This window comes from Denticeps clupeoides, chromosome 19, assembly GCF_900700375.1.
Source record: "Denticeps clupeoides chromosome 19, fDenClu1.1, whole genome shotgun sequence".
Lineage (NCBI taxonomy): Eukaryota > Metazoa > Chordata > Actinopteri > Clupeiformes > Denticipitidae > Denticeps > Denticeps clupeoides.
The window spans coordinates 5868083-5940171 of NC_041725.1; the positions used below are offsets into that span (position 1 = coordinate 5868083).

The following is a 72089-nucleotide window of genomic DNA, read 5'->3' on the forward strand; positions in this document are numbered from 1 at the left end:
TTTTGTCGTCTTGTCGTAGTACACAAGGTTTTGTGAAAGTACAGTTGAATAGTGCCGAAAGGGTTGCGTAGTCATGCTGAGTGACAGTAGGGTGACATTAAAGGACTGTGCAATCACACAGGACTTGCTGAACTTTGCCTGACTTCCTCTGCTTCCAACCTTGCGAAATGTAAGACTCCCTGGACAAAAAAAAAAAAAAAATGGCGTATAAGATAGATGGAAATGCGGTTCTTTATGTAACAGTGCTGGGAAGGCAGACGTTACCGGATTGTCGGTCATTGAATTATTGGTTTTGTCTGTGGTATTAAGAATAAGAAAACAGGCTGCAAAACATTTGCTCCAACCCAAATCTTTTATCTCTTTCGACAAGTCCTGCGTCACACGTCCATTTCTTATTGGTTAGTCATTTGATCTTGTCTTTCTGTGGTGACTGTAATATTATGTATGACATTATCTACGGTGTTGCGCTAACCTCAAAACATTTCAAGATAAATGAGCCTTGCGGCAATTCACAAACTCCTTCTTATTTTATTCGATATAATAATAAAAATTCAACAATACAATGGACTTTTTAGCTTTAAATGATTATCATTTTCACTTGGCACTTCACCCAAAAGGAAAAACTGCAGGCCACAGGGCAAAATTTTTAGAAACCACATGAGTGTGTTACATTTCCTTCTGTTTCATGTTAATATTGATTGGGTGTGTTCTTAGTCAGTGGTTCCTGTATGAAAAAGTCAGTCGGTTTCGTAAGAAAGGTGGGAAAAAGTACTTTCACATTTGGCGGCATTGGCCAAATGCTTTATTATTTCATATTGCTAATAGGAATATGAAAGTGAACTGAAATGCAGGGACCACAGTAAAATTTGCTTTCAAATTTCCATGGCTGCTTCCCAGTGTATCCATTTCCAAAAAATCTTTTGACATAAAGAATGAATGAATCTGACTCTTTGCTGGTATGCCTGTTCACATGAGAACGTCTTGCATTTTCTTCTGGATGACAAAAGAAGCTCGGCACAAAGGTAATCCAGAAGTATGATGCTGGCCACCGCATATCACCTGATCAGCTTCAGACACAGACTCTGTGACTTCTGGAAGGGAAGATGGAGCGGTGTCCTGAAATTCCCATCTGTACCGGGAGTGCAGGTTATGTGATTCCTTACCATTCAGTAAGTGTCCTTGTCAAGAAGTCAAACAGCTGACTTCTGTCAGCACAGAAATGGACAATCCTCTGACAAGAGCCCGATTCCTGGTAACAATTTAAATATGGAAAGTAGGATTGTGTGCAAAACTCTGATGCAAAAACACAAGCAAACACAAATGTGTAAATGCCTGTATTTTTAATTTATAATCCATACTGTAGTCCATTCCTTGACACTCAAGACACTGACACCTCTGTTTAGCAATGGTGTGACAAGTTAGAAACGCATCAGCTCTTTCCCTTTCGCTCCCTCTCATTGAACAATGAAAGGCCTTCATTTCTCAACATGATTTCCTCATTCTCTCTATTTGCTAAAAAAAACATTAACCCTGCTTATCACGTGAGGGCTGTACACTCTGCAGCAGCACAACCCAAATTCTCCCACACCACCCCGCTGCTCCACTGGCTCCCAGTAGCTCCCGGTAGATTCAAAATACTGATGCTGGCCTACAAAGCCAAACATGGGTTTTCACCATCCTACCCTTATTACACCTGACACTGCACCTCATATACTCCGACCCTCCAGTACTTCTCGCCTGGTCCCTCCACCGCTGAAGGTAGATACTCATCTGGACTCTTCTCTGTCTTGGCCCCTCGGTGGTGGAAAGAACTTCCCCTCGAGGTCAGAACAGCTCAGTCCCTTAAGAATTTTCAAACGGCAGCTTAAGACCTTCCTCTTTAGAGAATAGTTACACTAACTTGTAAACAGTTCTGATATATGCAAGAAAAAACCTTAATAGAATACAGAATGATTGTATTCATGGTTGGGGTCCTAGTGAACCAAAACTAATTACTTCACTGATGGGAACCTGAAAGCATGTTGTATAAGTCACTCTGTACAGAGCCGCCTGCACATTGCCTTAAATGTAAATGAAATCGAGAGTTTAACACTCACACAAAACAGCATTTTGCAAGTAGACGATGCATACCCAGACCTTTCTGGAAAGAGACTAAATAGAGGGCAGTATTTTCAACCTGGCGCTAAGCATAGAGCTTGTTTGCAAGTGTGGTGTGAAGGTATCCTCCAAATTTACACAAAAGAATCTTTAAATGATGCTTGCACATGCATTTATATTGATGGGTGCAAGATTAATCCACAGCGAGGAAGCAGCGTGTGTGAGGGTTGCCAATCGAAGGGCTCCTCCCATTTAAAAAAACCTAATTAATGATCGTGCTCTAGATGACAGAAATAATTACACACCAACAAAAAGGATGGTCAGTGTCTCTTTCTCAAGGTACAGATAATGACCAAGCAGTGACTTCTTGATTTATCTATTTGTGTAATTAAATCCCGAGGACACCTTTGACCTAACATTATCGAACAAGCCCCACGTCTATTGCTTATTATTGCACACTTCTGCAGATACACAGGCATTTCCAGTAAAATTAAGTCCAGTAAAAAACACACACACGTACATACAGACACAGACACACACACACAGAGTAAATAGGCGGGTAAAATTGTATGGGTTCTCCAAATAACAAATGTTACAAAACGTGTGGAAAAGCTGGCTTTTGTTGCATTACCACATCTGGGCTGCTTTATCACATCTGGAAAGCAGCAGTCCCTGCTGGAGCTATCACGGTGACTCTTCTCCCAAAGGGACAATAATAAAATTCTGCTCTCAATTTACTTCAACTGAAACAATTAACAGTACGAAATCCAGATCCATTTCCAAGATCATTCATCATGCGTGGTTTCAAGCTTTTGCACATTTATTTGACATCATGAAATAATTATCTCAATTAAATGCAATTTAATTAGAGAAAACAAATAGTCCAAAGTTATTATGGCCATCCCGCATAAGCAAGTCCACCTCAGTCCACCCAGATTCAGTCCAGATTCGTTGGTACGTTTTGGACATATTTTTGACATTTATATATTTTTTTGACCTCAATGACCTTAGGTACAATTGTCCTTCATTCTGAACACCTATGGCATGATTGGACTCATAGCTTGAACTGATATAATCAGGACCAAAATCCTCCCACATCTTATGTTTCTGCGTGGGCTTCCTCTATCCAGGAAGTGTTAGATATTTGATATGGCCAGGGGTTGTCATAAAAACACAAATTTTATTTGTTGGGGTTTTTGTGTGTGTGTGTGTGTGTGTGTGTGTATTTAGTCATGTGTGCAAACTTCCTGGAGAATATTGAGTTTCCCCTGAATGAACGCTTGCTGTCTTTTCTCAATTCCCTCTCATAATGTCGATATCAGGTTATGCTGTCGTTCAAATGCTAAATACTGTTCTGGCCTCACCAAGTAAAAGTCTCTTCCTAACCACAAAATGAACAATACCACATCAGACACACACACACACACATGACTGCTGTCAGTCTGCAGCTGATGGAACACTGTCTGGCTTTCCTGCCCACAAGTTTTATGACTAATGTAGACATTTTCCCCGCCACATCCTGTGACTCTTCTGTCCGATTAATCGCTGCTATGATCTCTCACCATTTCAAAAGGCATCAAGACCACAGAACTATTAACGTACTTCTGAACCATATACATTAATGTGAAGTTGATAAGGACATTGTGAGGCTCATGAGACGCAGGAAAAGAGCATTTCTAGCCTTGAGACGTCGTGACTACCCCAATAAATAAAAAAAGTCATATGCTGAGGCTAGACAGAACACGGGATCATGCGCCGATGAGTAAATTTATTCATCTCAAGTCAGACTCGTGTCTTTGGCCTCGTAGATTGAAAGCGCACTTACTAGCGTAGGCAGGACGCTCCAGGCCCCAGTAACTAGTCGTTACATGTTGATCTGAACAAGATGCTCTAATGGCTTCGGCCCATCTGAACCAACGGAGCCTTGAACAAGAGCGCCAGTTCCAGTTCTATGAAGAGGCAGAAGGGAGAAAAGAGGAGAGGAACAAATACACGTTCTTGCTTGTCGAGTGCTGCCAAAGTCGCGACGTTCGGTTAAAGTTTAAGCTTGAAGGCTCCGGCCAGAGCTGCCATGGGAAACCGCAGCTGTTTACAGAGCAGCGCCACGGGCGCTATTCCTTGTGCCGTTTGTCTGTCTGTCATTCTGCACAGATTGTGTGTTCAAATATCGAATGTTTTTGAGTTTTTTTGAGATTTTAGCAGAACAGATGTCAAACAAACTTGGATGTCAGAGACCTTTAAAATATCTAGTTCAGCTTTCATTTCACTTTTGTCATAACCCTGTAAAATCCCGTTTGGCACTTTAGCCCTGGATGCGAGCCAAAAACCAAAAAAAAAAATTATGTAGATTAAAAAAGCCACATGTTACAAAGGGACGTTTCTAAAGACACATGTTACTTACTTTTGTCACATTAGCACGTGTGAAAAAATAACATTTCCTTTACGAGAAGACCATGAAATGGTTCTCAAGTCACAGATGGCCACCGATGGACCTGTTTCAGTGTGTCTATGTGTGTCAGAGGTTACTGGAGCTGGGGCCCTCCTGCATTTATTCCCCCGTTCCCTCTCTCCTCAGGACTCTTGTGGCACGGGCCACCGATCCCTGTCCGTTTATTTGTTAAGTTGTCACCGTGTTTCGGTTTATACTGTATGCTTTATAGCATGCAGTAGTAACAATAAGCTGCTGTTTCACTTTAGTCGTGCTTTTCTGGAAGGAAAAATCCCCCCAAAAGACACGTGTGCAGTCTGTCTGAAAAGCTTGGGGGTAAGCAGGTCACGCAGCAGAGAGCGAACGGTACGTTTTTATAGACGGCTGGCTATTTAAAAGTGCAGCGCGAGTGCCGGGGGCAGGTGAGGATGAGGCAGATATGACGCGGCTGCAGCCCTTGGAGGGAAACAGCCCACCAGTCTGTGCCGAAGGCGAAAAAGTGAGTCATACGAAGGCCGAGACGGCAGCCTGTCAAACGCTCAGACACAATATCAGCCGCGTTAAAAATTAGCAACACGATTAAATGTGTTGCTTCGGAAGGAAGCCATCAGCACCCATGGGTGGGCCTGACAGCCCATGGATCTGGCTGAACTGTGAAACGCTGTTCCAGCCAGTTAGACACAGGAGGAGGGTGACTTGGTGAGACCATAAATCGGGAAAATACTTACGTGTCGAACTCGGTGTGTTGCCAAGATGTAGAGATGGCCAATAAGCACCCACGTGGGAAGGTCTAAAGAACAACAGGGGAACAGTGGAGACATTTTGAGATATTTTGCTTGAGCGCTCCACCAACTATTGCTGCCAGACCGGATAAGGAGAAGTTATTTTGTTGTATCAGACCTGGGGCTGTAACAGAGAGCTAAAAGAACCCAGAGGGCATTTAGATAAATGTTTTTTATTGTAAAAATTGGAGGACCAGGAGGAAACCCGTGTTAAAAAGATCCGAACCAGGATCTAAACTCACAGCCTTGGAGGGTGAAGCCCTGTCACTACCTCATTAAATTGAAATATAAAGTGTTAGGGTCAGGTTACCATGTCTAATTCTTATCCTGGAATAAAAAATGGTTTTGAATGGAAAAGTTCTCCTTCAATCTGGGATATAAAGCATGAACAGTAAACAGACAGAGTAAAAATTTTATAGTACATGTCTAAATGCTCTAATTTCAGTCTCACAGAGAACAGACTGCAAGTCTTTGGAATTTATTTGTGGCACGGACCATTAGCAGACCTAAACGCATCGGCCAGAATCTGGTTCCCATTTAATTCCAATCTGGTGAGGGTCTCATAAAAAATTTCACCGGGATGGTGATCGTTCGCGGACCGTTCCAGCCAGTGACCGAGGCGGGTGCTTATGCAATCAGACTCTGGTCTATTCAGACTCAGTCATGCACTGGAAGCAGCTTAAACCACCAACCGCCCACAATGTACACACGCATTCAGAATCATAGCCTGCAGAGGACGTTGAGCAGGCAGGTCGGCAGAGTTATATAAGCGACAGGGGGAAACCATAGAATCCTACCAGCTTCAAACAAATCATCCGCAAAAGGAGCACCGGAGCTCCTCACATGACACAAACGTCCTACCCAAGTGCACTTCAGGTGAACCTGAACCTGCTCCTGGGCTGTGGACAGGACAGAATGAATGGCTTTTTTAGTAAATGGTCTGGTTTTGGAGGCCCGACCTGTGAGAGATGGACACGCCTGTCTTCTCTTTCATTTCAAATTTATCAAAGGAAAAAAAAAGTGAAGAAAGCAGTCGCACAAACCGGCCACGTTACGCCCACACAGAACGGGCAGTAATACGAGCCTTTATTACACACGGTGAGATATGGCCTTCAACAGGGACTATCGAGCCCCGCTCCCAACTTGCATTCACGCGCACACACACACAAAAAAGGATGAATAAATACAAAACAGGTGGCCAGCAGGCATAAAAACTACGTCAGACGGTGGAAATTCAAACGAGAGAACGGCTCCCCATCACCACAAACATACGCAATTATTTAAAATAAATAAATATATAAAATTCAGACAAAAGATACTGCAGAAGCAGACTGCATATTACATTTCAAAAATACATTACTATATAATTTCCTGTTGTGATATAGCAGGTCAGTAAATAGGTTTTGCTCCTCCCTTTTTATTTATAAATGAAAATAAAAAATTACAGTATGAAGCTTTTACAAGGAAACTGTATAAATACTTAAAATAACTTTTCAATATCTTGCAGTCTGTACTAACATTATTTTGTCCATTAATTTGGACATGTGGGGTACAGTCCCCTCCAAGTGTGTCAGGCCAATTCATTCATGTTCACTGTGCATTAAATTCGTATTAGCGTGTGTGAAAAGAGAGACCAGAGTCTCCTGTAACAACATAAAAGACAGATTGCCAGTTGGGAGTTGTTGTTGTCGGTATTCCAGCTCCCGTGGTTTCCTTCTTTTTTCAGGACATTCCTAGTTTTACTGCTGGCTGGGCCTGATGGTTTTCAAAATGCCTCTGATGGATCGTCCCCCTCACATGCTCCTTCGATAGACGGCTTCCTGGTCTTCTTGTTGGTGATACCCTGAACCACTAATGCAGTCTTCACAGACGGACACCGAAATTCCGAGCGAGAGCGGGCACCCAGGGCGACTCAGTGATGGCACAGACGAATCTCACATGACAAGAAGCACCCGTTGCTCGTCAGGTTCCAGCACTTTTTGCTCAGCCGAAGAACTGGTGGCGTTTGGTATGTTCTATGTTGTAATAAAACTGGAGAATGTGATCCCTCCTTCTTGTCTTATCTTTAATACACAGCAAAAACCTCACTGTTCTGACACTTTTTAATTGGGCGGGAAGCTGTAATTCCTCACTCGGCTACTTTTTTCGGTCCATTATGCATTATAAGTTTTCCTGTACAATACTTAGGTGGGCCTATCTGTATATTCGTGTTATTTTCTAGCATTATCTTATATATATATTCTAGCATTATCTTATATATATATTATTTATCATCATTATACACTAAAACGTTTAGAGTCATTTAGAAATGGTTGTTTGGTGCATTATAAAGACATAAAATGGGTCAAAACTCTGGTTCATGGTCATTCATGGTCACTCCGACTCTGGTCATTTACAACATGATGGAATATGTTCATTAGTAACGAACAGTCTTGAATTCCAGTGGAACGCGGTGCTTGTTAACCTGTTTCAGTCTGTTTCATTCATCTTAGCCGACTAGAATAGCTGTAAAACTGTCCATGTTCACACTGGCAAGGAATGTGGTGCATCAGCAGATGTGGGTTCATCTACATCATTATAACCAACGTTGTCCATAACTCTTTATTATTGTTTTTGTAAATCCTATTAAGACCTTTTTTTGTTAAGTACATAACTCCACATGTGTTCATTCATAGTTTTGATGCCTTCAGTGAGAATCTACCAACGTAAATGGTCATGAAAATAAAGAAAACACATTTACAGCATTTATCAGACAGCCTTATCCAGAGCGACTTACAACCAGTAGTTACAGGGACAGTCCCCCCCTGGAGACACTCAGGGTTAAGTGTCTTGCTCAGGGACACAATGGTAGTAAGCGGGGTTTGAACCCGGGTCTTCTGGTTCCTAGGCGAGTGCGTTACCCACTAGGCTACTACCACCCCACCACCACATTGAATGAAAAGGTGTCCAAACTGTAAATTTCTATGTACAAATATTATTTAGTGTATTTTATATGTTTTATTTCGTTATTTCGGGATATTGAAATATTACCTGACGCGGACGCCGCCGGCCACGACTGGCTCCTCCCCCCGGCGGACGGGCGCGCGCACGCTCGCGCGCATCGGAGGCGCGTCCCCAGACGCGACTCGGCGGCGGCGCGCACCGGTGGATGCTCCGGGACCTGAGAGAAGTGACCGAGGAGGGGTGATGTCCCAACTTTTGGGGTTTTTTTAAATTCTCTTCTTCACTTTGACTCTTTAAGTGCCGCGTTTCTTGTTCTTCTCGCACGGGAGGAAAAGAGAAACGATACAAATAAAAAGTCGCCGAGCGAGGAAGTGAAAGTCTCGGTTCCATCCGCCACCCGGAGCCCCGGCGATGGCCACCTGACGACGTGACCGTCTCCGCGCGCGCAGAATGGCACGTCCCGCGCTGCTCGAGGCTCCTTCCCGCAGACATGCTGGACAGTGACAAGTGCGAGGCCACCACCAGCGTCCGGGAGGACGGCAACCCGGTGGTGAGCGCCATAATGTTCCTGGGGGGGCTGGTGGGCAACCTGCTGGCCCTGGCCATCCTGGGGGTCCACCGGAAGGAGCGGCGCACCAAGACCTCGGTCTTCTACATACTGGTGACGGGCTTGGCGGTGACCGACCTGCTGGGGACCTGCGTCCTCAGCCCGCCCGTCTTCGTGTCCTACGCGTACAACTCGTCCCTGGTGGGGCTGACCGGCGGCATGCACCTGTGCGGCCTCTTCGCCTTCTGCATGACCTTCTTCGGCCTGGCCTCCGTGCTCATCCTGTTCGCCATGGCGGTGGAGCGCTGCCTGGCCATCAGCCACCCGTACTTCTACTCCAAGCGGGTGCGGCGCGGCTTCGCCAAGCCGGCGCTGCTGCTCATCTACCTGCTCACCTTCGCCTTCTGCCTGCTGCCCTTCTTCGGCTTCGGCGAGCACAAGCAGTACTGCCCGGGCACCTGGTGCTTCATAAAGATGGAGGCGGGCGAGCGGGCGGCGGCCGGGCAGCCCCACACGCTGGCCTACTCGCTCAGCTACGCCTCCATCATGGCCCTGCTCATCGCCTCCATCTTCCTCTGCAACGGCTCGGTCATTGTCAGCCTGTGCCGGATGCACCGCAGCCAGGTGACGCGGCGCGGCTCCGCCCAGTCGTCCGGCCGCAAGAAGAAGATGGGCTCCTGGTTCGGCCAGGGCGAGGAGGAGGTGGACCACCTGGTGCTGCTGGCCTCCATGACGGTCATCTTCATCATCTTCTCTCTGCCCCTCACGGTGAGCAGCCCAGTCTCATGGAATTCATCTTATTTAATCATTTTGTGTTGTGTTGCATCTCCCAAGATGAAGGGCGTAATTAGAGCGTGGGGACGTTCGCTAACGTCACATCAACAGACACAAACCGATAGAAACAAGTCTGTATCTCGTAGAAGAGGCGCTAAACAGCCACCCATCGTTTCTGAGACCCAGAAGAAAGGGGAGGAGCCGATGGTGATGATGAGCAGCTCTCCTGCACCCTACTTCCTCATCCTAAATTATTTAAACCCACCAACACGCGCAAAATAGCTGGTTTCAGATCACACGTACACATTCACGCACACACACAAAGCTGCATAAAAAAATACGAGATAAGACGTGATCTGCCGCGACCACATAAAAACACTTAAATAAGAATCGAGTTCCTCAAAAATCCCATAAAAAAAAAAAAAAAAAAAAAAAAAATATATATATATATATATATATATATATATATATCTCTCTCTCTCCATAATAAATAATTTCAAAACATTTCCCTCCGTTTAATCTGTGCAATAGAAAAAGAAGAACGGCCCATACCCAAATCCAGTAGGAAATCTGTGGGGTGACCCTAAAGAGGTTTATCCCGGTCAAGATGCGCCATGCCGAACACGAAGGCTCCGTGTTGTGATTAAATTAAATCGTGCTTCAGGAAAGCATTTTAGTTTCATTGAATTATTCGGGTCAAAGGTCATATTAAAGATGGATAAAGTTTGGGGATTTTTTTTATGTAATTTTAACTCTTTAGTAATCCCAGATTTTTATGATTTTTTCCCGTAATGTTCTCAGGCAGCTTCTAGTTCAGCCGTTGGACGCGTGTGAGATGTGTTGTTAAACCTGCTGAATCGGCCCGTACTGGTTTGCGAGGTTCGAGACACTTGCACATAGTGGTTGACTGGGTGTGGTAATTGCTGGTGACAGGATGTGTCCCGCATGTGAATGCACACGCACGGGCATGTGCACGCTTTTTAAAAAATGGACAGAGGATGCAGAGTGCACCGGAGGGCATGCAGTTGCAGCTCAATTCTTCTTCTGAAGAAGAAAAAAAAAAAAGAAAACAGCGTAGAACGTATAAGCAGTGCAGTAATTCCGAACTCCAGGTCCATGTAGGTGCATCTGTTCTGTTGATTTGGATATGGCTGGCCCACAAACTGCGTTTTATAACATTATACCAGACAGACAGCCAGACAGACACATAAATATAGGTCTGAATCGAAAGCAAACCGAAATCACGTTTTGAAGAAACACAGGTTTCTAAATCGCATCAATGCGATATTGCACCCCCAGACTCTGCTCCAGGGGTTAATACTGCAGGGTTGCTGCAGGACGGATGCGCATGCTGGGTTGGCTGGTTACCTTTCCTCTCAAAAATCAGCGAGCGGCACCCAACGCCGCGGGGCTCATTTTTGTCATGTAATCTAGAAGAATACAAGTGTGGGCCGACCGTGTCGTAACATCAGTTCCTTAATAAAACATCAGACGGCATTCCGGGAAAAACGGGAAATCAACTCTCTTTACACACGGATTTTTAAACCCCTGGTAAGACGATAATGTGGTGCCGATAAGATCAGTTTCTCCTCCATTTCCACTGTGTTTGTGTGTCTGTGTTGTGAAGGGAGGGAACGAACTTTTGCTACAGTCTTTAATAATCATAAATTGCAATATTTAGCATTTCTAGGTTAGGGTGATGGTCTCACAGTGGCTGCAGCCAGATGCTCCTGGCCTCGTAGGTGCACTCTGCGCCATGGCCAAAACTCGAGAGCCCTGTAGATAGATCACCGTTTCCAGCAGTTTAAACGCACAAATACAGAAACGTTCCCACTGGACAGAGTGTACACTGCACACACCCCATAGACGCGTAAACAAGGAGACGCAACAAGGGGGACTTCAGAGGTGTGTGCAAAGACATGCAATTAACTTGCGGTGTGTGGTGCATTGCTGCAGTGCACAAGCAAAAGATGCGGGCATGGATGGTAACGTTAGGAGAACGTTAGATCCAACAGCTCTAATGGTTACATCAGCCAGCAGCTGTGAAGCTCCATGGAAGAGGCCTCCAAAGACCTCGGGGGACACAAAAGGTTTCTCTTCCCGTACAGCCTGAGCAGCTTAGTGGACATAATGGACTGGAGATGTTGGTTTTGGACCCTTTTTTTTTGGTGATTAGCGCTCTTGAATGAGTGAGTGTGTCCTCGGCTGTCATCCGTACGTAATTAACTGTAATCACCCCGTTGTGCGGCCCGGGGTTTAATTAGCCTTGATGTATTTTGCCCATAAGCAGAAGGCAAAGGGCTGGACCCCGGTGACCATCAGAGATCTTTGTCACTGACTCATTTACGATATGGATCGCGGCCAATTAGTGATGGGATGGAAGGAAGTTAATGAAGTGGTGGCCGAGCTGCAGACAACAGAGTATTATCTTAACAAGAGGATGGAGAAATATCGCTGGATCTTCGCCACCACATCCCCCCCGGTAGATGGCTGGAAAAGGATTGTAGAATTTTTTTTTTAACATTAACCACATTCACCCAAAAGAATTCTTGGTCTGGGAAAACGGAAAGCCATTAATCTTATTGTCAGCCAGTGCTTTAAACTAAAGGAATGAAAATGTTGCACTCAACTATGTTGGAAGTTCTATAGACTTTTAATCGCCGGAGAGATGCTTCACGATAGTGAAATTAATTAGTAGTTTTTAACTATACCACATATTAACAAAATCATATAATAAAACTGGGGGTTGAACCCTGAAAAGAATAGTTTAAAACATGAAAATGAACATTGTAGCAATTAGGCGCCTTTTACTCTAATGCAAGTTTTTTATAGATCAGTGAAATAGATCTATTTTTTTCCTTTGTGACTCTAAACCCTAAAAGACATTCTAAAAGTGTTCTAAAAGTCATTTTTCAATCAATGCGGGGATCAATACAGGAGGCGAGGTCCACATTACCGTGAGTGGCTGGTATGGGAGACTGGTCTGTGGGCAACGACCGGCGGGCTGCAGGGAATAAACCGGCCGGAAGTGATGCATATCATTCTGCCCCCTCCTGATACACAGTCCTGGCTGGAGGGCAGGCCATCTCTCACAGTACACCCCCCCACGCTGGAGAATTTATTAAAGTTTCTTTTGGCCCGTTCCAGATTTATGGGAGTGATAACCTCTGCTTTTGCGACAGACAGATTGGGTAGGTGACAGGATATGGGCAGAGGTCCCGCTTTAATTATTATTAAAGGTCAAATTTTTGTCAACTGAGACTGATGTTGCTGCTCTCGGAGGACTTTTAAGCTTGTACCATGACTGGCATTATAGGCAAGGCTCAATACATTTATATTAAAAAAAATGTCATTATTATAGGTATGAATATAGCAGTGTTGAAATTCAGGACTTCAACACTATAGGCTGAAGATTGTTGTCATGGTTCCATTTTATTCCTCACACTTTACTGGTGTTTTCCAAATGGTAAAATAGATGCCTTTTCAGTAAAATTTAAATCAGACAAACATGGTTAAATATTATTTTTGTACAAGAGGAGGAAAGGAGGAAAGAGGAGGAAATCGTATCTTATGATTCCAATTATTAAAAGGCTGTTTATTTAAATTGTTGATCTGTTTATATGAGAGAGTCGTTAATGATGCTTATGCATGTGATTAATATTTGCAAAGTATTGAAACGCACATGAAAAGAAATGGGCATTTTAACATGATATTATTGTGTCATTAGCTGGCAGTTATCCCTTATTGGTTTTGTAGAGGTTACAGCCAAAAAAATACTGTCATTTTTCACAGTTTGTTACTATGTCCTCATGATTTTATTTTCTAGGCCTATTGATCCACTGAAGTCAGTTTCTGCTGAAGGTTTATTCATTATTGGCACTGTTCCTTGTTTGGTTTCTGTAATCTTTGTTTCAAGATGATTTATACTTTAGGGTCCCATATTATTCCCCTTTTCAATAAGTTATAATAGAGACACTAAGTTTGTACTGTGTAGTTTGTAGTTTGTTTTTGCCAACTATGACTGGAACTTGGCCATTAAAAAGGAAAATTTACCACACAGGTACTCTGTCCTCTGTGGCTGGGAGCTGATGAAGGGATATATGTTGGTTGTTGCAGCCAACAACACAACACTTCGAGTGTCAGCTGCTAGACCTCTACCATGGGAGGAGATTGTCACACTGTTGCTCCCCTACTGTGAAATAGAAATAGGGGAGAAAGAGAAGCATACCATTCAAACCCTTTTTTATCAAATTGACAGGGTGGGTATGTTCAAAGAACAGAAAAGGTTTTTTTTGGATACACTGCAGCACAGCACGGATACATGGTGCACACAATGTAATGAGTCCTCTGCTTTTAATGTGAGCAGTGGGCAGCTATGACAGGCGCCCAAGGAGCAGAGTGTGGGGACGGTACCTTGCTCAAGCGGGATTTGAACCTGCAACCTTCCGGTTATGAGTCCACTTCTTCAACCACTGCTCCATTCCCTAAAGCTGTGTGTGACACTATTAAAAACCACACAGTTGAATTCAGTGGAATGGAATTAAATGGAAAGCAGATGATGGATGCGACCCACCCATCACAGGGACAAGTCAGTCCTACACAACTGTTCCTCCCACTGTTCCTGTCTCAGCGAGCATGGATTAATCTCTTAGGTTGATGTGAGAAAGTTTTAAAGGATTTTTTGAACCTGAACTAGGTTCCATCATTAATCATAAAGGTGTTTGTCAAGCCAAATAGATTGTTGAAGCAATTGGCATGGGGACATTTCAAAACACGACATTAAAACTCCCAACACTGTACGGCGTCAGAAATGGGAAGTTGTAGCAGTGTTGTGCCAAACAAGTTGAACAAGTTCACGTGGGCTGTAATAACCATGTCGGAGTTATTATTTTCTCACGTATTAGACTAGAAATGTATGACAAAGTGGACATTGTGCTGAGCAGAAATACCTGGCTCACTTCAGCCAAAAGGAGTTCATATTAAACAGATATTTGAAATGGTTGGGAATGTCACCCTAGAATTTTATTTTGAAAAGGCCAGACTGTGTGCACACATTTTACGTGTAGAATTTCATTCTTGCACTGTATGCCAGAGCTCTTCGGACCACAGGAAATGGAGCTGTGCAGAAAACATCTGAGCAGCGATGGTCCTGAAGACCACAGCAATGAGCGGATGGAGTGGGTGGATGACAAACTGGCATCTGTTGAGCTGAAGCCTGTCACTGAGCTCCTTTTAAAGGGTGGTAGTAGCCTAGTGATTAAGACACTCGTCTATGAACCAGAAGACCCAGGTTCAAACCCCACTTACTAGCCTTGTGTCCCTGAGCAAGACACTTAACCCTGAAGTGTCTCCAGGGGGGGACTGTCCCTGTAACTACTGACTGTAAGTCACTCTGGATAAGGGCGTCTGGTAAATGCCATAAATGTCGGTGGAAATGTAGAACGAGTATATTAGAAGAATTTGCCTGGTTGCCCAGTGGATTTCCTGCTGGACTGGCTGTCAAATCACATGAAACAGAACATTTGTAGACAACAGACGCTCGCAGTGAACATTTAACGAATTTGTTGTGTCGTGGCACATCCTTCCAAGATGCAAATGCGAGGGTGATATTGTGTACGGTGCGCGGCTGAAGTTGACTCTTCAAGTTCTGTAATGCTACTACCACTATTAAGTTGTCAACACTAACTGGGTGGCGCTACCGTGCACCTACCGCAACAGCCGTGGCTATACACTTCAAAAGAGGCGGGGTCAGGCGGGGTGCACCTGAAGAGTGTTCTTTATAAAGAGCTGCTGATCTCACAAGCTCCAAGAATCCCATTCTTAGCGCAGCTGACGTGCCGCTAGTGATATGATAATTCCCATAACACCAATATTAATGTCCTACAATACACAAACACGTCCTGAATCCGTCCTTTTTAAGTGCTCGGCGAGAGGCGTTTTACCTTTTTCCTGGAAACTGATTGATTGGCTCTGTAAAAACAGACTGCTGGACTTTAATGATGGATTTTGTTATTGTCCCACACTTGTGGACGTTACGTGCTCTGTTTGTTCAGGGCCGTTGGCTGATTACTCTGCATTTGTCCACATCCAGGATCTCGAATGTCTGTAAGGTTGTAATCTGACAGTAAATCTGTCCAGCCCAGCCCCAGACTACTTTGCATTTTTTTTTTTTTCTAGAAAATGACAAAACTTTTATCCGTGTTGCTTGTAAGTAACCACCCACTAAGAACTTTTTGTCTCACTAAGTGGGAGAGATGACCAAGAAGATATCGGCTAATTTTCGTCGCGCAAAGAGGAACAAAATGCAAACCATGAGTTCAGATGATGCGCAGCACACACTGACTTCCAGTAATTACTGCGATTTGGGTGTTGACTACTCATGGAAGACTTCGTATGTGTGTCCAGTGCACGGAACAAGTGACCTGCCTTGAACGGTCACCCTTCTTACATTTGGCAAGAAGAGAAAGTAGCAGCCGGAGAGCGAAGCCATGGGACTGTGTGACTCTATGCAAACAAAAATGCAAAACTAACGCAATTCCAATTTTTTTTTTTTTTTTGTGCCCTCTGCGAGTTCTTACTCCCGTGCAACCAACTAGAATCAATGCTACTACCAGTACTATTTGTAAAGTGATCAGCTAAATCAGAACCTCACACAGAGATGCTGAGCTACACGTGATCACTGATTTCATGATTTCATTAATCCACGCCTTCGTTTTTCTTGCTATATAACCCAGCCTCGTATAAAAATATGCTTGTGTTGCAAGTAGGGTGACGGGATGCCCATAATCAGTAGTGGTAGTGGTGGTAGTGGTCAAGTGGTTAACACACTCGCCTATGAACCAGAAGACCCAGGTTCAAATCCCACTTACTACCATTGTGTCCCTGAGCAAGACACTTAACCCTAAGTTGCTCCAGGGGGGGACTGTCCCTGTAAATACTGATTGTAAGTCGCTCTGGATAAGGGCGTCTGATAAATGCTCTAAATGTAAATGTAAATGTAATCAGCGATGACAGCCATCCCCTAGTACCTCTGGCTCTAGTTCATAACCTCCATTTTTATAGCAGCAGACGTCCTTTGTTCCGTGGAAAAGCTCCATAATGGATGAGGAACAGTGAATTGGAAATAAGCAAGTCTGTAGAGATGAATGGCATTCTGTATAAACAGTGTTTTGAGAACAGCTCTGTGTGTGAAAGTTGAAGGCGGGGCCACCGCCGTGGGAGGAACTGAAGCTGCGTGACATCACTGACTTTCACTGGCTGGATTCTTTTCATGAGCTGTAACATGAGCTGCCGAGTTGACACATGGTGTTGGCTCTGGCTTGATGGTGACTAAGGGTGGAATCCGAAGTTTCTGTATCTGTCGTCAGTTGCTCTCCCCAAATCATTAAAAATAATAGTGACTTGTTGGTAACACCTACATAACTGGTCCCAGGGGTGTGGGGTTTCCTGCTGTGATTCAGATGATTTCCGTCCAGCACTGAGTTCATAGGAAAGCCATTTACGGTCAGTATATCTAAGAAAAAATAAAAGCGGATTTATTTGGAAGGGTGGCAGTAGCCTGGTGGGTAAGATAATGCTCACATTTGAACCAGAAGACAACAAATTCACAGGTTCAAACTCCACTTAATACCATTGTGTCCCTGAGCAAGACACTTAACCTTGAGTGTCTCCAGGGGGACTATTACTGATTGTAAGCCACACTGGATAAGGGCGTCTGACAAATACCATAAAACTAATGTAAATATATGACACAGTGAATAGCCATGGGGCTAAGTAAGGCACTTCAGGTAGCAAGTAAAAAGAACTTCTCAAACTTCTCAGTGGAGTCCACCAAATAACATGCTCTTGTACCCAGAAGCCCTAAAGAAAGAGCATCTACACCTACAAAGGACCTAAAATACATGACTAAAGTAATAAAACACCTCAGCGATATCTCTCTCCCCGAAATCATAAAAAAAACAAGTAAATATACTTTCAACCTGCTTCCCACAGAAAGACAGGGTGACCTTTGGTGAGCAGTAATTAAGCTGTTCAAACACTGCTGACATTTATTATCACAAAGGATGCTGCTCCTGACCCCTGTACGGATGTGTAGGTGATACAATTTGTGCCTGTAGGTGTGTGTTTCCATGACTCCCATCTTCTTCGTTGTACTGGGCACCATATGGATGCCATTTGCCTATGTGGCTCGTGGTAATGTTCCTGCCTTTCATCAGTAGAGCACTACCGTCCTGCAGTGATGGGTGGTAGTAGCCTAGTGGGTAACACACTCGCCTATGAACCAGAAGACCCGGGTTCAAATCCCACTTACTACCATTGTGTCCCTGAGACTGTCCCTGTAACTACTGATTGTAAGTCGCTCTGGATAAGGGCGTCTGATAAATGCTGTAAATGTAAATGTAAATGCAGTGATGACAGATTGATGGCTGTGCCAAGTAGGGAAAGCCCAATCGATTATAACCACAATTTCTATCACAAACTTCAGTCCTCAAGAAGTTAAATAAAAGCCCTGAAATCTGATTGGTTTATTTTGCTACGTACAAACACTGGGATATTGCGTTTGCAGGCATCAGGGATGTATGCAGGGATGTCTGGTAGACGAGCGTCTCCATTTAGAAGTAATATACATACACACACAAGATATGCGAGTTTTTATCGTGACCATGAACATGCCCAAAGCTGATCAGTGAGATCAAGCTGAATTTTATCGCGATCATCAATCAGGATCGTGTTATTGCCCAGCCCTAATGCCAAGGCACACTACGTGCCATCTTACTCAGATACCCTCTGCACAGTCCCGCTCTGACTTTGAATATCAGGCACTGACATGAAAAGCCCTAAGATCCATTTGCAAATCGCTACACAAATTTTGCAGTGAGGATGTTACGAGCCGGTCTAGGGGCTCCGGCCCATAACAAAAGAAAGGACACAAACGTACTAATACAAAACTGAGAATTTTAACAAGTATATTATTAACAACTAAATATATAAATAAAGATGAAATACATATGAAACGAATAACAACGAATAACGGCAAACAAACAGGAAAACAGAGAAAAACAAACAAACACCGAAGCAGGCCGACACAACAAGTTGCGTCGCATGCTAGGGGAAGCGCAGGGGAAACCGGAAGTGATGTACGGCAAGCGCAGCCCCGAAAAAGGAGACTGAGGCTCCTTTTATTCAGTCTGTCCCACAGCAGGAACAGGTGGGGCTCAATTTACAATCACCAGGTACCTGCAAAACAACACAAAACACACAACAGAAACACCCCCAAAAATACCAGGACGTAACAGAGCAATAAGAAAACGGGTGCTTCTCGAATAAAACAAAACAAAAAAAAGTGTTTATTTTGCTTAACAATCCAACTCGTGAAACCTCTTTTCATTGTGTGAAAATGTTCAATTAGGCCTTTAGTCGCGGAGAAATCAATTAAGAATGACGAAAGGCCATGATGTGACTAATCACTTGTTGTCGAGGCATATTCTTTGGTGTAATTTTTGATTATCATAAAAAATGTCGTCCCTTAGAGGCTGGTGATGTTCGCTGTGGTCACTTCACAATTCCAGGAATCTAATTGAAACCAGACCACCAGGAACCCAGTGCATTTGCGGCTTGTGGCTCTCAGGCTTTGCTGTTTTCTCCTGTATTTCCAGTCCAAATCATTGGTTGAGAATCCGATTTTTGTTCTCAGGCTGGTTTTATGACTTCCATGAGTAGATGGTGTCACAACCATGGTGGCATGACGAGGCAGGTGAACAGAAGTGATGACAAGGAGGTGACGAGATGACGAGGAAGGAAGGACGCAATCGCGCTACGTCATGAAACCGGGGTTTAATGGTGAAGCACAAGACAGGGGAGACATCCGAGACACTGGTGAACATGTAACATAACTTCAAAGACCTGACGGCGAACAGAAACGAACAGGGCAGCTTTATACATTTGACACAAGTGAAAACGATTAGGGGACATTACACAGGACAACAATTAAACTCCGGTCCGGATCCCAGTAACCCCTTTCGGACCGAATCATGACAGATGGTGGCTCAGGTCAAGATCATAGAAGCTGGAAGTTTGTGTTTGCCTTGGTGAGACAGGTGGAAAGTTAGATTACTGACTTCAACACTTAATCTAACCTGATGAGTAGCCCAAGCCATAACCCTATGAAACCCTACATAAATACTATTAAGAGACAATTCACTTATTATGTTATAGGTGTGCTCTAGGTCTGCCCTGAAAGCAAGAATAGGGTCAAGACAGGGTCAAGGGTCAAAACAGGGTCGAGGAAGGGTCACCAGGTTATGAATTATTGATATTGCTAATCTTTGGTTTGATTAATTTAACTTAGCATCCAACTCTACCCATATTTCTAGAGATATTCTCCTAATTCTTATATTGGCTAGCAGAACACAAATTATTTTTTTTTTGCAACTCTTGTTTTATTATTGCTATAATAAAACATAAACAAACGCTAGAATAATTAACTTAATACTGTGGACCTCTTCAGATCTGTGTCACCCTTTTGCTGAGGCCAGCATTTCATTTTCAGCTGGAATTTTCCTGTGCATCACCGTTCCCTGTGTACCCTAGTGGTGTTTAGCTGTCTCCGTGTGCATGTACAACTCCCATTATGGACACTTTTTTGCTGTCTTTTAGGACATGACATTGTAACCTAAAAAAAAAAAAAAAAAACCTGACAGCAGGACTTGAGTAAGCATCCCAGTTTCATCATTTAGTCAGAATAAAAGCAGGGCTCCTCCCATGCGTGTTAGAGATGGCTTGGTGACTTGCTGCTTCCTCTTTCTCTAGTCTGGCAAAAAAAGCCTGTCAGCAGTTTTTAATCCTGAAAGAACTCTCACACTGGCTTTTTGTTGCTGATATAACACATGTGCAGCTAGTTTGTTCTTGACCTTCCTTGGTTCCTTGGTGTAGAAACACACTGCTATACACGGTTAACACATTACCAGCATCCCACTAATATTTGCTCCTCCCGCATCCTCCAGATAACTAACGGAACGTGGAAATATGAATCACGGGTCTTGTTCCCAAACTAAATCAGACTCAGTTGTGTAAAACTTGAGAAAGGAATGTATCAGAATCCTTCCCCTGCTAGCCGAGGCGGCCATGTTGGAATATATGGTTGTGGAAGATTGTTATTACTCACTTTCTCTTGATTTAGTTTTGGCAGTGCCACATACTGACATTTTTGGTTAATTTAGATGGTAGAAAGGCAGCATTTTTAATACTTCTGTTGAAACTAGGGCACAGGAAAACGGCCGGAAAACCCCTTTATGGTCTTTGGATGATATACAGCAATACTAGGAACCACATTTTTAATCTGTCATGATCTAGAGGTTACAGGTCTGACATGAAAGAGATGTCTGCTCCCATATACAAGTCATATATAACTACTGATTGCACGTCGCTCTGGATAAGGGTGCCTGATAAATGCCATAATGTTCTGCTTTGAAAGCTTAACCCTATTTCACTTGAGAAATCCATGATACCAAACAGGACATTCAGGATTATGACAGGAGATGTTTGGTGAGGAGAATCAGAACAAATTAAAGCCCTGTGGCAAGATCAGCAGGATTCTCACACGCCCAATAGTCACCTCACCAGTGGATTTGTTGCATAAAGGCCACTAAGGCAAAAAAAAACAAGAAACCGTTCACAGCTCTGCCTGCCTTGTTGCCTGAAGTGGGAAAGTGGGAACTGGTCTGTTTTTAAATGGTATTTTTATATTCTGGTCTTCAACCAGTGTCCAAAAGCACACTACAACTGCTACTAATAATTCAAAAATCCCTTGACAATATTTGTCATGTCCATAAAGGAGAAATAGTGATAGGACTCTGCTTGGCCTCGTTTTCCTGGTAATGGCCACTCGCACTAATTAGGATCAGAATCGGCTGGCGATGCGGGTTCCGCACTCCCTCGCTGAGACGGAATGTCGGCCCCGCGCAACCCGAAACATCTCAGATCCGGGATGCGCTCCGTCTCGCGGCTCATAATGGACGCGATTAGGTGAAAGCCCTCTCAGACGTGGGGCCAGGTTTAAGGCCTCTCTCGGATGTGCCAGCGCCTGCCACATTACCCCGTTCCCAGGGCCTGGGAGGGCGGCGGGCTCAGATTCCTTCCTGTTTGCGCCTGCCCCTCTTGGCCCAGCGTATTAATAATGGATCTGAGCAGACAGAAGGCTGACGCAGCCTCTTCCCTGGACTTTGCAGCTTGATAACCAGTCTGGCTCGGGGCTTCTGGTGTTTAAGTGATGCAGATTTTGTATTGTCTTTATGGGACAAGTGCACCCAAGAGCCACTGGCGCCGAATGGGATATTAATCATGCTGGCACGCTGTTTAATGGGACCCTGGTCTCACTTGTACAAGCATAGTGACACACTGAAAAATGTTGTTACACCTGATATTTTAGCATTGACGTAATGCAAATAAACCAATCAAACCTACCTGTTCCCTGCTTTATTCCCATTATGGCAATGCAAAAATATTAGGTGTGACAGATTACTTCACTTTTTTAGATTAGTCAGTGTTCACTATTTTCAGTGCATGAACTGTGATGTTGGACTTGTCATTTTCATGGACTTGAGGAAAAACAAGCAGGGACTCATACCAAGACCGGTACTGGGAAAACAAAAGGTGAAGCCCAGGGCTAGTCCCTGCCCTTTAACGTGTGGACGGGCGTATAGACGTGCCACGCCCACACTTTCCTGCAAGATCGTATGTTTGTGGCTCTGCTGCACATATGAAACTGAAAACGGCTGGATGGTAAGATATGTGAGCAGATAATATGTGAGTGAATTTGTGAATGAGGACTGATAAAATGCATATTATATGATAATAGAGAGAGAACGGGTAAAAGTGTGAAATGTAGAAAGATTGAAAGATTGATCTTGGGGCCGCGTGTATTCATAACTGCATTACATGTTAAACAAATACTACCAGGAGTCTAATGCACTTGCCAGTAAACTGCAGGATGGCTTCTTGGCTGAAACACCATTCAGTTACATTAGTCACTGAATCCCAGTCACTGAACAAGAGGGCCATGACTCACGAAGCCTCTTATATCAAACTTGAGTGGGAAACGCAGGCTGAACAAAGTGCTTGGGCCCATGAAACTTCAAAACAAATAAATTACGGATGAATTTACAAATGAGTCATGTATCCGGTGACAAGATATGTTATTGGGCACAGCCGTGTATCTGCGCATGGGGGTGAAGCATTGCTGCCCGGTTGTGAGCTTAGAAAGCGAGGGGGGTTTTCCATTGGGTTGTGCACCAGTATGGTTCAAGATCCTGTCAGGCCCATTGCAGCGGGGCAACGGAATCAGATTTCTGAAAAATTGAAACAAAACATCACTGCGAGATGTGTGAGCATCAACAGCCATTAGCGATCACATATGGATCACAGCATAATCAACATGTTTGATCAATACCTACAATTGCTTAATGTGCAGCTGATCGTGTGCACACATCTCATTCCATATGTGACCCTAAAAGGCTGTTGCTGCTGTGTGCGTGCAGTGATAGATTTCGGGGCAACGGAGCTGTCACTCAAAATCCTGCTGGCAAATGAGGCGAAGCTCCACCCACACGACAGACCTGTGACAGATGTGCTACCGAATCGCCAGGCAGCGTAAACAGGTGAAAGTGCCGATCAGTGTTGTTCGCAGGAACGGCAAGAGGAGTGATCCAATGACCGTGTGGAGAGTCGTGCCGGGGCCGGGCCAGGTCCGAATTTGAGACGGAATCAGTAAACAGAGAGGAGCCACAGGTTTAAGTAAACACTTACTACCATTGTGTCCCTGAGCTAGACACTTAACCCCTGAGTGTCTACAGTGGGGGACTGTCCCTGTAACTACTGATTTTAAGTCGCTCTGAATAAGGGCGTCTGGTAAAATGGCGTAAAATGTAAATGTTCCTATATTGGTTGGATTTTGCGGTGTTTCAAACACTGCAGCCCTGGAGTTGCCATTCAGCTCAATTTAAATCTAGGTGTCAGCGTTTGTGGAGCTGGAGCCTCTCCACAGCTGCGCTTACAGCCTTACCGCAAAGTGTCTCGTTCCCAGGCTCTGCTTGACGCGATGACCCTAAGATCTAAATGCACAGCTTGTATCTGTAGCAGCCATTTCAGGCTGCGGTGGAGGACGCTTTTTCGTACGCTGGTGTGACTGATAGATAGATAGTCTAAGATAGATAGCCTCACTTGTCTAAGTTTCTAAATGCTCATGGCTGCAGCAGCTAATTTTTTGGAACACCAAGTGTGAAAGAGTGGAGGGCCCATCGGCTCTGACGGGCATTGCCACCCTCAGCCGGGATTTGTGGTGCTGCTTGGGAGGACAGCGGTTGAGGGGGGAACCATAAGAGGCGGTGGCTGCGAAGTGGCGGGCATGTGGGAGGGCAGAGCTTGGCCCTATTAAGCAGCGGCTGTTTTGACAACTTGTGGGACCCGAAGTGACCCGATGCACCGTGACTCTGTCCTGATCAGCCCTGTGAGAGATGGCAAGGAAGGCCGAGAGAAATGGAGGGGATCTTAAATTCGCAAAAACAACAAAAAAATGTATATCAAATTCAAATTTTATTTGTCACATACACAGTCATACATGGTATGATATGCAGTGAAATGCTTTATCAATATATCAATATATATATAATATATATATATATATGTGTGTGTGTGTGTGTGTATATCAATAAATACATAATCAATATATAATCAATATATATCAATAAATAAATAAAACTGTCATGACTGAGGGGTGAATGGTAATGATGGACACCGACGGTAGGGAAAAACAAATAAATGTTCCCAGAATAAATCAAGACACCATAGTAAAAAAAAATACCCACATTAGCTACTGGGAAAGACCTGGTTCCCACCTGGGATCAGTTCTTTGACATTAGAATGTCTATTATGGCTTTTTTTTTTGCTTGTGTGTAAATTTTTTTCCACTGTTACCAATAATGCCGAGCATGTTTAGAGGCACTTCCTGACTTCCTGTTTTACACATGCCTTAGCTGTCATGCACTTTTTCCCCTTATCTTGCTTGACATGCATGTTTTCTCTCCGTCTGGTTTCCATAACCTCTGTTTCCACCGGCAACAAAGCTTCCAGAAGGGTGCAAGCATGGGTGCCGTGCCAGACGGTGAACATGGCGGTAACCGTGCAAGGTGCCACCATCATTTCTCCGCCACTGCCCGTAAGACGCGAGGAGACGAAGCATAAACAGCCCTGCGTTAGGCTGCAGAGGCCATACACAACACTGACAGGCCGCGCTAAACAAGACGACAAACAGCAGAGCCTGCTTCTCCTCCGTGGCATAGCAGAACCCGGACAACCTGGGCCGGTTCTCACACTCAGATCACATGTACACACACTCAGGTGACAATGTCTTGGAAAACACACCGCTTGGGATTATTTAGGAGCTAATCCATTTATTTGATCTTTGTCCTCTAATGGCACAAACGTCCTGTAATTCAGACCGTGTCTCTCACCGGGGACATGTCCTATATTTCACTATTATATAATGCCCAGTGTGGCACGTTGGAAGGGAACAATAAATAAAAGACAGATTTCTATGGTAGTGAGAGAAGAAGCTAATGGGAAAAGAGAATGCAGGATAAGTTTGGAGTGTTATTAACATAATTGCAATATATTGAACTTTTTAGTAATTTTTTTAAAAGTAATAATATTACTTTACTCATAATATAGTACCTGAAAGGAAGTCAAGAAACTACATACATACAGTAATACATACAGTATAGGCCAAAAGTTTGGACACACCTTCTCATTCAATGTGTTTTCTTTACTTTCATGACCATGTTTTGTAAAAAAAAAGTGAAATAAGTGAAAAAATGTTTTATATTCTAGTTTCTTTGCTCTGATTACTGCTTTGCACACTCTTGGCGTTCTCTCGATGAGCTTCAAGAGGTCGTCACATGAGATGCTTTTCCAACAGTCTTGAAGGAGTTCCCAGAGGTGTTTAGCACTTGTTGGCCCCTTTGCCTTCACTCTGCGGTCCAGTTCACCCCAAACCATCTGGATTGGGTTCAGGTCCGGTGACTGTGGAGACCAGGTCTCCACTTTTTGTTAAGTACATAACTCCACATGTGTTCATTCATAGTTTTGATGCCTTCAGTGAAAATCTGCCAATGTAAATGGTCATGAAAACACATTGAATGAGAAGGTGTGTCCAAACCTTTGGCCTGTACTGTCTAACTACTAAACTAAAGTACATATATGAATTCAGCAGTGGTTTAGTAATGCATATTGAACACCGAGAAAGTGAAGCTGTCTTTAAATCTGTAACAGACTGCTGCATGCACACACACACACACACACTTCTTACTTTTATTAATTAGCCCAGGCCATAGCAACGCAGCAACATCTGCTGGCTGACAGGAAAACACTGAGCCAGCAGGCCAGCTTCATTACAGCGGGGTTTGAGTTGTAGACACTTTATTTAAAGTGAGAATCTTGTAGGTTTATCTGAAGGTAACATGTGTAATACGTTTTTAGAACACGACTGTAATTGTTTATTTTTTATTTGTATTGTAGTTATTAGTTAGGGAATTATTTTATTATTCTGACTCTCTCTTTGTCTGTCTGTCTGTAGATTTGTGGCTTTGTCAGTGCCATCACCACATCAGGCACCGATGACCTCAACCTTATGGCCTTCCGCTTCTCGGCGCTCAACCCCATCGTGGACCCGTGGGTGTTCATCCTTTTCCGCAAGGCCGTCTTCCGCCACCTGCGGCGGCTGCTGTGTTGCAGGTTGCCCAGACGCGCAGTCAAGACCACCGCCCAGACTGCCCTGTCGCTCCCACTGGAAGCGACGGAAGTGCGCCACCCATCCACCCTTCAGAACAAAATATACTCCAGCCTGCAACTGTGACCAGAGGTCGAGGCTGGACCAGGGACTTTGTGGACTTGGGCTGCATTAAGCCCTGATGATGACCCTCGTAGGTCTTCAGCAGGTCACTGGACGGCTCAGGACCAGTAAACGTGAAAGGCACTCAATCAAAGAGTCTAGCAGGAGTGTGCCCCAGAGTCTGGGGCATTCCGGACTTCAAGCTGTTCAACTGCTTCACACCAAACATCAATGTCTGGTCGCTTCAAGCTGGCCTACAGGGATTTAACCTGAATGGACGATGTCTAGAGTCCAATTATTTCCAACAGCGCCACATTGCATTTTTCAGGAATCATTATGAAATGATGTTGGTTTACATCATATTCATCTGCTTAAAGCCACACATGCTAAACCAGATGGCACTGAAAGGCAGAGGAACATATTCATAACGGTCTTAGAGAACTTCAAAACTGCAACCACTAAAGGGTTCTACATGCAGACCCCAAAACACTGAGGGGGATGGTTCTAAACGTGGAACACATCTGAAAAAAGCCACTCCTCCGTGTGTGCTGAGGATTATTACTGTATGTAGCGTCTGTGTTTCTACATTTATTTCAGTGGACGTCAGATAAAAACCTGCGCAGAAGATCATAGGTGTGGCAGTAGGAGGAAACACGCTGGGAAATTTAAGAAAATCTATGCAAATAAGGAATGGTTTTAAAGGAAATGCATTAGAGGTGGAAAATAAATTGCTAGTTAAAGAAATCACTTCATTGTACAGCCCAAATTACTACTAAAAATGACCCACCTAAAGAAATCGGCATAAACTGAGGGTAATTTCGTTCATATGTGTTCTGGCCTTGCAATTGAGCACTAACTGTAAAATGAATGCTCAAGTTAAAAATGTGAAACTTTAATCTAGTGCATGATCAGCGGATCTGCTTTCTTTTCCTGCACCAAGTCGCATTAAGCTAAGTCCAGTGCCCATTTCATTTAAAATGCTGTGATTGGATATGGATAAAATGATAGTAACCATTGCCCTAGGTGGGCGTTTTTTTTTTTGTTTTTTTTTTTGTTCAAAGTGTGTTGTATGGCTTCACTGAAGAGTGATTACTGGACCTGTACTGATTTTCTATAGTACTGATGCTGTAGAACACATACCTACACACAACATTCACTCACTCACTCATTCCTTGAGACAATTTAAAGGTCTGATAATATTTAATAAGTTTATTATATAGCCTTTAATAGATAATAGCCTGGTCACAGAACTGCAGTATTCATGATGGATTTTTCCTTCAGATAACCCCATGTGGCCCAATCAAATCGCAATTAGCCACTCTTACCACAAAGTTTTAATTTCTGCCACATTAATATCTTACAGTAGGTACAAATGGCTGTTACCACTCATTTTGTTGATATTCTCATCAGATGAAGATCCATGAAGACCCTTGGTTCTTCACAGCCGTGTTTTGAGTTCTTTTTTTGTGAAGTGATTGTCATTCTGAAACACAGCACAGCACACAAGAAAATGTGTCCTCTGCTTCTAACCATCACCCTTGGTGAGCAGTGGGCAGCCATGAAAGGCTCCCGGGGAGCAGTGTGTGGGGACGGTGCTGTGCTCAGTGGCACCTTGGCTGTTTGTGATTCGAAACGGCAACCTTCCGATTACGGCTCAGTTTCCTTACCCGCTAGGCCATTCACTGCCCTTCTGTGTGAACCGTGCGGCTTCACACCCGGCACGCAGGTAGAGGGAGGCTGGAACATCAGCAGTACCTCCTACCTTGAAGGCCATGAGTTCCTGACTCAGTTTCCACAGCGGCTTGGGCTTGGTTCTGTGGCCCTCCGCCGTCTGCTCTGGTAATAGTAATCGGCAATTTTGCTGCACTGTGACCTCTGCATGAATGAAGCACGGTTAACATGCATGCAATAACCGAGGAAGGACACAGAGAGCATTACACGGCAGTAAACTCGGTGACACGGCGTTGGTGGTGTCTGCTTTAAAAAAAAAAAAATCATGTCTTCTGAACCTACTGAATTTGCACTGTTTTTTAATGGTCTTTCATCATTATATGTATGATGGTGTGTGTGTGTTTTCTGCACACACTGCTGCATTTGCACTGATGTGTTGTCCAACTACTGTGCATGTTAGCGCTCAACGCTCCGTTCAGTGTTAGCTAGAGCCCGCGCTTTGTTGGATGTGTAAATTATGAATCTTCTGATGCAGTATTGATGCCTGTGTTGAAGTGCTGAGCGGTGGCTGGCAGAAAAAAACGAAAAGAAGTCCATACGTGTGGTCGGTTCATTATCTGGCATTTAGTCATGTTTTTTTCTGCTGCTGAGTGCCCCTTGACGCCATTGTGAGAAACAAGATAAATGACACGCTTGTACATAGATTCTGTTCATCATTAAATTTAATATTGCTAAACAGTTTGTGGTGTGTGTGCATTTTAAATGGCCGGAAAGGGAACCAGTGTGATGGCACCAGGGCGTCCTTTCACTCTTCATTTCCTGTTCTTTCAGCGGGGAATTGCCTAGAAGCAAATCATCCCATACTATGAAAACTAAAATGCAAACGACTTGGGGATTTTTGGGCCTGTCTTATCTTCATATTATTTACTGTGGTGAAATACCTGAGGATCACCTCGAGTCATTTGAGGTCGCTATTCAGTCTCATTAAGGAGGAAGTTTCAGAACATGATGTTGCACTAGCTGATGGGCAAAGAGTGTGTGCTCATCTAACACAATAAGCTTTATTAAATGCGACAGGTTTAATAAAATTAATAGCATCCAGATGTGAGCTTGGAGCAGATGTTTTATTAAAAAAACTGCCATCTGTTTTAGCACTTCATGCCTGTGGGAGTGGATCATTTCCTGATTAAAGATATTTTTTTTTAATGCCTTATAATTCTGTCTAAGTGTGCTGTCTAAGTTTGTATCATTTCGAACATGTACAGTGTTCATTTGGTCATCTGTTTTGCACGTGCTCATTAAATAATTTATTTTTTCATGTGAAAATGGAGGCACAAGTTGCAGTGGGCGTTATTTTACTGTAGTAAACGACTCTGGTATTTGACCAGCCAAAGAAAGCCAAATGCCAGCCTGGTTCATGCCAAGAACCAGGAACACACCTGGATTTTTTTTGGTCTGTTCTTGATGTGAACGTGGACGCTGAGATGGAACAGTGCTTGACCTCTGACTGGTGAAGTGCACGAAAACCCAGACAGCAGAGAGAATAACGCATTCTGAGGAACGGCTCAAGACTTTCTGGAGCATTCAGAAAGCAGCTCCTGAAGGGACGTGTAGCGATCAATTCAAGATGTCCTTCTCTAAAGTTCTGTTCTAAAAAAAAAAATCATTTGACCAGAATGTTTGTATGAGAATGAGATATTGGAAAGCTACTAGAACAAAGTTTAGATGCCTCCATAGATAGCTTGAAGAAGATATTGGGGGTTGTAGACAGTGAGGAGTTTTCCATTCAGACTGTACATTTTTGGGGACGGTGGCGTCTAAATTAACCAAGAAGTTAATTCTCTTTCGTGCTGACCAGAGACAGTTGCTGCTATCAGACCACATCTTGTGCGATGGTTCTCAGGATGTGGCCTGAGAATGTGACATCTGGAGAAGTGGCTTTAAACGGGTCATATAGCAGATGCGTTGACTTCAGGGAGTTTTAATTTGGGCTGACGAAGCGCTGATGTTAAGAAATATGGAACAGTTAAACTCAATAGTAAATGATAAATGTGCAGGTTCTATTAAGCATTTAGAGTTCTGATAGTAGTATGACAATGGTATGGAGTACACAGTAAGGCGGTGGTTAACATACACGTTAAGGAGAAAACAAGAAAACAAGAAAACAGGGGTGGTAGTAGCCTAGTGGGTAACACACTCGCCTATGAACCAGAAGACCCGGGTTCGAATCCCACTTACTACCATTGTGTCCCTGAGCAAGACACTTAACCCTAAGTTGCTCCAGGGAGACTGTCCCTGTAACTACTGATTGTAAGTCGCTCTGGATAAGGGCGTCTGATAAATGTTGTAAATGCACAAATGCACAAGAAGTAGTAGTACTGCTAAATCAAGAAAAACAAGTGCAATATGATGTTTCAAGAATAAACACCGCAGATAAAACAGATGCTACAGAAACTGTCTTCAAAGATGATTCATTTCTTATCATTATAGTATGATAATTTACCCATTTTTCATTTGTTCATATTAGACCTTTTAATAAGTTAAATGAGAGTAATAATATTAAACGTTAAAGGAATTAAACGGTAGTCAGCCAGTTATTACATTTGATTTGAAATTAGGACTGTAGGACTTGGCAAAGCAAGAGCGTGCTGCTCACAAGGGTACTTAAATCCCACCAACCCTCTCTGTTCAAATGGAATAAACCAGGCCGTGTCTATTTACAGGAAACAAGAAATGATGGTAAGGCAATAGCCTCCTAAATTTAATAATGCGTTCTGGGCCTAAAACAATTATGAAGGCATCAGACCTCGATAGCATCAGTCCTCTTATCATCAGATGTTTAACTCATCAACCTTTATGTGTCATGGAGGTAAGATATTCCGTTCCCGATCTGTTTCGATTAAGTGCACATACCAGTACATCTCCAAGTGGCCAAGTTCACTGTTTTTTTCTGTTTGCCTGGAAGTACAGGTTGTTCTTAACTATCAGCGATGTGGCCACATACCTCCAAGGAGTTCTAATCCTGGCGCAGCTCTCCCTCTGTTGACATGGTTTCCTCCAGGTTCTCCGGTTTCCCTTCACCATACAAAGGCAAGTACACTAGTTGCACTGGCGACCCTGAACATATACAGCCGTGACCCTCAGTAGGACGAAGTGGTTATGGAAAATGACTGGAGTGACTAGTTATGGTCATGCGGGGAAATTAGATCTGTAGTGTCCCATACAGATCAATTTTTGTATTCCTCAGAAGGAAGAATATTTTTAAGAGCTGATGTATGGTGTTTGGGTCTGTGGGACCTATTTCAATGTTTACTAACAGAATAAAGTATGCAAAATGCAAAAAGTTATTATAATTTAATCCAAACCACGTGTTCCTTGGCTTTGGCTCAGTTTTTGTAAAGAACATAAAGTGTATCCAGAAAGAATTCACATCACTTTTCCCACATTTTAGTATAACCTTATAACAGCCGTAATCCAAAATGGATAAAACATTTTTTGCCCCTCAGAATTATACATCCAACACCCCATAATGACAATGTGAAAAATGTTTACTTGAGGATTTGGCAAATTTATTAAAAATAAAATAAAAACTGAGAAAGCAGATGAACAGCTTAATTGGAGTCCACCTGTGAAAAAACAGTTGAATGGACATCATTTGGAAAGACACACACCGTCTTTATAAGGTCCCACAGTTGACAGTTCATGTCAGAGCTCAAACCAAACAGGAAGTAAGTCAAGTAAGTCATTTTTATTTGTCACATGCATAGTTACAGCAGTACAATGTATCCTGAACCACACTGATTTGATTGTGCATACGTACATTAATAGAAATAAATAAAATAGAATAAAAGAAGAATAAAGCAAGTACAAAATAGAAAAAAGTAGGCTGGCTAAACACAAGCAAGATATTTCTGTTCAATGAGAACATAAGACACAGACATGATGGGTAGTGGATATGAATTCTGCTAAACTGAACATAGATTGTGCAATGAGCAGTGTATCAGTAACAGATTGCAGTCAGCAATGGTGAATATTCAGATGGTCGGGGGCTGAGGAGTGACGTCACGTTTGGAGGAACCAAGGCACCACTCATCACCAGGTCAATACCATCCCTAGAGTGAAGCATGGTGGTGGAAGCATCATGCTGTGGGGATGTTTTTCAGATGGAGGAACTGGGAGATGGAGGGAAAGATGACTGCAGCAATGCACAGACACATCCTGGATAAAAACTTGAACTCAGGCTGGGGTGACGATTCATCTTTCAGCAGAACCAATGTCCCTGAGCACACAGCCAAGACATCAAAGGAGTGGCTTCAGGACAACTCTGTGAATATCCTTGAGTGTCTCAGCCAGAGACCAGACTTGAATTCAATTGAGGGCGATTCTCTGGAAAATTAAACCTAAATGCTAAAAAATTCTATTTGCACTTTTACTTCAAATGCAGACATTAGTAACGGTTACCTCTCATGAAGTATAATTTAAATATAATTTAAGGCAAATTAGTTTATAAAGGTTAAATTGGATAGTGAATCAGGCTTAATTAAATAAAAAAAAAATATAATAATAATATATTCATACAATGGACCACAGTATTTAATCGTAATACATTACACTTGCTATCTACCTGAACAACTCTCAGATCTCTCCTTCTACAACTGCACGCAACCTTGGAGTAACCATAGACCACCAACTCTCCTTCTGATCTTTGTAGTACTTGTTGTGCCTTACTGCCGGGTACTTCAATATAAATTTATGACAAAAGCCATACAAGCAGTTTGAAATCTTGCCAGGTGATGCACGGGACACAGAAAACGTCCACAGTAAAAATATTTCAATGTTTTAATGGGTGTCAAAACTGTGCAACACTTCAGGAAAATAATGCTTATGCACAAACCAATATATGCAACTAAATGACGTGATGTCACTGGTCTAAAAGCTACACAAGTGCTGTTAAATATACATTTACTTTTACGACATTTGGCAGACGCTGTTATCCAGAGCAACTTACAACGCGCTTTCACGTTACCATCAATGAAGTAATCAGTACCCACCAGTAAGGCACGACAAGGACTACATACATATCACACTTGTTCATAGTTCTGACCACTAGTTATGGGGCAGTAACTTCAAATCAAAATGTCCCATGCATCACGTAGAGAATCGTATTTGAACATCTCTGGAGAGATCTAGAAATGGCTGCACCGACGCTTCCCATCCAAACAGCACACGGATAGGTGTGCCAAGCTTGTGGCATCATATTCAAAAAGACTTGAGGCTGTAATTTAAAATGTAGAAAAAACTGTGAAAACTTTCTGGGTTCAGTGTAACAGATCTTCAATGACTTGACACTGTACACAGTCCTCTTGAAACAATTCAATATGGAATTCTGAGCAAAATCATTCAGGCAATGTAAAAAGGCTAAATCATTTCCATATGTGAGTTCATTCACAAGTAAAAACTGTGGTAAAATATGAGATTTTAATCCACTTTAACACATTGTTGTTGAGTGTGAGAATTGGCTGCCATGGACATGGACAACACCATGACGTACGTTAAGCTACCGGAAGTCAGGTGAGTGAGATGAAAGAGTGAGTTCTAAGACCAGCTAATGGGAACAACGCTCCACCAAATGCTCTGCCGGCAGCATTAAATAACATGCCAAGGACATGCGAAGGCAGAGCTTTAACTGGTAAAATACCATACATTCCTTCACCCCTAATATCTGAATGGCTGGTTTGCCCCTGTGAAATACAGTGACATTTTTAGATCTGTTTATACCAGCCCCAGTTCTACAGGGTTCTGGCCACCTGTCCATGAGGAAGAAAGAAAAAACATTGCAGGCACAGTAGGCTCTGGAGAAAAAGAGCAGTGGATAAGGAAGTGCACTTGTAATCGGAAGGTGGCTGGGCTGAATCCCAAAAAGCCAATGTGACACTAAGGTCCCCAAGAGCAAGGTACTGTCCCCACACACTGCTCCCCGGGAAGCTTTCATGACCGCCCATTAGTGTTGCCAGATCCTGAATGTTGAAGCATGGTATCAGATGCTTAATTATTCTCAAACGACAATAATTTTAATGTAAGTACAAAATTTCCATGCTGATGTTGCTCAGAAAATCTGCTTCAATAACACATATCTTAAAAAAAGTTCTTAAAAGTGTAGTGATTGTCACATGTGATACACAGCAGCACAGCACACGGTGCATACAGTGAAATTTGTCCTCTGCATTTAACCCATCACCCTGAGTGAGCAGTGGGCAGCCATGACAGGCGCCCGGGGAGCAGTGTATGGGGACGGTGCTTTGCTCAGTGGCACCTCAGTGGCACCTTGACAGATCGGGATTCGAACCGGCAACCTTCTGATTGCGGGGCCGCTTCCTTAACCACTAGGCCACCACTGTGTGTATTATTGTGTATAATGCAACATTGGCAACTGAAGCACTGCATTATGGGATCTGTGTGTTATTTGTGTGTTATCAGTGCTTATTGTCGCCGGGCCATAATAATAGATCTGTATTAAAAAATCGTGCAGATGTGGCACAAGGGTCGCGAGTTTGACGTGAGCTTGACATTGTACATTGATTGGCTGTAGACATATGAGACGACTGTGCATGAACAAGCCAATGTCGGCAGAGCCAGATAAAAACAGAGATGTGTACCATGTCATGCTAAAATATTTACTTGATGAAGGGGTAAAATTCATTGATCGCACATCATACAGAGGGTGAAGTCATCGTACGTCTGGCAACACTGCTGCCCAATGCTCAGTAAGGTGATGGTTAAATGCAGAGGATAATAATTTCACTTTCAATTAAGTTTCAATTTCACAAAGATTACTTCTTATCGACGATTATCTAAAATATTTTCCATGTCTGAACATTGATCAGCAATGAGTTTATTTTCACTCCACCTTCATTAAAATAAAGTGCATTTAAAAGGTCATAATGTGTGGGTGGAAGAAAAAAAGAAAGAAACTCTCAGCCACTCTCAGTCCTGAAACAGATAAGTGAAGGCATCATTTCCTGCAGCGTACAACAGGCCAGGGTAACATGTTCCACAGCACAGGGGTGGCTGGGAGGGCAGTGAAGGTGCGTTTTTAGTACATTGTTACTTACACTCAAAATGGATTACGCAATCATAATGTGCGCAAGACAAATCAGCAGGTTTGGAAACATGTCGCAAACCCGCAACATGACAAAGATGAACTGGTCATTTCCACTTATTTCTTAATGAATAAAAAAAAAATAAAAAATTAATAAACAAAATAATTAATAATAATAAAAAAAAAAACATTATATTCTTGAACAACCTACTGATCAGATCAGAAACTTTTATTCCTTGAATTTGGTCAAAAATGAGAAAAGCCTCATTATAAAAATCAGAATTGAAGATTTAAAAAAAAAAAAAAAGTACTAAACTTCTTACTAGACACGTTTGTAACCACTATTAAATAAAATCAAAAAGAATGTTTTAACACATACAATTATCTCCATTTGCCCATGAAACATGCCTACTGTTCCTCTCTGGCTTGTCAAAAGCTGTTATTAATACCCCCCCCGCCCCCATATGATGAAGGGTTTTAGCTCACTGCCCTACAGCAGCATTATTGTAGTTTCTGTATACAAAACTGACAAATAGTGCCTCCTACTGTTAAAACTAAGACAAGAGTAAAGTGATTTAAAGAGCCTTGGTGAGTTCAGGCCAGTGAGATGAACCACTACAATGCTGCAGACACCAAAGGGCAAGTAAGGTCCCCTGTTTCTATATCAGTCCACACAAGCTTCTTAGCCTGGCAGATGAGAAGAGGGCCAATCAGTCTGCCAAGCCAAAGTAAGGAGGGCCGGGCTAACCCCGGATTACACGCAACACCATCCCCAGCAAGGCTCTCAGATGTCCTGAGACATAGAAACCAACCTTTCTAATATTAATTAGACATCAAAGACTTCAGGGTGGGAGATGAGGCATGAAAGAGCTCTGAAAGAAGATGCAGTGGTGGCCTAGTGGTTAAGGAAGCAGCCCCCCGTAATCAGAAGGTTGCCGGTTCGAATCCCAAGCCACCGAGGTGCCACTGAGCAAAGCGCCGTCCACACACACTGTCATCAAGGGTGATGGTTAAAAGCAGAGGACACATTTTGTTGTGTCACCGTGTTGTGTTGCAGTGTTTCACAATGACAATCGCTTCACTTTCAACATACTCAAAATGACATAACATGAAGAGCTACAAATTAAATACGTGGATTCCAATGACAGGCTAATTTCAGAACATTTGCTTTTTATTGAAAAACATTAAATATGGTTCCACACATGTGCATGTATTAACACTCCTCATTCTAGAACATTCTCTTGTATAACTAACACAGAGGAACTAACTAAAGCCATGCCTGTACCGTAGTACCAACAAGTACTGCAGTTCACTTAACAAAATCCCTCTTCAAGATGGAGGGGGGAAAAAAAAGAAAAGAAAAAACACGGAACATTTCATATCATCTCCACACTCGGAACACCATTTCTCCCCTACAGAAAAAATGCTTTCTGGTGGTTCACCCAGTCGGCAAGCAGTGCAGCTACCTGACAATGGAAGAAATCTGACAAACTCATAACGGCAAAAAAAAAAAAAAAAAAAAAAAGTTCCTATTGTGACTCAGTGATGCACCGCTTTACACAAGAATGCAAATATAGATATATGTATAGGTATTCTGTATACATTTATAATATGCACATGTATATATATAATTTATTATTACGACAAAAATATTATGGCACATTCCAACCAAGGATAAAGGAGGGGAAAAAAAAAAAAAAAAAAAAAAAAACCCAGGTCATACTACACTGCAATAAGAGCCAATACGAAGATTACCGGACGGGAATATTTGATGACATACATTTAGAAGCATTACATTTATATTTGTATTGTGATACCTGTAGATTATATATATTTATATGCCTTTTGCAATAAGGTGGTAGTGATTACCCTTCCTGCGCTGTAATGTACACCAAAGCTCTGCTTTTAGTTGCTACAGAGCACTTCCCAAACAGGCCAAGCACACAAAACACAAAGAATTCAACCAACCAACCAACCAACCAGTGCTCAACTCAGGCTGGGGCATGAGCCCAACACAACCACTCTCCACTCAGGAGACTTCACCTTCTCCACAACGTTTCTGAATATAAGGAGATTTATATTCAAATATAAAACACAGAGTTTGTACAGAGGCCAGGACTTCCATGGGGGAAATGAGCTCTCACAACGTGGCATGACTAAGCCACAAATAATCCTAGGCAATAATTGGATTTATGCAATGCCTGCTTTCGCTAATTCAATGCTGGAAACATCAACTAAACTCATAAATTATAATTATTCATATTTTTTTTTTTTATAGATTTTAAAGACAGCGAACTGGAGAGTTGCTGTAGACAAGGGAAAGACTGCCTTCTCACAGTCGCACACCGGCCCTTCCTCTCGAGGGCACAACTCATCAAATATGTCAACATCGGTGATGCTTTCTCATATAGAGGGATCTCATGCAGTAAAGCTTGCTTTTATTCACCTCACCACGACCCCCAGAAGTGCTTGTATTCCTCAACCACAGCACAGTTACTGAATTTTTAACACTCAATACGTTTGAAGTTAAAGGTTTGGGTTCGTTTTTTTCATGGTTATCTTTTTTCTTTTTTTCGTAAAGACAACAATCTTAGTAGACACGCAAAGCGAGAGCAGAAAGAGTGCGCTTCATTTGGCAGTCATCATTTGCACAAACTCTGCAAAGAAAAGTAAAAAGAGTTATTAAAATCTCGACGTCATCTGCTTACTCTGTACAAAGCTCTAACTTTTCTGAGATGGACTTAGTCTGCAACATCAACACCATTCGGCCATTTTTACCCTGGTGACGTGCACCTTCAGCCTTTGGCTTGACTATGTGGATCATTTTGGCCAGCCCAGGCATTTAATGTGTTTAATGAGTTAGCATATATACTTTGTGAATTCAGATTTTATTCATCACATACACCATCATGCACGGTACGAAATTCAGTGAAATGCTTATTGCAATGCCCAACCTTAAAAAAAGTACAAGAAAACAGTATAGTCTCTCAGAAAGGGTTTGGACACTCTGGATTAAAAACGATGTTATAATCTTTAGATCTACTTCAAGAGAAGCCGCAGCTGGTGAACTCACCTTCATAGTTGACCTGACCATCACCGTCAATGTCGGCTTCTCGGATCATCTCGTCCACCTCCTCGTCAGTCAGCTTCTCGCCCAGGTTTGTCATGACGTGACGGAGCTCGGCAGCACTGATGTAGCCATTGCCGTCCTGTGGAGGGTCAGAGCAAGTGCTGTGTGGTGTAAGTGGCCCAGGGGCTGCTCATCTACTGTACTCTGAGAAGTCATCCTGAACCCGTTAGATACTGTACTAAACTCAGGCTTAACTACGTATTAAGGTTAATCGTAGCTCCAGCACGGTGGATAAAAACGTTCACCCGCATCGGTTCCACAAGTGCCACGTACGGCTACTCTAAGAAACTTTGTTGAAAATAAAAAAGTGTCCCTTACTTTGTCAAACACTCTGAAGGCTTCCCGGATCTCTTCTTCACTGTCGGTATCCTTCATTTTCCGTGCCATCATGGTCAGGAACTCAGGGAAATCGATTGTGCCATTGCCTGCGGAAGCCGCAGCATATTCGTTATTAATAATAAATTTAAATGACTAAGTGGTGGGAACAGGCAGGAAGACACACACACACACACACACACGCACACACACACACACACACGCTGTAGTTTGACTATGGTTGATGGGAAGAAATCCTCCACAGGGGAATTCATAGCAAAAAAAGTGTGTGAATAAAACTGTTTGGCAGGAACACATACAAGCAGCTCCAACATTTACACGACACATAAAACCGGACCATTTTCATCCAACCCCACCGCCATGTCGCACAAAGTTAAAAACGGCGGTTAAAATGCAGAAAACTCACCATCTGCGTCGACTTCATTAATCATGTCCTGCAACTCCGCCTCCGTGGGGTTCTGGCCCAGGGAGCGCATCACCGTACCCAGCTCCTTGGTGGTGATGGTGCCATCGCCGTCCTTATCAAAGAGCGAGAACGCCTCCTTGAACTCTGAGGGAAGAAAGATCGAGATTCAGGAGTCGCCGTAGTCGTTCAAATGAACTCATTTTTTGTCCATTTAGGGGGACTGAATGAATGAAATGCTTTTCAGGCGGTTATGGAATATAAAGCCTCAATTCAGTCAAGAGATTATAAAAAAACAACACATAAATACGTCCATATTGCCACAACACTGGACCACGTTTGAATCTTTACTCACCGGCGATCTGCTCTTCGGTCAGCTGGTCTGCCTGTAAAACAGACGTTGCCGGTTTATTCTGAGCCGACGGTCATACGCTAAAATAATGACAAAGCAAACGTTCAACGCGGTACAGCACAACCGACTGAGACGAAGGACCGGACACGTCACCTTCGGCAGCGTTTATTATCTCTACCTGCGACGCGCGCATGCAGCTGGGGAGGGGACACTGAAGGACACGTATAAATACCCACGCCGGGTATAATTAGAAATACACTAACAGGGTCACCAATGTAGCACACTTCACATCCTCCATTTAGCACTTCTCCACGGCACGCCGCTCATTAGCTCGGTGGCACCGGAGCGGTGATTCAGCTGTAGCTGCGCCCGCCGCCGAATACGGAGCTGCGCGTTCAACAAGCAGCCGAGTTCCTCGCCAACAGATTCTGAAAAAACGCCGTTTTGGTCGGGAGTACACGGATATCGAGGCAAAATCTAAATAATACTTCAAATTCAAAAACTACTATAACAACTATGACGTATGGAGTCATGTGACATCGAGCAGCACAGCGACAGACTTAATGCCGTCTGAACGCAAACAATGCAACAAGTGTTGTATTGATCATTAAATTAATAAGGAAAAAGAGACAATGTGACCTTGAGAACACCGTTTATAGATTATTAAACAGTGAACAAACGCAAAGTGATATATTGGCATGTCGCGGCTTTTATTCAGAGCTGAAGAATCTAGTTTAAAACACGGCTGGTTGCTGATATTGGAAAGATGTCCATGATGCGCGGATTTCCTGGCGGTTTGTGTATGACTGTTCATGCTGTGCCGGGGAAGGGGTCGGCCGTGTTAACAGCTGAGGCCACGCAGCAGCGCTTTTGGGGGAGCAGTCCGTGGCATGACACTTGCTCTCACTGAAAACCAATCCCGGCGGTGGCTGCGTCGGCCAGAATAAATGAACGCCTTGCGGGGGTGGCGAACGGGGGAGGGGCGGATGGGGGATAGCAACAGGGGTTCAGGAGAAAGTGCCTCACATGCTGTAGGGTTGTTTCGTTTCTTCACCTAAGCCAAAGAATCGGCGGCGGTAATCGGAGCTTTATAACGTCCAAATAGCGCGCAGGTGACACATCCAACCTATATTTATGAATGGCCGTAAATCTCGACATTTTGCCGCGGGGACGTGCAAGGACACGGGCTGGTGACGTTCCCCCTCCCGTTTTACAGGGATGCGCTGCAGACCCCGCGTCTGCCTGCGGCACCAGCCGCGATTGGGCTGGAAGCGGGTGGGGTGGGGGTGTCATTCCCAAACACGGGACTGCAGTTCACGGTGGCGCAGTTACACCCGCATCCACCCTCACCCACTACTCACCTCACACCCCCCCAGCTCCTGGATGGCTGCGTCACCCCTGCGCAGCAGCAGCGAATGAAGTCGTCGGGCAGCAGCGGCTGGCACCAGGGCTCTGGTATTTACAACCCCGCCAGCTGGGAATTAGGGCGACTCTGGAGGACTCACATGGCCCCTGATCCGCTCACCCCACGTTACCCGGCCTGGACACCAGCGTGGCCGCCTCGCCCGGCGCCCGGACGGGGGGAAGAAATGGGCGCGGAGGGTTCGTGCAGCAGAGCAGCAAGTCCTCCGTTCAAGGTCTTTACGCTGGATTACTGTTGCCAGGTCTAAAAAAGTTTCACCGCCAGTAGCCGAGAGCCGCTGATCTGGGAACAGTGTGGGGGGCAAGTGTGCCGCCGCCAGTAATAACGTGGTCGTAAATACCCACAACTACAACAGCACCGGGGAGAAAGGGAGAGGACCAACAAAAAAATATATAATATTAAATAAAATAAATAAAAGCACAAAATGAAGGAAATCTGGTCATTGGTAGGCTTCCACCCCGAAATAATCATATTTTAAAAATGGTTGAAAAGCCCCGCCGTACAAGGGGATCTTTTTTTACCATTGAGGTGTTGCTGCGTGGGATCGTTCGGACAGTTTCCCCATTGATAAGTTTTATTTTTAATTCAACCCGGCCCCCCCCCCGACACGCGTCCCGCGGCCTCGCTTCTTACGCCCACCACCACGCCGCCGAAGCGGCCGAAACCGGACGGTTCTGAAAACGTCGGCCCGGTGCCGGGAGCAGAGCTACTCACCATATTCTCTTCGGGCGTGAGGTGGTCCGCCTCGCAGCGGCGCTCTTGCGGCTGGAAGCGGGTGAAAGCGGGGAGGGCGCGGGCCGGCGGCCACCAACGCAGACCAGCAGCTCCAAGTTGCCCGGAAATCGGGACGCAGCACCGCCGTCGCTGCGGAGTTTCTCTGTGTATCCCTCGGCGATGACGTCATCAGCTTCCACGCTCTCCTATTTCAAAAACGCCGTCGGGAAAAAAAAAATCTCTTTTTTTTTTTTTTCCGTCAACCGCGAAACTTACGGCCGGGTCCACGTCACGACGACGCGAGTGTCTCCGACGTAACAAGAGTCGATGTAGTTGGCACTACTTGTGAGAAACGCGGAGAGATCTGCCCGGCTCTGCCGGGACTACTTGGGCACCTGCAGGACCTGTCATTTTTACGCGCACGGAGTTGAGTTTACTGCGATGTGATGGAAATGGGATTTTTTTTTTAAAGTCGTACAACGCGACGCTTCGTCGACACACGCTGGTGTTCTCACGACTGGTCGCTGGCCTGGCAAACGGATAAACCGGCCCAACGTGATTCTTATTGGCCTACAAAAACTGGAAGACAAAAATGCAGTTTTGTTATTGGATGGTGGGTTCCTGCAATGCGTCAAATTAAAGCTTTCTGTCACTGAACAATATTTAATTGGCTAGTAATTTCTCCATCGTTTGGGTAATTCATAAGATCATTTTAATTGGAATAAAGAGCATGTACTCCTTTACATTGACAGTATGAAAAAAATTAATAGTTTCATTGAATAAAACACTAAAACGACAAATGTTGCTTTTTTATTCAAATACAGTGTTAACTCTCATTTTATTTTTTTGACTCATTGTATCATTATCTATACAAGGATATATGCAACACGTAAGGTCCTAAAAATTTCACACAAAATAACAACTTTGATTCCAATCATTTTCTATTTAACAAATGTATTTATTTATTATGATTATTATTGAAATAGTAATTATTATTACTATTTCTTATTGTTTAATACTGGTCTCTTGGAGGCAGTTATGTAGCATAGCGATGGCTCCTATGCCCTCAGGTAGGCTGGGGTGAAGGTGGAAACCGCATTTTGGGGCAGCGGTCACGTGACAGGTTTCAGGTCCCCTGGCCTGGACCACAGCCTCACTACTGCACACAGCCTCCACTGCAGAACTGCTACACTGGCACCTGTCCTTTGAGGCTGAAGGACGAGCAAAAGTTGCCATGTTGAGACTCCAGCGGGTTGGCGTGTGGCGTGTGGTTGCCTCCCCGTCTCCACGAGCCCTGGGAGGGCAGCAGCAGTCGAGTCCGTCAGTTCGCTCGACCTCTGCAGGAAGGGAAGAGGGGCAACGCAGGCGTCCAGCGACGTCCAAGATCCAGTTCACCATGTGCTTGATGGCAACAGAGTTCACGTTGAAAACTGAATACGTGCAGCAGACTCCCAAGATAAGAAGAAGGCTGTTGGCCAGATGGTACGCCCAGCCAGCGGCATAGCTCTCCTTCTGCCCACTCACCAGGTCCCCAAAGCCCATGGTGCTGAAGGTTACAAAGCAGAAGTATAGGGACTCCAGGTAGCCCCAGTCCTCCATGACCGAGTAGAAACTAGCAGCCCCGCAGGTGACCACCAGGGACGTTGCTCCCAGGATAAGAGCGACAGAGTAAAGCGAAGGCCTCCACTCCACCTCCCCGTCCTCTTCATTCCTCCCTCGTTCTTCGACGCCCGTCCCCTGCCATTTCTTCTGCTGCCTGTTCCGGTGGCTCCACTGCATCATGAGAGTCATGAGGCTGATGACTCGCTCCAGGAACATATTGAAGAACAAGATTGTCGCAGAGCAACCAAACAGGCCATAAAACAAGAGAAAAACCTTCCCGGCAAAGGTGGACGGTGCAGTCATGCCAAACCCTGCCAGAGATGGATAGAGATGCAGCCGCGTTAAGAAGGCGTCCAGTCCTTCGTTTGTTACGGACCTAATTTAAGGTTTGTTTTATCGCCCCAATTTTCAAGGAAAGCCCTTAAAAGCCCAGCCTCAGTAAGGTGACATGGCTGTTGCGGGAAATGAATGGCAACGTCATAAATTTCAAATGAGACTGTAAAAGCTTACGGCACTTTTTAGATGGCTGTCAGCGTAATATGTCAGATGTCAGATATCTCACGCTGCATGGAAAAAGCAATTTGCCAGACAAATATTTAGACACCTCTTTAAACAGACATATATTGATTGAGGATGGCGACTCTGCTGCAAATACCGGGTCAACGTTAGATGATATTTTTTCATACATTCATATAATGTACGTATTGTATGCAATTTGGTCAGTGCCCTTACCTATAGTGGAGATAATGGTGGCTACGAAATAGAAAGCCCCTGAAAAGTCCCACCGGGCTCGGCGGGGCTCCATCTGCACCCCTGCAAAGCTGGCCTCTTCATACTCCCTCAGAAACGAGCGGATCTCGCACACGTCCACACGGGTCTCCTCAGCGAACTGTGCCAGGCGCCCGTCCCAGCGTCCGTGGGCTTCCATCTCCGCCTCCCTCTCCAGAACGGAGAAGACAGCGGCTCCTAAACACATGTAGAGGATGATGAACCCCAGCAGGAGGCAGAGGCGGACAAGGTCTCCCTCCACCCAGGGCCGGCCACAGCGTAGGCCTGCTCTGTCCTGCCCGGCACGGCTCATGTCGAGCAAATGGCAGAATCCCTTTTCCACTGTAAAATTTCAGCTTTTCACCTTCATAAATTACACTTATATAAAATAACCCCACCTGCTGCTGCGTTAACTAAGTTTATAAGTCCATAACAGTCCCTTTATTGCGTACAGTACACAAGGAAATGTTTCCATCAGGTTGGGGAAGTTTGAGACCTCTGTATTGACATTCATTTCCTGAAGATTTTTTATTTTTTTAAACTACTCGGATTTACTTTAAATCCACTAAATCTTTCTGATGGCATGTTGCAATATCTGGTTTGCTGTTTTTCTTAAGAGTGGACAAAACGTAACATATCGAAATGAAGAAAAGTAAGTTCCTGGCTTACTATGTAGTCATGATGTGAATTTATACCCAGGAGTCTGGTAAGAGTAAATCTGATATGGCAGGTTTGTGTTTATGCACATAGGCATACAGTGTAGTAAAGGTGATGCTGAGTTTAGATCTTTTTTTTTTTTTAATCAAACTTTAACCAGAATTTTGCTTTGTACTTTTGCTCAGATGGAAGTTTAGCACTTATGTTTATAGGGAGGACTTCTACTTTTACTGGAGTATATTCCTATAAGCTTTCTATTATTTTTGCAGTTCATGGTAGCCTAGTGAGACTCGCCCATAATGACAACAAAAACACAGGTTCAAACCCCACCTTCTACCATTGTGTCCATGAGTAAGACACTTAACCCTTAGTGTCTCCAGGGGGGACTGTCCCTGTCACTACTGACTGTAAGTCACTCTGGATAAGGGCATCTGGTAAATGCTGTAAATATGAATGTAAATAAAAAGAACATTTTGCAATGTTTTATTTCCACCAGTAGATGGCACAGCAACATCAGGTCTCTTCATTTAATGGGCGCGTTCTGTGCTGCTGGTTCCCAAAAAGCAGCAGGTATCCTGGGAACAAAACCAAGATTGAAAACTGGCCGGACTGACTGGGGAGCCTGAGAACCAGTGAAATAGGTGATTGTGGATGAATAGGTGATTCCATCAAAGTTTTACAGGCCAACATGCATGTGTTCTGATGTTGTCAGGATGTAGGCTTTCATGCGTGTTTGCATTTCTCTCTCTCTCTCTCTCTCTCTGTCATTTTAAGCTGCTCTGGTGGGAGGAGCTTCATGCCTACCAGCTCCGCCAACCGCTGACCAATTGGCAGCCACAAGAGATAAAAGTTTGGTTTCGAGTGGTCGGCTAGATATATCGGCCTGTGATTAGGTTGCTCTGTGTGGAATTTGTTGCCTGTGTAGTGTGTTTGTTTGTAGTGTGTAGGCCTCGGTATTGTGCGTGTTTATTTGTGGTGAATGTCTTGTTGAAATATAGTCTCACTGTAAATAAATGCACTCTTCTACCATGTGTTAGTCTTCGTGCATCTCACTACCCCTTTCCCAAACCCATCCTGGTCACGTTCCTCTACATCCTCAGATGAGGATGGGACACAGTAATTAGACAGGAAAAATTGTGGGGAAAAGATTCTCAATATATTTATTTACAATATTATAAAGAATGTCCAGCATTTTTATTAAAAAACTGAAAAATAATGTACATAAAGGGTATCAACACAGAATTTGATATAAAATGTGTTCGTTTTTCTAGCAATAAAACATATTTTTCAAACTGTGTGGATGCTTAACGCCAATGAAATTCACTGCATCCAGCTAAAGCTGTGATCTAGACTTCCTGTTAATTAGGTGATCAACACCTCATCTGATTGGTCAAATCAAACATTTCACACGGACATTAAATAAGTGATCAAATGTAGGATTGTTACATATTGGAAGTAAAGTCACACAAGAGAGAAAAACTAAGACTGGGCGGACATGCCTGTGCAACCTTGATCAGTTTCTCGGCCACGCTCATGCGGGGGTGTACTGATCGTACCCACACACCACACCCACGTCCTCCTGGTGGGAGCAGTTGTTTTTGCCCACCTTGGCGTGTTTGCAGTCCAGCAGTGTCTCCTCCGTGCCGTCACACTCCACGTCATCCAGCAGGATGGGCATGCCATTACCTGCACCAAACTCCGCCCTCTTGGCCACGCGTTGACCCACCGGGAAGCCCAGCTGTCTGCAGACCACCGACGCTGCTTTGCTGCTGAAGAGGTCGTCGCAGACCGTGCCCCACTGTCCCCGGATGAAGATCTCCACCCTGCCCCTGTCTGTCAGGCCGTCTACGTTCACCAACCTGACCTTCCCTGCACGAGACTTCCTCCGCCTCTGCTTCTTTGGCTTGGAGCCCCGCCCTGGTTTCTCCACCTGGTTGCTCCCAAGTCGATCTGGTTTATTTCCTCTGTCCCTGGGCTTTTCAGGAAATTTGGGCAGGGTGACGTCTGGCCTCAGGGTCTTGGAGGTGGCCTTGGGTGCTGGGGTCCAGTGCAGTGGCCGTTGTGTGGTGGGTAGCAGCTGAGAACTGTCTGGTGCTGGAACCCTGCGCCCAGTCTGGACGGGGGACCTGGTCCTTGGTGCAGGGGTCGGCCGGGGCAGCGGGACAGCAGGAGACTGGGCTTTTCTCATCAGTGGAGTGGTGGCACCATAGCGAGGCCTGGCTGTGGTTGCCTGCCGTGGGGCTTTTGTTGGTGCAGGTATTGGTGTTGTTTGGGGCTTGCGTGGTGGCCGAATAGTGGTTGGTTGCTTGATTGTAGGCCTTGTGGATTTTGAAGTGGTAACTGATGGCCTTGTTGTGGTTCTGGCCCCCGGAGGGATCCTTCTCGCTGTTGGCTTTGTGGTGGGTGCTGCTGTTGTTCTTTGCTTCTTGTTTATCACAAATTCTAGACAAAGGATCGTAAAGCCATTAGCACGAAAAAATACAATTCAAAATATCCTGGATGAAAAGGAGGATCAGTTCGAATGTAGGATCACTTACCCTCCTTGGGGTGGAAGTGAATCAGCTTGCCTTTCATTTTGACAGGAGTGGGCTTGTAATTGCATTTGCCTGGAGGTGCTCTCCTACACAATGAGAGAAATGAGTCACAGCAACCCATCAACATCTCAGCAGCTTCCATCCCAGCTTGCCACAGTAAAGCAGAGCGCTGCAGGTGATGTCACTTTCCTCTCATGATAAAGCTGCGATAACATTGAATTAAAACAATGCAGACGTTTGTTTGCTTGCTGTGCGGGTATGACCTATGACACGGATGTAAAATTTATCCAAACCATAGAGAATAAGCTATGAAATAATTCACATTGTTTTCAATTGGAGATGCATGGCTGCTGGAAGTTTTTTTTCTTCCCCAGACGTGTAGGAAGTGGAAATCGGAATTGGCCTGACTGAACAAATTTTTTTTTCTTGCATTTACTTTTTTAGTTTTAAATATGCATTATAGTCTTCATAATATGATTAATCACAATTAATTCACTGCTAAATGTGAGAACATTTAATTATTGGTTCAATTAATTGACATTCAAATGATGGCATAAAATTTACAGAAAGAAGAATCTAGTACACTACATTAAGTTTATTTTATGCCTGCATGCCTTGTCGGTGAGGTGACACATGCACTCGACAGACATATTATAACCTACTTTTTCAAGACTAACAGGGAAGCGTGGCCACGCCCCTGCTCTTAAAGGGCCCTGATCAATCGAGCCTAGTGTGAGACAACTGTGAGTGATCAGGACCCAATAATGACGTTAACTGGTGCCAGTTAGCCAGCCTGGGCATCACAATGTCTTTTCATTTGAATCTTATAAAGGAACATGATGACATGGCTGACAGTGTATGATCTTATATCCTTGTGTTAATTCTGGAATCTATAAAAGGTCCTGGTTAGGATTTGACTGGCGGTTTAGTCAGATATTTTTACCTTGAAGGGTCAACTATCTTATATACCACTCCAGCCTTGGAATGAGCACTGGGGACCCCTGTGGCCATGAAGAAGAGTTCTCCTACACAGAAAAAAAAACCAATTCTTCAAGCAGAGTCAATGGAAAGTCAAGGGCCTCTTCTGGATTTACTGAAGTAAATAGATCTCTTGCACAGAAGTCAGCTTTTTTTAAAAATGAGTTCTTTCTGAAATTTTGAGGGAAAAAAAGAAGGCTGTACAGTACGTACAATAGCACTGCAAAAATACCCCCCAATGGGTCCTGTTAGTTTTAGACTATTTTCAGACTGAACAAGGTTTTTTTTAATGTGACAGCTCTCAGGGTTACCTGCCTCATCTTCAGCGAAGGAAATGATGTACTTGTAGTAGCTGTTGATCAGCTTGGGGAAACTGCATGTCTTGTCGGTTCCCATGCAGACCTCTGTGTAGTCCCAGTCTCCTGTGCGGAGATTCTCTTTTAGGGACATAAGCCGTCTGCAAATTCAACATAAGTGAGATGTCATGCCATGCCATGCCGTTTATTAATCGGAGTTGTTTTTATGTTTGTAGTGAAGAGGCTTCAGAAGAACTGTCAAAATAAGACAATGTACAAGAGACAATAAGACAAGACAGACACACTGAATACAGACCCACTCATGAAATCCCCGAAGATGTACAGGCCATTTAGATTGGGCATCTGGCATCCCCGGTAGATATATCCTCCAGTGACTGACTTTCCCAGTTTGTGTGGATAAGCAAAAATAGGCAGAATGTCATCTGTGGAGACGACCCCCCCCAACACAAATGTATATATTTTATTGTTTACATATTTATTTTTATAAAAAAAAACACACATACACACAATAAGATAAGCCGAGCAATAAAAACAAAACACCACTGCCTTGCTCCAGGCTACCTTACAGCAAGAGCTGTTCCCAAATAACGTTCACGTCAGTGATCAACCTCGACTCGGCCTTCGACATCAAAATACTCAACGTGTACGATTGTGTGTCTCCCTTTAGTGAAGAACTGATGGACAAAAATTGCACTTGAAATATAAGACATGAACAACAGGAACCAAGTTGTTACATTTAGGAGTTACTCTGTAATTTAATAAACTTTTACGAATTAATAATGAAATAATTAGTGTAGTGTTGCACGTATCTGAAGACTATTAACAACCAAAATTTTGCCATAGACAATTGACTTATATGAAAGCAAAGTCTTACCTAATGAGGAGTTTAGACAAAGCTTCTTGTCATAACAGGAGAAGCCCTCTTTGGCCCTCCAACCATAATTGCCACCTTTGGTGATGAGGTCCACCTCCTCATACTTGTTCTGACCCACGTCACCGCAGAACATACGGCCGCGGCCGTACCCAGTGATGGGGTCGCCGCGGTCAATGGAGCAGCGCCACATGTTTCGCACACCATAGGCATAGATCTCAGGGTGTGACTCCTTTTCCTCCACAAATGGATTGTCGGAGGGGATGCTGTATGGCGCACCATTTTCATTGTTGTCAACATCCACCCGAAGCACCTTACCCAGAAGGGTTGACCTGGAAAGAAGATCAGATAAGACTGTTCAAAAAGACTTTTCATTACAAATATGTCTAGAAGTCTATATGGTGTATATATTGTAAAAACATTATTGTAATGTTTTTCATATGTAAAATGAATATGTAAATGTGTTCAGGTATGTGAGTGTATGTGGAAAACACAGATGAGTAGGTGGACAGATTCCAGTATGGTTACATTACTAAAGTTTACTGGTGACATTTCTACAAATGTAACTTATCAATCCTCAATTACTCCTATTGACAGGTTTAAACTGTAATCAGGAGCAAAGGCAGTGATATAAATGTTTTTTTTTTATGGGCAAAATTTATTTTCTATTTTAAGCCAAAAAAATTTGATTTAAGGAATTGTTTTCTTAACTGAGTTTCTGATACGCTCTGCTTGGTTTTAAAAAAATGAAATAAGGCAGGGAGCATAGCTGCCTATTTTTCCATAAAAGTAAATGGCTGGGGAGCTTTAACTGTTGAACATGGCAGGGCTAATAATCTGGCAGCACAGGAAAGAATATGTCAGAAGCATGGGATTCTTTTTAAAAACACCTTCTAAAAGCAGCAACAACACGTGTGATTTATAAAATGTGCAATCTTTCAAAGGCACTGTTTACAGGGGTGTGGGATGAATGTGCAATGCTGTAAGTCACACACCGTAAATAGAAAGCCCTTGAACTAAAAGGACTGTAAATTATGTCCATAAAACATTTGTGTACTGCCAGGTACAACATTTGATTACTATGTTCTCTGGAAAGTAGGTCAGGTGTGATAGTCCTTGGTATATTCTCTAATGTTTCTCTACAGAGCTCCAGGCATTATCACATGACACCTTTTAAATATTACTTTTGACCTCCCCTGTCGAGATCTGAGGGGACAACAGCCAGCGGGCACCCCCCTAAAATCTTCTGTCTCTGGGTTCCTGGGCATGGAAAGTGTGCAGCAGTGCAATAAAGCCCATTCATACAGGGCAGCAGCATGCTAGACTAGTTCTGTACTTGTCACATACTTGGTGTTGATTCAATGTCCACTGTCTGGTGTCTTTATGTTTGTGGCTCTCGGTAGACTCACTTGGCAATGGTATTCTCACCTTCTCTGCCAAAGAAAGTCTGAGCCAAGGCTAATATTTTGAACTGCTGGCACTGTCTGGACGAATGCACACATGAGCCCAGGCCACTGGACTGCCCAAGCCAAGTGCCAGTGAGCTCTAGTGACATATCACTGCCAACGCCTTGCTTATTTTTACATTAACACTATTGTGCTGTCGCCACTGTCTAAATATGACACCAACAAATTCAATAAAAAAATCTAATATGTATTTGTCGGTTGTGACTACAAACTGAAGGTCAGTGTTCAAATAAATAAATTCCTTAATAAAAGACACAGAGCTTATACAATTTAATCAAATATTCTCCTACTTTGGGGTTGTTTTATAGAATCCATGCTTAAACTACACAATTGCTAGTAAAAAAAAAAAAAACAGCATGTACTATGCTAACATAGAAATTGATACAGCCACAGATACAGTTCCATTCATTAGATAATGTAAAAGTGCACTATGCACAAATCATAAAATATCATTAAAACATTATTTTTCTAGATTTGAAGCTGAGTCATTGGCTTTAAACAGGGTGAGAAATTTTCAAACTCCATTTGACATGCATCTTCTAATCCACTGAACAATTGCCTGTTGGCTTTTTCATAATCATATTTTCAGATATGAACAAAGAATGACTTAACAATGACTTTTGTCAATACAATCCTGTTGTCATATTCTCATGTGGCTCAACGGACACCTCAGAGTTATTTTTACTCACTTGTTCTGAGAGTTGCCGAATTTGCCGAAGGGGTCTCCTGCTCTTCCACCATCACCAATGAAGATATAGAGATAGCCATCATGGCCAAAAAGAAGTTGACCACCGTTGTGATTTGATGCTGGTTCAACAACTTCCAAAAGAGTTCTGTAAAAGGATGTCAGTAAGCTATGACCTTGCAAAAACATCATGCCCATTACACATGGCCACTTGCAAATATGTTCAACCCAAGTAATTACATACAAAAAATTTTAACTCTGTGAAGATTTTATCAATTGAGTTTTTATTTCTTGGAACTGATTTTAGTGATATTTGTTCTTGGCAATTTGCGGTGGAATTTACCTCTCTGAGGAGTGGTCCAGCATGTTATGGTCATCTGTGGACATCATGAACTCGCTGATACGGATCCTCTCCTCCTTGTTCACTGAAACCGAATAGTAGACGTAGACCTTCTTAATGGTGGTAAACTGTGGGTGGAACGCCAGGCAGAGGAACCCTCGCTCGTCACCAGACCACGGGGATGTCAACACGGCTTTGGTCAAGTTCAAGAAAGGCAGGTCCACGCGTGAGCCATTGGCCAGGTAGGTCCACACGTAGCCCACTTGTTCAGCCACCCAGAAGCGGTGGGTGCCATCGTTGGCGTGCACCATGGCAACAGGATTGCGCAGGTCATTGGCGACCTCCTGAAGGCACAGCTGAAGACAGCCCTCAGGATCCGCCGACACGTTTCCCAGGTTGGCATTCAGACCTGCGTTGGACAGTACGTTTGGGTAGCAGTAGTCTGGGTCCTTCAGCACCAGGAAGTTACAAAACTTGCCACGGTCGTCCTCGATGGAGGTGGTCACGTTGTTGTCAGTCAGCAAGCTTAGAGTGTAGCGGCACTGATGCCAGAAGTCAGAACAATAGTCCCCACACAGCCCTGGCAGCTCCCTCAGGGGGGTGTTGGCATCCTCAGCATCATAGAGGTGGGCAGCATATGGAGAACATTCCTAGTGATGAATAAAAGACAAGCTTTTCTTGTGACTGAAATTCATGGGAATTCATAAATGCTTCATGAACAGCTACATCGAAACTCTGCAGCTACACCTTACGGACAGTGAGGAAGTCTCAGCGTGTCCTGTGTACCAAGTGTGTCCTTGTTCAGGGCTTAGCTGGTGACCATCTGGCCAGCGGCCGGATGCTATTGTGTGTCGGACCACCTAGTCCATGTCCGGGGGGTGATGGGGGATTTATTCTGAGCTTGATTTGTAAACTACAGTGATAATTGAGCACATATGCATCAATCTTGGAAACAAAACCAGTGGAAGACTCTTTCCCCTGTTCCTCATTAACCCTGGTGAATCATTCTTGATGGGTACAGGAGACTGGCCTTTAGCACATAGCAAGAGCTCCAGATGTTTGTCTTTGAAACTGTCCCACCAACATAGAGACTCAGCGGACCACTCTCTACCCTGATGCTGGTCGTGAAAATTTTATGCGACATGTCTGTTCATTGTCACAACACTGCATTGGTAATTGTCCATCATCTAAATCATATCTGCTCAGCCGTGCGTCTTTCATCCAAAACCATTGTTAATGAGTACAGTAGGTGCTGGATATTGGTGACAACTTTTGATTTCTGTCCAGTAAAGACATGGCCAAGCAATGCTGATTAGGGCGATACCATGGTACCGTTTGTGAGAAGATATGAATGAAGTCAATTTATTATATCCAAGGATGTGGTGGTAGTAGCCTAGTGTTTAACACACTGGCCTATGAACCAGAAAAACACAAAGTCACAGGTACCAACCTTGCTACCCTGAGCAAGACACTTAACTCTGAATGTCTCCCTGTAACTACTGATTGTAAGTCGCTCTGGATAAGGGCATTTGATAAATGCCGTGCAATTTAAATAAACTTAAGTTGAATTTTGCAACTTTATTTAAAAGTCTTAGCACTTGAAACATTTTACCTATATATTTATTATTTATGTTATCATGACTATTGCACTAATACACTTATACTCATTTTTCTCTAGTTTCAATGTATTTGAGTGGTTTAGCCATTGCATACCATCCAGATATCAAAATCAGCTTTAAACCTAAATTCTGATGCTTATAAAAATGGAAAATAGAAATTGTTGTGTTTGTCGTTGCACATGCATCATGACGCATGATGAGATACACTACCAATAGGAAGAGGAAACTGTTTTAATCTGATAGTGTTTAGTCCTAGAAGCATCACAATGTATAATGGAGACAACGACAAACCTTTTCTCTTTTCTACATGTGTTCTATGTATATTTTTTTCAAAGAATACATTCATTAGTAACTATATTGATTCAGTTTGCTCCAAAAAAGGTTGTGGTTTTGTCATATGGAGGGTTAATTCTTTTTTTGTACACATAGAATGATTGAGTGTCTGTCATTTTATCACTTGATAAAAGAAGATGAAATAACTCTTTTAAAACATCAACAAAAAAAACTCTACTTCTACTCTAGTGAAAAATGTGAGTTACCTTTGCCACCTCTGATTACATCATCAGTTCATGTATGATAATAAAGGGGACATCACATCACTTTTCCTCACATCTCTTTTATACGGACAAAATCAGATGATCACTATGCGATACATGAAAACACTTTCACTCATTTTTAATAAACATTATGCAGAAACAAGTACACTGTGGCATCATCTGTATTTTATTATCGGACTATTTTGGCTTCTCTGCACCATCTTGCCTTGAACAGACCTGAACACATTTTTTCCAAGATTTACACTAAGCCGAAGCGTACTAAATTATGTAAAGTTCTTGCTGGTGCTCTTCTGTACAGTAGCCAACAACAGCACAAAGGAATTTAGCAGTGGACTGCGGTAAAATGCTGGGCCTACGTGGGGGTTTTTACAAGCAGTTTGTCACGAGGAAGATTCACTAGGAAGTCGCAGCAAAAGTAGCGGTGTTCTGTGTTTGAACTCAGATGTCACTGAATACAGATTTAAGATTTAAGAGAATTGAACACCATTTGTTTCCATTCCTTAAAACAGTTTTTAAAAATGGGGTGTGCACTGTGTGCACCGTGTGCTGTGTTGTGTATCACATGTGAATCACAATCACTTCACTTTACTTAAAACAGTTTTTACTCCCGTTACACACAGGAAAGGAGTATTTAAACTATGAATAGCATAATTGATGGACAACCTGGGAAGCCAAAAGTGCATTTACTTAAAGCCACATGTCCGCCACACCCACAGCAAATACGGCTATGATGCAAGATGCTGCGCTCAACCTGAAATTGGTGGAAAGTGGATGGAAAGGAGCTCGCTGCGGCCATGAGATTTCATCTAGACGCTGTAATTTGATGCAGAAATGTGCACTACTCAAAAACCTCAACATATCTGCCAAAATCAGAACAATGACTTGTTTTTCAAATTTTGTTAGGGTTGTACAGTGCAAAAAACGATCATATATTTGGCAGATCATTTTTACTTGAAATCTAGACAGTGTAGGAAGAATGATTTGGCTTCTCCTTCAGTGTAGTAAGGAAGATTTGGCTTCTTTTGCTTGAAAACAAAATCCTGAAGTGGAAAACATAGATCTTTGATCTTTTTTCAGTACTTTCTTGTTTATTAAGATGTCAGTGAACTTGAGGAAAGAACTGAGAGCATCTCTGAACTCATGTTGCGCTGTTTATCTCTTCAGACAAGCAAGATGTGCTGAACCTTGGTTTGAAATGAAGGCTTTGGTTGTGTTTATCCCCTGGCCCACAGTGACATGGCTCTTTGTTTGGAAGATCTGAAGCGCTTCCCCAGCGCTCTCATCACAGGGCGGCTCTCTTTCTGCCACATTAACTCTTGCTCCAGCTCTGCTCTTCTCTCTCTGCTGCTGCCTCTCATTTAAAATGTGCTGTAGTGCTGGGTACAACGTGGTCTCCTCGTTTTATGGTTGATTGTTGACTATAATAGAGTAGTATGCATATGAGTGTTATGAGTGTGTCAAAATTAAATACAAACAAATATATAAGATAAATAAATCCATAATTAAATAATAAAAAAAATCAGTATGACATGAATGATTTGATTGACTATAAATGAATATTAAATGAAGGAGTGGCTGCCGCTCTACTTCTGGGCCAACAGGGGGAGCCAGGGCAGCAGAGAGGACGATGACCCGGAACTGGAAGGACACTTTTTGATGCTGATTTCTGAACACACTTTCTTGAGACTGTGAATGGATGTCGGCGAAACCCTTCTTCATCCTCTGACGCCTCTACAGCCTACTGCCCGCGGACCTTGATCAAGCCAGTGCCCATGCCATCCCCCCGAACCGAACTCTTCCTCTCACCACACCCCTGCATGCCCACGCCCCCTAGCTCTTGGCTCCTCCCATCCTTCTTCTCTCCTACGCCCTACACGCCATTGTCTTCATCATTCATCACCTTCTGTGTCCTGCTCCAGCCTTCCAGTGTCTCTGCTTCCTCTGTGCGTTCGCCATGTCTTCACAAATTAAACTTGGGCACATTCAGCACATCATGAATTACTGTCTGTTAGTCTGACCCATCACGTAGGTGGGCGGGACTGACGCTAATCCATCCTAAGATTATACAGACAATAGTCCATTGTCATGGGCCATCACCACACCTCCAAAAATATGTGCTGCTTGAAATGTAGGGTATGACTGAGTAAAATAAAACTTGTATATTCTCTAGAACAAAGCTCTTATTGCTATGTGCTCAACAATATAAACCAGCAAATCTCTACAAGGCTCGTCCCGTCTATGAGATCTGCGTCGTCCAGCAACTGGCTGGGCATTCACCCCACAGCTTATTCTGTCAAATTTATGGAGAAAGAAGGAGAGGCCGTGGAGAATGGAGGGGAGGTCTCAGCCCTCCTCAGGTCAGCCTGGAGCACTGCTGACTTGGCCCACAACCCCCCCAAACTGTAATTTAGGGAGGGCAGAGCGAGGCTGGTGTAGCTGAAGTTGCAGCCTGTTTGAGAAACACCTTCTCTAAAGAAGGTCTTTACATTATAATGTCAAGGGACATGGTGCGTTTAGATGCTTCACGGTCGTTTATGTTCTGTGGCTTCATGGCTTGCTTCACAGTAAAGGATGGAAAAAGGAGCAATAAGGGGTTAATTCTATTTTTTTCCCTCTACGTGTGCGTTTAAGTTCCATCTGAGAGTCAACATAAGGAACCTCAAAGGGGGCCTTTCGTTCAAATGGGGTTGGCCAATAAAATGAGCTAGAGAGAGAGAGAGAGCGAGAGCGAGACGCATAACACATGGGAGCTACAGTCTGTCTCTCACACGGCTCCACGTTGACACCACGTTGTCGGCGCTTACGGCTGACGGACGTCTGGAAATCCTTAAGGAACGTAGAACAATCACATCCGTGGGCTGGGAAGCAGCTGTGGTCTGGAGTAAATATTTACAAGTTCAACTCTATCACCCACACACACACACACACACACACACACACACACACCTTTCTCTCCACTGCAGCCGGTTCAATTCTCTCTTTGGGAGTATAATATATCCTGTTGCCTAGCGTATGGAGGAAGTGGACGTTTTCCTGGTCAGCGGGCCTCTGATGGATCACAAACAGCTCCCTGTGTCTGCAATAAGTGCCCCAACAAAGGCCATCATTGACCAGAGCTAAGTGACCAATGGCATCAGGTCTTGCCTCAGCCAACCACAAGGCCTCCTCTGCAGCTGGAGGGAAATGGAAATGCAAGAGCCCTAAAAGCAGCCGCGCTTTTCGTTTTCATTTTCAGCGCAGGCGAATCCGCTGTGGCCGCAGGATTTGAGGCTTAAACCCATTGGCAGTGGTTCAGTGTGACTCATAATTACACGTTTTTGTACTTAGGATGCATTTAGGTCCATTTCTGCACATGATGCATAATAGCCAGGCAGACATGCCACATTTACCAGGATCGTTGTAGCATGAATGCAGTGTTGCACGTGTTATATGGGTGGCAGTAGCCTAGTGGGTAACACACTCGCCTATGAACCAGAAGTCCCAGGTTCAAACCCCACTTACTACCATCGTGTCCCTGAGCAAGACACTTAACCCTGAGTGTCTCCAGGGGGGGACTGTCCCTGTAACTACTGGTTGTAAGTCGCTCTGGATAAGGGCATCTGATAAATGCTGTAAATGTAAAAGATTTTAGCAAATTACCAACAAGCTTGTGTTATAAGCAAAAATCACGTATGAATCAGTCACACTTTTTATTTGCCAGAGATTCGACCAAAGTAATTTTTGCAAAAAAAAATATCTCTATATATATTTATTAGAACGATTATTATTTTGTAATAAACATTAGGCAGTGCACTTTACTTACCTGACAGAGAATGTTGCGGATGTACTTCCCACAAGTAACGAATCCAGAGTGATCAAAGTAGTCCATGATCTGATTAAAGCGCTGTGATATCTTACTGTCCTTCTCCAGGTCGCAGCAGCCAAACTTGGCATAGTCCTTACAAAAGGTCAGAGGCTCTGGTGGTTGGAAGGGGGGTTTGTAGTCCAGACACTGTGGATGGGCACCACCTAACCTGGGTGTCAGGAGCAGCAGCGGCAGCGCGAGCAGCCAGTTGTGGAGAAGAGGGGCTTCCCACGGACTCGCTGCATTCATGGCTGTGGAAAGTTCACCTCGCCGAAGCTGATGGACTGGCACGAGTCTGAGCTCGTTTCCAGGAATCCCCCTTGGCCAGTGTGCCGCTCCCTTCCCCACTTTTACTCTGTCAGCAGGGTCTGGAGCAGACACTAGACCGGCGAAGGAAAATCATCAGCGCTGCACGGCCCTTTCATTCAGTCTCAGCCACGCTCACACACACAAACACACATGCAAGCTTGTCCACTCCCACTGTTACCTCCTCTTTCACTCTTTTTCTCCTCTTTTCCCTCCTGCCCTCTCTCAGACACATGCATTCCTTCCCATTGCGGCCGGTCCATATCACCCTGCTGTAGTCTCCCTCCCCCTCCACATTCCTCTCCTGCACTCTCTTTTAGAAGCTTTTTAGAATGTGAGAAGAAAAGAGTGGAAGGCTGCACGTGTGGGTCTCCTCTCTATATGTGGGAGGTGTGGACAAGTTACTTGAGGACGTGCACTGGTAGAGGAGAGCAATGGACTCACATCACTGTGCCTGACAGCAGCGTAACAAAAGCCCCGTAACAAAAGCCCCGTAGAGCGAATGAGGGTTAAATAATTACACTTCAAGGTCTCCCAGGGGGCTTCATAAGATGAAGATATTCATCCGGACATTACGTCCACAATTCCTTTTAAAACGGTTGCATTATTTATTTTATTTTTCACGATTTTTATTCTCTTGGAGCCAGACATGAGTATGAGTTCAGATAAAATGGGCAACCCATTTCTTTGACATCTGTCTCCTATTTTGTCCCCAGCGACCACATAAGGAGCATTCTGCTGCAGATGTCACTGCAGAACCGCTGTTGTATTTTCTGTGTCATCCAAAGTTAGTTCTCATGAAAACCAACTTATTCCCCAACAATTAGTTTATTAACAGAAGGAAATATTTTGATATATACATATTTTTTAAAACCAGTGAAGGTTGTGGGCTTGAAACAGGTCTACTTGCCCTTCTAGGGTTTAAAAAAGATTTGGCTGAAGATCCAGCAGGGTTACTCATTCGCCTGCTGTTATCTGCACACATTTCTTCCGTAACCACACCAAGCGATCAACCTCTCAAATAAATCCTAATAGTAGCAAGAGAGCCAGTGCTGATTTGGAACATTTTGCACACTAAAGTGTACTTTCATCAGGCATTTCATTTACCCAGAGGAGTCCTTTCACATCTCCTACGGGTATTATACCCATGCATTTGCGGGAAGACATAACACTGCAGTGAGACTAGGTGACTCACACCAGGGTCATATGGAGGCCTTCTGGAAAACTTTAAGACCAGTACCATGCCGAAAACATCTGATAAGTACAGTGAGGTGACAGATAAACAGTCAGACTAAACCTAAAAAATATTTAATTTTTTATGAATCCAATACTTGCATTGCTTACCACTTGTGGCCCTCGACATGGTTCAACATGGCCTTGTTGTGTCTTATACTGATAAGAATGAATAAAATAATCTAAGACTAATGTCGATATTAAAATGCCAGATCTTAAATATAGTGTCTTTGGAGTAAAAAAAAACATTGTATTCACTTTATCTTTTCTGACTTCTCTAAGGTTTTAAACTCATCCATCGATGAGCTTCCAATCCTTTTCTCATTGTTCTCAAAATCCAGAATTTCTGCCGTTTTCCAAATGAATGGAATTAGCAGAAGATTAGGGCACATGTTTTCTCAGAGAACATTCTGAATTATTCCTGCTGTTCCCTTTGGGGCCAGTAGAGGTGCTTGCTCATCATTTTAATGCTATTTTATTATACAATAACTGCTGAGACAGAACTGAACTTAAACAGCTGCTAGAGCGCATCCATTTCACACACAAATACAGCAACACAGGGGCTGGAACTATGTTCACAATCAATGTGTAGCATAGGATGTAATAGTGAAAGGGTTAGGGAAGGGGGTTGCTAGGGCAAAATAAGATACAAACCAGGATCAGAAGAGAAAAAAAGTTTCATAGACAGACAATGGGAAATACAATACTTAAAAAACATTACTAGCAGTGCAAAGTAAAGGACAAAGCAGGCGATTTATTTTGATTAAAGGTTCATATACTGTTCCAGGTTCCTTTAGAAATAGTTATAATCAATAAAAAGTTCAATTTACAAGTTTTTTTTTTTACAAGTTAATCCTTCCTCACATCTTACAGGATATTGTATAATAATCAACCAACCACTAATGTGATAACAGCATGCAGCCTGAATAAAAAAATTATGGATATTATATTTAAAACATGGTCTCTAACCAGCTGCATAAATTGAAATTTCAGGTTATGGACAGGTAAGCTGTACAGTACAAGCAAAAATGCCGTTGTACAGATCAATGCTCTCCAAGCAAGTTCATGCATCAAATGTCCACAATAACCAATGGTTATCAGAAAATATATCTGCATCCATTTACTAGTAGAATACCGAGCAAAAAAGAATACAGGACTTCCAAAAACAAAAAATAAAACAAGGCATTATCTCATGACCATATCTGTAAAATATAGCGTTTTTATGTACATGCTATACAAAAAGATGCAGTAAATGTAAAAACTATTGACAATGGCTTGTGATGCCAATATCGACGTTCTTTTAAAAAAAAAAATTATACACACACACACCCACACGCGCACACACACACAGAGCCATACTTTATGCAGAGTGATTCTTTCAATATCTTTTTCATAATGTCTGCATTATGATTTGCTGGGGCCGATAGTTCAAACGCATTATCCTACATAGAACATTTTAAAACCAAGTGATTGCTGATTAAAAAAAAAGGTTGTAAGGGACATGTAATCTTGGCAAAGGGTCTCTGGGTGTTGTCTCTTGTCATCAATTCTCTCACCACATTCTTTCCTCAAACCTTGACAGACTCTTATAAACAACTGAAGATGAGAGGTTTTCACTCAATCTTTGGGTGACTTTGGCGAACTACGCCATCCTGGGCCCATCAAACGTTCCTCACAGCCTGAGAAGACAAACACAAACATGACAAAGATGGTGAAACAAACATCGTCTTCATTCCCAGAGGTGATATCAGATAAAACAAGGCACTCCACAGTCAAATAGCACAATGTGGTACTGGACACAGAATAGTACAAATTAAATGTCAAATCTAAATATGATGAAAATAGAAATGTCTGAACCCAAAAATCAAATATAGACTGCCATAAAGGAGATTGGAAAGTTTACAAAAAATAATACAAATTAAATTCTGAAAAATACATACAGTGAATATTACAAGTCTTACACACCCCAATAAAACATTTTAAAACATTTCCCAAATTTAATGTGACCTATACCCTGTACAATTAACTGACAAACAAACAATTCTGTTAATAAAAATATATATTCAATAAGCTGCCAGCATAAGTGTGCACACCCCTAAACTCATTCTTTGTTGAAGAATGGTTAATTTACAGCATTCTGCCTTCTAAAGGTCACACTGGCCAAAAATTTCATTAAGTAAAAGTATATTTACTTTGGTTAAAAGTAAAAGTACCCATCTAAAAATCTATTTGAGTAAAAGTAAAAAATGACTTAATTTAACATTTGCTTTTAGTAAAAGTTACTTTCAATTACTTATGTAAAAAATGTTCAGACCCATAAAACATTAAGCACAGTTGGCCATAAAAGTACCAAATTCAATCAAAAAGAGAAATTAAAGCCAAAATCAAAGTATCCAAATCTGTGAAATTGTTCAATAATTACTTATTAACAAACTGTGCTTTTTAATCTATCTATAGGAAACATTAATATATCAGTTGTCTTTACTGACAAATTAGCCCACTGACTGCAGATATAAGGAATGAAATAAAGTGCCCTGCCCCTCAGAATACTACAGTATTAGACTGTAAAGCTCTTGTTCAGTTTGAGCAATGTATAGAATACACAGGCACAAAGCATATACAGTTCACCTGGAAAGTATTCCCAGCACATCACTTTTTCCACATTTTGTTATGTCATTCTTATTCCAAAATTGATTAAATATTTTTTTCTATACACACAACACCCTAAGTATTCCATGTGCCATGAAGTGCCATGAAACTCAAAATTGAGCTCAGGTGCCTCCTGTGTCCCCTGATCATCCTTGAGATGTTTCTGCAGAGTGATTGGAGCTGACCTGTGGAGTTTATCGGTCCTGATTTGGAAAGACACCCACCTGTCTATATAATGTCCAACAGTTGACAGTCCATGTCAGAGCACAAACCAAGCATGAAGTCGAAGAAATTGTCTGTAGATGTTCGAGACAAGGTTATCTTGAGGCACAAATCTGGGGAAGGAAAAATTTCTGCTGCTTTGAAGGTCCCAATGAGTGGTGGCAGCATCATGCTTTGGGCCTGTTTTTCAGCGGCAGGAACTGGGAGACTAGTCAAGATAGAGGGAAAGATGACTGCAGCAACATACAGAGACATCCTGGAAAAAAACCTGCTCCAGAGCGCTCTTGAACTCAAACAGGGGTGACTGTTCATTTTTTTCAGCATACAGCCAAGATCATAAAAAGGAGTCTCTTCAGGACAACTCTGTGAATGTCCTCGAGTGGCCCAACCAGAGCCCAGACCTGAATCTGATTGAATGTCTCTGGAGAGATCTTATAATGGCTGTACAGCGACGCCCCCCTCCTTCAGAGGTGCTGCAAAGAGGAATGGGCCAAACTGGCCAAGGATAGGTGTGGCAAGCCTGTGGCATCATATTTAAAAAGACTTGAGTCTGTAATAGATGCCAAAGGTGCATCGACAAAGTGTTGCTGTGAATACATGTGATGTACATGTGCTTTCTAAGTTTATTTCAAATAAATTTGCCAAAACCTCAAGTAAATATTTTTTCATGTTGTCATTATGGGGTGTTGTGTGTAGAATTCTGAGGGGAAAAATGCATTTAATCTATTTTGGAAAAGAGCTGGCTTTTTTTTCCCGGGATTGAATTTTTTACTCAGTAACAGAGGGTTTTCCCAATGTAGCGAAGTAAAATACTATACTGAGTAAAAGTAAAATTACCTATTTTAAAAACAACTTAAAAATGACGAATTACTCACAATTAAAACTACTCAATTACAGTAACGCGAGTAAATGTAATTAGTTACTTTCCACCTCTGCCAATTAGACAATAAACACATGCCTTAAACTAAAATAAAGCGTGATGGTCTGATATGATCTCTTTTTCTGTCTCTCTCTTGCTCTGATAATATAATTATTTTTTGGTTGTTTTGAAAGGGTCCCAATGTACCAGGGGCAGCGTTACACATCAGAAAGAGCCAATAGGAATCCTCGTTCACATGCACAGAGGAACCCTTGCTACAGGATGGAGGGCAGTGCCAGTGCAGATGCCATGCTCCAGTGCCAGGGCAGGAGGAATAGGGATGTTCTGTGCTTGGTGGTGTGTGATAAAAGCAACTGGATTAGAGTTGGAGCCTGGAGCAAAATGAAGTCAAACATACCGAAATGCATCTTCTGCTGGACAATAATATTTCGGTTATAGTATGTGCTTTGAGATCTTCTGTAGTAGCCTAGTGGGTAACACACTCGCCTATGAACCAGAAGACCCAGGTTCAAATCCCACTTACTACCATTGTGTCCCTGAGCAAGACACTTAATCCTAAATTGCTTCAGGGGAGACTGTCCCTGTAAATACTGATTGTAAGTCGCTCTGGATAAGGGCGTCTGATAAATGCTCTAAAATTGTAAATGCAAAACAAGGTGGTTGAGTAACATGATATGAATTCAAGACACAATTGTGTCTTGTGAACTCGTTTCGTATTTTTACATGAACAGGAACCACATATGTTTTGTGTATACACACACACACACACACACACACACACACACACACACACACACACACACACAATAAATCTCTCTTGGATCTTGAATATAGGGTTTAGTAATGTAAAAATTAACTTAAAAATATATTGTATTACATTTCCAGGCTCTTATAAAGACACCTGTCCATCAATAAGATAAGATGGGGAATAGCCAATAACTGAAGGTTTATGGGACTTTCAGCCCAAAGCATCACTGCATCTTTATAATCAAAGACTTGGGATTCTATTTAATACTTTATGTCATTTACTGGTTTTATGTCGATGTTTTGATCATGTCTTCATGGCTTTTAAATATTTTTCCAGTTTCAACATAAGCTGTAAAATCAAATTATGTATCAATACATGTTTTTTGCAAAATCTGGACTCACTACCCAATTACTAAAGAGAATGTTGACTGCATATATTGTTAGTTCATAGCCCATCAGGTATATGCAAGTATATGCATGTATGTATGTACACTGACAAATATACATCCACCGTCAAACATGGAGGATAAAGGGCTGTCTTGTTGGATCCACGGTCCAAGAGTCACCCCTAATAGAACCAGCAACCTCAGCATTCTGCAGCATGATTCAGTACCATCTAGTATGCATCAAGTTGATCAGAGCTTCATCTGCAGCAAGATAATGACTCAAAAGCTATGCCAGAACTACCTTGTGAAAATAGAATGAGGTGGTGGCCAGGACAGTCTCCAGACCTAAACTCCATCAAGCTGGACAGAAGAGTGAGTGCAAAGTGACCAACAAGTGCCACACATTTACAGGGCTTCTACAAAAAGATTTGAGAAGAAATTTGATTTACATTGTAGAAGGAATTCCATAAGTGTGTTTAGCTGTGTTTAGTGTTTATCTGCCAAAAGAAGCTACTTTGATTATTCAGCAGTTTAGAACACATAGTGGTTTATGAAAAGATTCTTTTTACAACTTTATTTGTGTATTTGTACAATGAGTTTGAATTTGAATTTAAAAAATGGAAAAATTGTGGTGTTCTAAAACTTTTGACCAGTAGTTTATGTATGGATGCATGTACGTATAAGATGCAGAGTTTCTGACATCACAAGCGCCAAAGTAGTACAGAAAGCAGATTAAAATGTGGCAACAGATGACATGAAGCACCAATACACGCTCTCCAGTTGTCGACCTACCTGAGGCCTGTGGCAGATGGTCTTAATGAGGACCCATGAGTACAGAAGCCTTGCTCCAGAGGCTGGAGCCATCAAGGCGCATTTGCAGCATGGAGTCAGTGAGCAACTGTGCCTCCGCTGATCCCTTAGCCAAGCACACAGCTCTGAGGTAGCCTGGCACTGGGCTATGTCATGTTTCTGGGAATCAATGTGTCCAAAAACATATCAAAGCCTCCCGCCAAACTCCTTTAAATTATTTACCAGGATGGGGGCCAGATAGGGCCGTGCCTTCTGCTGGCTTTATGTAATCACAAAGCCAACCGAAGGCTTTGTCTGTTCGAGGACTACAAGGGATTAGTACTCAGGGGTTTGTTTTCCTCTCCCTTGTGACTTGGTCAGAGATGCTGTGCAAAGAATGAAAAATAATTCCTGCCACGTCATCCACATGCTGTGGGGAATTGACTTTGACTGGAAGCCCAATTAGGATTTCGTGCCAGGTCCGGAAGTTTAAAATAGAATCTGATGCTGGGCTAGGCAGTGTCTATCCTGTCACATGCTCTCATGTGTATATATGTATATATGCCCATGCTGGGCTCACTGAAGGAACAGTCTGAGACAGGAAACTGTCCCAAACGTTTGTTAGAAGTGCTTGAGCGGAGAAATCATGACAGCTATGCTTTCTTTTTTTTTTTTTCGAAACAGCGAAGTCGGAGCCAAGTCCCACTTTGAAGGAGGGCATTAGATATCATTAAATTAGCGCACTCAGTTTGGACAGCCGTCCAGCTCACGTGGGACGTGGTGCAAAAGCAGCAGTAATGCCATCAGCCATTACGGCTTCATCTAACGTTGCCGTGCGGGAAAAGCAGGTTTAAAAGCCAATGGAATCGTTGCTGCTCATAAAAGTGTCTAATTTAATGAGTTGTATGTAATACATTCACAAGCAGCACATCTCAAGACTGGAGATTGGTTTGTTTTACCTTTACTAACTCCCAACTAAAAGTATTTTTTTTTTGGTAATGCTTCTTTTTATGTTTATTACAAGTTTATTTATTAATAAATAAATATACACATGAGTATATAAACAAATATAGCATATATAAAATAACGTTTTGAAACTGTGTAAAAAAATGTGAATGTTACATTTTTCCAGTTTCTTTTTTTTCTATTTTTTTATCCTCCAGCAAAACATGAATTTATTTACAAAATCCTTCTTTTGACCGCATGTCATTTGTCACTTTTGTCACATGACCTGGCTGTAATTTGTCTTAATAATTGCCTAATTTTAGCTCTCTGGAGCAAGACCATCAAACACGAATTCCATTCAGCAATGGCGATGTCTATTCCTGTGACATTAAGTTCTGCGTAGATCGTTCACCTCAGAGGATGATCGTGAGATAGGGGCAAGGAGCTTTACTTACACAAACTCATTTAGCATTTAAAAAATTTAAGTCAAACATCAAAAAATTGTGCAAATTCAATTCTAATGAAATTCACGTTCTTTGGATTAAAATGAAAGAAAGGGGGTTATGAGAGAGGGATGGATGTTTTGGGCTGTGTGCTTACGGACTAAGGGGTCTAAAAGGCACAGGCGCAGACCACTGCCACCACGACGATGTTGCCGATGGTGGCGATGACAGCGATCCACAGCCAGATTGCGTCACTGGAGAACTTGCCCTCCTCCTCTTGCTCAACAGGCCGGGTGAAGTTGGCGTTGAGGTTGGAGGTGGAGGTCTGCAGGGACGTGTTGCCATTGTAGGGAGAATCCATGAAGGCCCCACTCACAGCTGGAAAGTGCTAGAATGGGAGTCATGACACAAAACAGAAGAGAGGTTGAGTTTCAGGAGGCAGCAGCCTGAGTATTTTTCACAACACCAAGGAAGAGGAGGACCCCCTATACGGGACAAACCTACGTATAGGGCTCTACTTTGGGAAAAGGGCAAAAGGGAAGGCTCACTCTCATGGGGACACTCCACGCTCCCACCACATCCGAAACACAGAACCCATCAACACCATTTTTACACACCAACATACCACGACCCCTGAGTTTCTATGGGTTTTTAAAACGGCTGGCAAGAACTGCACCGGGTATTCCCTGTGGTAGAAGGGTAGATTGCAGCCACGACAACCCACCGACCATACGGCGTACATACTCACACCACGCATGCACCGTGACGCTGACAGGCGAATAAGACCGGACCCGGATCCTTTAAAGGAGGGAAAACAGGTGTAGGGACTCAGGAATGGGCGGGGCCTGCATTACAGTGTGAGAGGTTGAATGAGACAGGGTGGTGCAGGGTGGAGTTATCTCCACTGCTCTGGCACATTTAACAACAGCAATTCAACAATGTGACCCTGACAAGTACCCTCCAGCATCTGAAAGGTACTTCGGATTATTAACTATTTTCTACTGATCTAGACAGAATAAAGTGGATTTTTCCTACTGATTTATGAAACCTAATTATGAAATACAAGTAAATTTTCAAAAATGGGTTGGGGCCCACAGTTCCAATATGACATATCAACATTTGTTCTATTTATATAATGGAAATTAATTTTCATCGCTTGTTTAAATGAGTGGTTTGATGCTGAAGAAGGGGACTTTTGTTTTGAGTATGCAGTTCATTAGAAGCTATTCAGTGTAAAAAGGCCACAGAGGTTTTTAAAAAAAAAAGCTATCAGACATGACAATCATGTGACAGTCTGTGGCAACATCAGAAGAAGACCCTGGATGTCGGCATTTCTAGTTTCCTTCTGCCTCTCAATTGGGGTTCAACCCCAGCCCCAATTTACTACTACTGTGTCACTGAGCAAGACACATCACTCTCTGAGTTGGTCCAGGGGGACTGTCCCTGTAATCAGTAAAAGTGACTCACTCCGGGTCTTATGCAGCATGGAGTCGAGAGGGTGCAGTTTTCATAAAATACATATTTCCAGGAAAAGCAGGGGCAGAAGTACATTCACATGACATTATATTTTGTCGATCTAGTGTCATGTCGCATGGAGTCATTGTGTCATTTAGGAGCCACATCAAATCTTAAACTCACTTGCACCTAACTATACTGTAAAAAAAAAAATTCCATACTGCTCAGAAAAAAAAAAAAACGAATTGGTCCTCGTGACCCCTTATTGACCCCCTTGCAGATGAGTTTTTTCATTCGGTCTCATACTCGAGTATGCCTCCAGACGTCATTCTGGCAAAGACAAAGCTCGGAGAACGGCGCCGAGCATCTGGAAATGCAGCCTGCTGTTAACACTCGCGACCCACTTGCTGTGTGGCACAGCTGGGCGCGCTCTTACACAACAATCACTTCAGAATATTTCCGAACTCACTCACTCAGCCGAGCCCACCTCTGGGACCCGGCATGCATCTCCGACAAATGAGCCTCCCCAAATGCTGTCTGCCGTTCCACTTCCTTCAGACGCTTCTGCATTATGTATATATCATCATATTTAATTATTACACATTAATATAAAAAAACAGCTCGTATTGACTAATCTTGGATTCATCTTGGATTATGAAATTGCTTGAATATTATAATACGGGTTCCTTCCCGCTCATTTCCTCCTCCTCCATCAGACGGCCTTTGCTGTGCCAGGTCAAAAAACACCACATGTCCATTCATCATGCGAATATCTGATCGATTCCATCTGGGCTCGCCATATGGAGGCGACAGAGAGATAATGCAGGTGCGGTCTGGGGTCCGTCGATCGTTTCTTTCCGCCTCGCCTTATTGCCCCTTTGTCTGCGCGGAGACAGACCCAATTAATCAGCCCTCGACGCGCTCATCACCTCACTGCCAGTCAGTGGGCGACACAAGGTGGAGGCTGGAGGTGCTCACAGGGCTCTCAAGTTTCCAAGTTCGCTGTAAACCCTGTAATTCTAAACAGATTGCATGGACTTATTTTGTTGTTGTAGCTGTAAAAGTGTCATAAACCTGCTGTGAATATGAGCCTTTGTGCCTTTATATCAGGACTATTTCTTCATTCAACATGTGGTAGTTAATTTTCTTTACTGTATGCTAGGTTTTTACTAAATAAGGCAAACAGGAATGAACTATGACCTATAAAAGACAAAATGACAAACTTTTTAGAATCTCTCCAGGTGCTTTTGGTCCCTGGTGGAACCCCAGCTTGTCTCAAGTGGTGCAGTGGTGGCCTAGTGGTTAAGGAAGCGGAAGGTAATCAGAAGGTTGCAAGTTCGAATACCGATACGCAAAGGTGCCAGTGAGGTGCCTCTCAGCAAAAGCACCGTCCCCACACACTGCTCCCCTGTCATGGCTGCCCACTGCTCACTAAGGGTGATGGTTAAATGCAGAGGACTAATTTCACTGTGTGCACTGTGTGCTGTGTATCACAAGTGACAATCACTTCACTTTATCACTTTACTTTAAGTTGTAAGCAGAGGCCGACATTGCACTGCTGACACGTCCCAGCAGTCCTTCTCTGCACGTTATCTCACTGGTACAAACAGGCGAGATCACATGACCCCGATCTTTGCCTCACTACACTGGCTCCCTGTCTTATTTTAGAGTCCGTTTTAAAATGCTTTTATTTGGTTTTTATTTGGTTTTAACACTCCACCCCGTTCTCTCAGGTCTTCAGACCAGAGACTATTGTCTGTTCCTCGGTCACATTACAGGCACAGAGGCGACAGGGCCTTTGCAGTGACCACCCCCACATCTATGGATTGACCTGCCAATCAGTGTCAGACAGGCGCCATCAATCACTGTGTTTAAATCTCATTTAAAAATTCACTTTTACACCCTGGCTTTTAACCCAGTGTGATGTGGTTCTTATGCTTTGTTTTATGTGGACCTTCCTTAACTCTTTTAAGAGTGACACTAATATCACTGGAAAAAAACTGCTTCTCTGCTTTCAGAAACGGTTGTTTTGCTAGTTATTGGTAATTAGACTTTAACCATGTTTGAGTGACAGTGTCCGCCTTCATATAAAACTGTAACCACAGGGGATAATGTGCATCTCAATTGCAAACGTAAAACGTATGACAGGAAATACACTTCACAGGACTTTACACATGTGAGGTTATGTAGTAAAGATAAAAAAATAGCAAATAAGGTCAAATTGAACATTTGAGTCTTTTCAAAGCAAAAAATATGAAATATGTTTCATGCGTTGGATTCTTCAAAATGGCTCCATCTTACTTTCCATAACTGCAAATCCGGTGCATCTGTACTGGGACAAGGACAGTAGGCCAATTTAATTATAGTAGCTCAGCTAAACTGTACATGGAAACACATTGTCAGATGTGCCACCCGGTATTTCCCACATTTAGTTTAGGTCTTTTAAGGTCTTTGTCCAATGTCAGCTGTGCACATAGATATGGTCCATTTAAAAAAAAAAAAAAAAAAAGTTAATTGCGATATAAAACAATAATATTTCAGGGGAAAAGAAAGTTAATGAATGAATCAAATGAAACAATTTTTATTAATGAACTGGTCAGAATGAGGTCATACTTCATCCCTATTCCAACACGCCAGCACTAATAGGCCTTCTGCAGGAGGACACAGGAAGAGCAGCCGGGCAGCCCATTCAATCTCATCCTCAGGGCTTCTGCGAACCAATCCTCTCTAAATCGGAAATGGCAAACGAGACTTGATGTTCATCAATATGGATGTATGATAGCAGGGCTAATTAATCGCCCCTAACGAGGCATAGCCAGAAAGGGTCTGAACCCGAATTAAACACGTCTGCTTACTGTCACACCACAGAGCTGCCTTCGTACGCACTGATGTCACATCTGATTCATGTCACCACACGGAAACTATAGTGGATCGAGTTTTGAGTTTTGAGCACTCCTAGTGTTTACAGGCAGACACAAATTCTACCAACCGCCACAAAAAGGAGAAGAAAATAAACTCAGAGCCACAACTTTTACATTTCTAACACGCGGTGATGTTCACTTCAATGGGATCCCAGCTGCAGTTGCAAATCCCCTGGGTCAAGATTCTCTCGTCTTGGTATGGAGTATGTGTTGTTTTGGTCTTGGTTAATTCTTAGTCCAGTCAGCCTTCTAGGTCATTTTTTTTTCTGTGTGTACATATTTTATGTGAGAATTTTAATGATTGTATGACTGCTTTGCTTAAGAATTATTGGCTTTAATTTGAAATGTAAAAAATAAATTCTACCTTTTCCTCATATTTGATCCGTTATAGAGGCCCCACAGAAGCGCAGCGGTTAGCGATGTGACCTTGCACCTCCAAACATGTGAGTTCGAATCCTGGCTTGGACCGTGCGTGTGTGGAGTTTGCGTGTTTTTAAAGTGTGCGTGTTATATTATTTCACCCATTTAGCACTAAAGTTAATCTCATGCAAAGTTCTGATTGATATGCACTGTAATCGGTGCCTGTGGATCTACACATCACTGTGCCTATGTATGATATAACAATCCAGATTTGAATAGTAGTCAAAAATACTTGTTTTTTGCTAACCTAATATACACATAAAAAAACATCACCGTCAATATACAATAGAGTGATTTAAAGTGGTCAAACTATCATGATTTAAACAATAAGAACATGTATAGTTATGTAAAGAGAGTGTATCTTTGTGTTGTGCAGAGTAACACGGCTCCTCAGCGCAAGATGAGCATTAACCTTCAAAATTTGGATTATTTGGATCTGACGAACCTTTATACTTAAAAAAATTCTGCAGCTCACAAACAGAAAAGGAACTAGACCAACTATGTAACTAGCCAGAATTATTCATGAGCGCAGTAGTGCAGCACCACTGGTTTAAAGAACATCTGAGTAAAGCCTCACCACATTTATATTTAATTACCATGTCTAAAAATCGCAACAAAGGTGCAATTTAAAACAGGCTGTGTTATGGGCTCGGTAAGATCTTCACACTGTCGTATAGTTTCTAAAATAGAAACAATGAATGCAAATGAAAAATAAATAAATAAATCATGAATTCATGTGATGCTATGCTCATTTTGTTTTCATCATTATAATTTACAATTAGTACATTTAAAATGTTATAAATGTGCCTCATTTTCAATTTAAGGAGTTAAATTGACATACATATGGGGCAGATAAACTTTACATAGTCCAACA

General features: G+C 43.0%; 4 protein-coding genes and 1 long non-coding RNA gene across 5 annotated transcripts; 1 reads left to right on the forward strand and 4 right to left on the reverse strand.

The window, feature by feature from the left end:
• Positions 1-8427: 8427 nt before the first annotated feature.
• ptgir (prostaglandin I2 receptor) lies at positions 8428-28028 on the forward strand. Its single transcript, XM_028961979.1, has 2 exons — positions 8428-9565; positions 26199-28028. Exons 1-2 carry the CDS (start codon positions 8741-8743, stop codon positions 26475-26477), a joined length of 1104 nt encoding a protein of 367 aa, XP_028817812.1. The 5' UTR covers positions 8428-8740; the 3' UTR covers positions 26478-28028.
• Positions 28029-37790: 9762 nt separating this feature from the next.
• On the reverse strand, positions 37791-41735 carry calm3a (calmodulin 3a (phosphorylase kinase, delta)). The gene is made up of 6 exons (XM_028963113.1): positions 41582-41735; positions 39448-39478; positions 39096-39239; positions 38672-38778; positions 38297-38432; positions 37791-37880 (listed from the first exon to the last, which is right to left on the reverse strand). Exons 1-6 carry the CDS (start codon positions 41582-41584, stop codon positions 37852-37854), a joined length of 450 nt encoding a protein of 149 aa, XP_028818946.1. The 5' UTR covers positions 41585-41735; the 3' UTR covers positions 37791-37851.
• An 851-nt stretch (positions 41736-42586) lies between these two features.
• LOC114769611 (potassium channel subfamily K member 13) lies at positions 42587-44264 on the reverse strand. Its single transcript, XM_028962798.1, has 2 exons — positions 43916-44264; positions 42587-43494 (listed from the first exon to the last, which is right to left on the reverse strand). The coding sequence occupies exons 1-2, from the start codon at positions 44262-44264 to the stop codon at positions 42587-42589; spliced, it is 1257 nt and encodes a 418-aa protein (XP_028818631.1).
• A 1478-nt stretch (positions 44265-45742) lies between these two features.
• Positions 45743-58553, reverse strand: LOC114769774 (HHIP-like protein 1). The gene is made up of 9 exons (XM_028963112.1): positions 57778-58553; positions 51803-52449; positions 51464-51607; positions 49312-49640; positions 48733-48859; positions 48432-48577; positions 48086-48167; positions 47146-47228; positions 45743-47050 (listed from the first exon to the last, which is right to left on the reverse strand). Exons 1-9 carry the CDS (start codon positions 58066-58068, stop codon positions 46140-46142), a joined length of 2760 nt encoding a protein of 919 aa, XP_028818945.1. The 5' UTR covers positions 58069-58553; the 3' UTR covers positions 45743-46139.
• Positions 58554-60092: 1539 nt separating this feature from the next.
• LOC114769214 (uncharacterized) lies at positions 60093-66589 on the reverse strand. Its single transcript, XR_003743195.1, has 2 exons — positions 65035-66589; positions 60093-61037 (listed from the first exon to the last, which is right to left on the reverse strand). It is a non-coding gene; the product is annotated as an uncharacterized LOC114769214 (long non-coding RNA).
• Positions 66590-72089: the final 5500 nt, after the last annotated feature.

Excerpts from the sequence above, each read along its gene's own strand:
- ptgir (XM_028961979.1), top strand. The coding sequence starts at position 8,741 with ATGCTGGACAGTGACAAGTGCGAGGCCACCACCAGCGTCCGGGAGGAC. Across the intron at positions 9,566-26,198 it reads TCTTCTCTCTGCCCCTCACG|ATTTGTGGCTTTGTCAGTGC; the intron begins GTGAGCAGCCCA and ends GTCTGTCTGTAG.
- calm3a (XM_028963113.1), bottom strand. Across the intron at positions 38,779-39,095 it reads TAATGAAGTCGACGCAGATG|GCAATGGCACAATCGATTTC; the intron begins GTGAGTTTTCTG and ends CGGCTTCCGCAG. Across the intron at positions 38,433-38,671 it reads CCTTCAGAGTGTTTGACAAA|GACGGCAATGGCTACATCAG; the intron begins GTAAGGGACACT and ends GACCCTCCACAG.
- LOC114769611 (XM_028962798.1), bottom strand. The coding sequence starts at position 44,264 with ATGAGCCGTGCCGGGCAGGACAGAGCAGGCCTACGCTGTGGCCGGCCC. Across the intron at positions 43,495-43,915 it reads CACCATTATCTCCACTATAG|GGTTTGGCATGACTGCACCG; the intron begins GTAAGGGCACTG and ends CATCTCTGGCAG.
- LOC114769774 (XM_028963112.1), bottom strand. The coding sequence starts at position 58,068 with ATGAATGCAGCGAGTCCGTGGGAAGCCCCTCTTCTCCACAACTGGCTG. Across the intron at positions 52,450-57,777 it reads TCCGCAACATTCTCTGTCAG|GAATGTTCTCCATATGCTGC; the intron begins GTAAGTAAAGTG and ends ATTCATCACTAG. Across the intron at positions 49,641-51,463 it reads TTCGGCAACTCTCAGAACAA|GTCAACCCTTCTGGGTAAGG; the intron begins GTGAGTAAAAAT and ends TCTTCTTTCCAG.